The 72,089-nt window shown below is 46.3% G+C and overlaps 2 protein-coding genes across 3 annotated transcripts; both read right to left on the reverse strand.

Annotated features, from left to right (window-relative positions):
• Positions 1-6,281: 6,281 nt before the first annotated feature.
• Positions 6,282-30,084, reverse strand: LOC142582406 (juvenile hormone acid O-methyltransferase-like). Of its 2 annotated transcripts, none has more exons than XM_075692094.1 (6): positions 29,831-30,084; positions 29,441-29,490; positions 12,255-12,554; positions 9,047-9,340; positions 7,021-7,177; positions 6,282-6,571 (listed from the first exon to the last, which is right to left on the reverse strand). In XM_075692094.1, the coding sequence occupies exons 1-6, from the start codon at positions 29,943-29,945 to the stop codon at positions 6,393-6,395; spliced, it is 1,095 nt and encodes a 364-aa protein (XP_075548209.1). In that variant the 5' UTR covers positions 29,946-30,084; the 3' UTR covers positions 6,282-6,392. The 2 variants fall into 2 exon arrangements, with proteins under 2 accessions (XP_075548209.1, XP_075548211.1); XM_075692096.1 differs by having other exon boundaries at positions 6,456-6,571; positions 7,025-7,177.
• A 23,221-nt stretch (positions 30,085-53,305) lies between these two features.
• On the reverse strand, positions 53,306-57,652 carry LOC142583478 (juvenile hormone acid O-methyltransferase-like). The gene is made up of 3 exons (XM_075693966.1): positions 57,515-57,652; positions 55,969-56,262; positions 53,306-53,587 (listed from the first exon to the last, which is right to left on the reverse strand). Exons 1-3 carry the CDS (start codon positions 57,650-57,652, stop codon positions 53,564-53,566), a joined length of 456 nt encoding a protein of 151 aa, XP_075550081.1. The 3' UTR covers positions 53,306-53,563.
• Positions 57,653-72,089: the final 14,437 nt, after the last annotated feature.

The following is a 72,089-nucleotide window of genomic DNA, read 5'->3' on the forward strand; positions in this document are numbered from 1 at the left end:
GTCGCGTTTACTCCTGAGAATATCTAGTGCCGCAAAAGACACCCACCCTTTTCTGTAGCTGTTATACGCCTTTTGCGAGTCACTGACAATTCTTCCCACCTTGGGCTGCGTGAGTGCTAGCGCTATCGCGGCCTCTTCTGCCACCTCCGGAAAAGACGTCTTGATGGAGGCGCAGGTTACAAGCACATCCCTCGTCGTAACTGTTAGCGTGGCTTTCGATGAAAACTTGGGTAACGAAGCGTCTGTGAAGAGGGTGACCCCCTCTTCCTCTTCTACTATTTGATCTAACGTCTCCGTCAAGGCCGCTATACAAGCCGCTCTGCGGCCGTCGTTACGACCCGACCCGGCCCACAACCTGGGTAACGGCCACTTTTCCTTCCGCTCTGCCTATTGCCAGCCCAACTTGGCAAGAACGCGACTTCCCGCCGAAGTTTCACTAAGTCGAACTCTTTAATTAGACAGATGAGTTTCTATTAACTCTTCAACGACGTTGTGCTTGGCCATGCCGAGAAGCTTGTCGGTCGAAGAATGCTTCGGCATGCCCAGCGCATTCTTGGTTGCCTTGCGTATAATGACTTTACTCTGGTCCCTGTCTTTCTTGAGTAACTTGAGGTACGGCGCCCCGTAAACGATGCGCGACGTCACGAAAGCCTGGAAGAGCGCAAGTGCATCGTCCTCCTTCAATCCTCTATTTCTGTTTCTGACTCTTCTGATCATGTTCGAAATTTGTTCCGTTGAAACCTTGATTTTGTCGATCGATGCCCCCGCCTTGCCATTGTTCTGGAAGATGACACCCAGGATACGTGCTTGCGTGGTTGGCGTTATGGTCCTCCCGTCGATGGTGATGCGGACGTCCTCTTGGTCTCCTTTCTTTCTTCTTGGCTTGATGACGAGTAAATCTGACTTCTGTGGCGAGCAACTGAGGCCACACGATTTAGCTATGTAGCTCCGGGTCCTTCGAGGTTACTGAGTCAAGGACCACGGCGGAGGATGAAGCAGCGAACGCGCAGCGCAGCGAGGAATGAAAGACGGCCATAGCGAAGACAGCGCCAGGAGGAAAGCGGAGGAGGAGGGTATGGCGAAAGCGTGTGAAGAAAAGCGTAGTGCCGTAGCAAGACGTGTTCTGCGTCGAAAATCGCTATGAGGTGGCGCCAGTGTAGAGCGCATCGTGTGTTCACCCTTGACGCCATCGATAAGGCATCTGGCGAGCGCGTCCGCCGATACCATACCCAGTGGGTAGACAGTGGGGCTAGTGGAGGTATCGGCAATAAAGCGTCACCATGTCACTGGTTGCTAGAGGGAAATTCAATAGCTTTTGCATGTGTGGCTCTATCTTTTCAAACTAAGCAACAGTAATGTGAATTGGTGCAATTATATGTAGAAATAAAATCTGCTTTATCTATTTTCTTTTTCGGCATCCCATATCTTTATTTGGTCACTTCATTTCTGGCGCTCACGGGCGGTGCTTTCGCTCTTAATCGCCTCGGCTGCATATATCTTTGTCTGCTCCTGCTGCAGTCTATGCACGTGCACGTTTTTCCAAATGCTCTGGAGTTTAAAACTTTATTTCTGTGTCAGCCAATGGTCCAGCAGTGTCGGAAAAACTCAGGAAAGGATGCTAGGCTTGCTGCGCGGCTGTGTGTTGTGACAACTCGGCGAGCAGCCCAATGGCGAAATTTTTCCGTTTTCCAGCGGACGAGAGGTAAGCACAATTTTTCTGCGGTCGTTACGAAGAAACAAGCGCTGCGCTTATCAAAACGTCTATAGGACGAAACGAAAGATCTTCCGCGCTTGTTTTCATGTGAATATCTATTCTGGTTTAGCACTGCGCATTTTTCTGCGGTGTTGCAAGAAACTGAAGCTACTTGGCTGATAGGTGCTAGCTGATGCGCAGACGGAAATTTCGCTTCGGTATATGTTATCAGTTGCTCTTCATTTTTTACACGAGTAGAAAACTTGCAATTTATATCTGCCGAAGGTACTTGAATGCTTGTTGCCAAATCTGGTTACGCTGAAGAACATTCCAGAGACCAGTTTCTTGTTGTTACGTTACCACGTTTGAATTGCAATGAACACGGCAAAAGTAAAAAAAAAAGAATAAACTACACAGCAGATGCCATTTGCGTTTTGAATTACAAGGGGAAGTTTGAGTAACCTATGTGACGGCGAAGTGGAAGTTCGAGTTACCTATGTGACGACATAGGTTTGCTTTACTTTTCAACCAGTGCCTAGAAGGGCATAATTTTTTAGTCACTTCTTAGTACTCTCGACTTTGGTTTCGCTTTTAAGTGTCCTTTAATCATGACCACGGTGTATTTTGCCCATTTTACAGATGTGACACATGCCGAAATTACGCTGAAAGGGGAGTCCTGGCGGGGCTGTCATGGGAGCACATATATAACGGCTACGACCTCCGCTCGGACAGCTTTAGAGGAAGGGACTAGGCCGACGCTATCGTGGTGGGCTGTGCCGACTGTTGGCGTGGAAGAGCGGTCCCTGATCGATGAAGGTAAGGAAAGCAAGATACTAGTGGTTGCCAATCTGTGAGATCAACATTTTCATAGAGAAACCACCTGATTAAGGACATCGCAAGCGTCATGAGCACGGCCAGCGTTCGCTTTTCCTCGTCGTTTACTATGGCGCTGGGTGCCCAGTGATGTTACGCAGCTAAATTAACTCCGTGTGCGCCAAGAAACCACGTGCTTGCGAATTTCTTTTATTGCGATAGTAATTAAGTGTGCACTCCAGGCGCTTTCTACCGTCACCGTCGACGTGAGGTTCCGTGTGAGTGAAAGCTTGCGAGGGTCAGCGCGCGAACACGGTTCAATCTCGCCAGCGAGGAAAGCGGCCCCGATGCGTGCCCTCTCCTGTGGCACGCTTGGATGGGAGGGGGAGCGAGGGGGGAGGGAATGGTTCTCCGGTGGCTACTAGCGTGCCTCGAGGTTCTCCTCGCCCGCCACTCCGTACAGAGTGAAAGACACCGGGACGTCAACGGGTTGCAGAATCAAGCGTCCTTCCTATCCTTAGATCACGACGAGCGCCGCGCGAATCGCGGACGCTGTAGTAGACGCATTGGCGGACGCCGTAGGGAAGCGTTGCCTGGGCTCGTGTGTCTTGAAAGCGCTCTGCGATGTAGCTAAAGTGCGTGCCCCCGCGGGCCTCATCTTAAAAGCGATCTGCGGTGTTTGCGCATTGCGCGTAGTGCCGGTAGCTTCGTATGCGCTGTGCTTTCGACGTTTCGTACGCGTTGAAGCGACAGATGCACGGAGGTCAATTGGCTCACGACTGCTACCGCGATTCCTCATTCCAGCGTTTTCACAGACACTTTCCGCTGTAATCGAGCGATGTTTTCTTGTTTACCTGTGCGTGCGTAACACCGTTCTGGTTAACTTAGTTAAAGCACGCTGACGGGCTAGATGGTTTGAATCCGTGATAGAAAGCGTGACTGAACAAGGACGTAGAAAGAAGCAGACACACAAAAGAGCTGTCTTTATGTGTCTGTTTCTTTCTACGTCTTCGTTCGTCCACAGGCTTACACATTCCATCATTCTTAAGTTACTTAGCAAGCGAATGCTTAAAAGTTTACACGGCCGATAAGTCTGCTACCTTTATTCGCACAGCTATTTATTATTTTGCTATCGCAATCGGCGCTTGGCGTTTCGCGCGGAATTGCGAAATTTCTATCGCTTGCTGGGCTGAGGTGCGCGATGTTCCCTATTATAGCCTAAACTGAAGAGCCTACGGGTTTTCGCTGACAATGAGAGATTTCACGTTCGTAAAAAGACGCGTCTCGCTTGGCGTTACGACATACAATATGGCGAAGATGCCTGCCGCGAGCTGCCGTCTTCTCCCTAAGCTTGGTTTACCGCTTTATAGCAGAAATTACTCCTGGGCAAAGATTCCAACGCTCAGTTGCCCAGCAGCTTTAAACTATTGGAAGATGACTTTGCCCAAATAAGCATCTTGCAGAAAAATCAAGCAAGAGTAAATAAAAGGCTCAATTACCTAATCCTTAACAATATCAATCGATAGTTTCATCGACCAATAAAACTAGCTCTAAAAACGGATGCCTAGTATTTTCCACCAGCTATTCAGGAACCAAAACTGTTACATGAATATATAGCAGCACTAAAACTTGGAACTTTGCTTAATATATTTTGGGGACGCATTTCTACTTGAAATGCTGCAAACAAATATAATCAGAAGTGCCTGGACTAAAAGTACAATTTTACAAAAACCATTCCGTATTTTTGTCCGTGCACTAGAAATTTTATTATGAACCGGCTTTTCATGTTTCCATAAAAGTGAAGAGATGTCATATGGCACGCATGTGTTGCCAGTGGAATTCCCTTTACAGTGGAACATGACACTCAAGCATAGAGAGGGCGCTGCGCTTGTCCTGTGTGTTGGTGTTCCTTGCCCCAACGCGCAAGTTCGGTGAAAATTTGCCAACTATCCTGATTAGATGTTCTGATGATGTATCTGTCTTTAAAGGTTCTACGCTGTCGCAGCGACGCCAAAAAGCGGTAAATAAACTAACCAGAGGCCTCAGGCATTATCGAGCGACTGAGAGATGATACACAAAGGTATCGCAAGTCAGCGAAGATAAATAGCTGCCGAAAGATTACCACGAGGGAAGCTCTAGAGAAGTTAATGAACCATATGAGCCCAGAGTTCGGCCAACGCTAGTAGGGCCAGGTGACACTCCAGTATCTCAAGAGGAATGGAAGGGCATGGATAAATCTTTTCCGGAGGTCGCGCAGTTGTGCGGTGTGCCCACTGTACTGACAGATGAGGTTAAACAGCAGCCTACTATAAATCTTTTTTTTGCTCTAATAAGTGACGCATAGACCTGCTGCGGCATTTCTGCTATGCGTGGCTTATGCTGCACATAAATGAGATCAATCTGGATCTCAAAAACGGCCTGAGAGAAAACCCGCTGCGTAAGAAAAGCTCCGGAAGTTTGACAATTAAGTGAAGAAATCTTACTGATATTTTCTTCTATTAATACCGATTGCTGTAGGGCCATCTACTGATTGGCTTATCTTTAGAAAATATTTCAGCATATTTCAATATTTGCATAAACATCGTACAACGTAGTTTTTGTACACACAGTCATTGCTCCCACACTTGCTTCAAAGATTATTACATAGCTACTATACATGGATCCTTCGATGCTAGAATCTTCTTGAGCTTAGATCAGCAAAGTTGTGCAAGTACTAATGTTTATCGGCACTCATCAGTGGTTTTATTAATATGGCAAAAGTGACAGCGGGGTCGTTTCGGCAAAGTCACGAATAATCTTAATAAGCTAAGAAAGCATGCTGTGCCAGAAACGTGTGTTTTAGAAGAGTCTAAATACTTTCGCCTCCTTATTCTGTCGACACCGAAATTCTCATGACGGCTGACCTCAAGACAATGATGAAACTCATAACATAGCTATAACGCCTGTCCTATGCTTCAAACAAGTCGCACGAAAATGAGCCTATAGGATCTGTTAAAGAAAGTGCATGATGTACATTCAGCGTATTAGAGGCAGGTCTTGAAAATCATACGAAAGAGAATTGTTCTGATGAGGTTGCCCTAATGCATTGAACACAGCCGACTTGTGTTGGTTTTAGAAAATATTTCTCCATGGTCCTGAAGCTACGCGTTCAATAATACATTTGTGCATCACTCTTTCCTTGCCGCATCTCTACTGACGATTAACCGCCAATTAACACATGCGTCTCCTGCATTTGCTGTTTCTTCACCCCCCCCCCCCAAAAAAAAAACTTAACGCTAGTGGTTATTGTGTTGAAACTGTGCCATTTGTTCAAATAACGGTAGAATAAAGTAAGTCCATTGCAAATTTTAAGAAACATCTGCGATATGCTCGCGAGAAATTTCGCATTGAGACCTTTTTCGCAATGTCACAGACTAGAATGAAACGCTAGTGGTGTTACATCTTGTATTGCGCACGCGTACCTATTGTTCGTGCCAGCGAATAAATATTGCAAAGTGAAAACACTAGAGGTGTTTAACTTTGGCGTTAGTCAGCATTTCTAATTGTCGCTGTTGTTGTTGTTGTTGTTGTTGTTGTTGTTGTTGTTGTTGTTGTTGTTGTTGTTGTTGTTGTTGTTGTTGTTGTTGTTGTTGTTGTTGTTGTTGTTGTTGCAATAACAACGTATGGTCAGTAGGCGACAAACATCCTATTGAACTCGTATTTTAAATTCAGGGTAACTAACCCTTCTTCGGGCGAACTATTGGAGCGGTGTCAAACAATGACAATGTTACACCAATTGGCCTGAGCTTCTAGATTTGCAAGTTTATTTGAACTCTTGGTCTTGTTAACCGCGGTGGATGTTGCAGACGCCGCACAGAAGTCTTCTGCCAGGCCTAACTGGCTCTTCTTAACTCGACAATACTGGTTTGCGGGCGTGAATGACGCACCTAAGTTGATGCGTTATGCCCGTAACCGAGAAGTTCACGCAGCCGTCTTGGAGAGCCAAGTTTCTGACAAACTCTTCCACTTCAACCTGGTCTTCCTTTTTCATGTGCGGATAAATCGGTATAGCGACACACAGAGCGCCTGCAAAGAGATGAAGTTTTTCATTTTATTTCCTTAGGTGCATAAGCGAGGGGAAATGCAGTTTCTCTCAGATTGCAGGAGCTAGGTAAGAGGTGCGATTACAACTAAGCCATATACTCATTTTCTGTTACGAGAAAAAGCATTCTAAAGGCATCTCCTTTACAGCCACAGAAGCCACAGTAATGAAGAAAGAATGGCAAAAAGGGCTGGTCAGTTTTGTTACTAAAAAAAAAATAAGGCAACAAGAGACATGTCTAAAATAACAACCTGTCGTTATATAGTGAAACACACACAAAAAAAAGAAACAATCAGTTTGGGGAAAGACAGACAACACAGTGCCTGCTGGAACTATTTGTGTTGTCTTGCCGAAAAGTGTACCCTGTATTTGTTCTACCTTATCCACTGATTTCATGCTCTAAAATATTTCGACGGAGCCCTGTGATACGTACGCACTTCTAGGTCGATTTCGGGGCTCCCGACCTGCAGAGTCACAACTTCACACGACAGGGCCACCAGGCTAGTTGATGCGACTAGTCCTTCGAGCTTTGACACCATGGTGTCAACGTCGTAAAACTCCCAGGACTCCGGGAGAGCAGATTCGAGAACCTGTTATTGAAAGCAAAATTTGATATAAAATTAACAATCACACTACTGGTTACTTTTTATTAAGGTTTGATACATGGCATTATGCTTATAGGTATACTGTATGATGATCGTATACTGTACAATTTCAAGGAGCTTTTTAGGTCTGATATCGTGTACGCAGCAATTCTTGTTGCTGAAGAGTTTTGGTTATAACGCTGGACAAGTCTATATTCAGCAGCTGTCATCTACCCCTGTCAGCAGAAGAAAGCAGATAGGACTGGTTGCGTCTATTGCAGTATTTGGCCGATTCAAAATATAGCCGACAGCCGGCATCAGGGCCACGTTGGCCCGCACCATCCTGAGTACTTCGCCTTACAAAGCTGACAAGGAAAGGAATGGAATCACCGTCCAATTAGACAGCGTGTGCCTTGATCGAGATAAGTTTTTACGCGTGCTAAGCAGGATTAACGTAGAAGTGGCATACAGCGTGGACCAAGACCGAGTGGAACGTGTGCCTGCTGGTCAAAAGCAACGTAGTGGGCTTGTGCAGCGTGTTTCTGAAACCACTGTAAATTGACTTCCATTTCCTTCTGATTGTCTGTGCGAAATATAAACCACATAAATATTGGTTGATAACGTCGCTGTGACTCGCTAATAGGCTCCATCATACAACAAAATATATTTCAACACACAACATACAACAAAATATATTTTGTTTGATGACTTATATGTGGAACGGTGTCTCTAAACGTGCACGGAGTCATGGATTGGATAAGACGGCCCATTGCTGGACGCCCCATTGGTGGTCTTGTAGAAGCGGGCTTCGTATAGTCTTCTCCCACTTGTCGGAGGTAGAATCGGGCGGAGCGTTGAGTCTGTAGATTTTCTTGTCCATCGTGTAACTGTATCGGCGATGATAGGTCACCAAAAAGACAGCTGGGGATGAGTCATGAATACAAGTTCTTACACCAAAACTCTGTAACATATTGTCCTATGACATTTTTTAGCTTCCATAAACCCAATGCATCAGAAAATTTGTTTAAGACGGCTTCTTCATGTGTATTATAATGCTTGCGGTGGCCTCCACTTCTTAGGCCAATAAGGAATATCCTTAAACAGAAAGTATACCGTATTCTAGAACGTGTTGTCCCTTCAACCCAGTAGTGTGGATTACAGAGCCACACTTCATTTCGTTTAGTTCCTTTGTGAAAAATATTGAAGTTAGGCATTCTCATGCTATCCTTGATTTCCCTGGAGTGTAGGTATATTTTTCCAGCTGTTCGTCGTTATAAAAATTACCGAAGGACGAGAAGCGCGATGTCTTGCCTATTCGGTAACTACCGCAGTGCACCACTTGATAAAGTTGACAAAAAGTTTCAAGTGAGCATCCGTCTGTGAATATAGGATGAAGTCCACACAAAAGAAGCTATCGGGCTTTAGTTGTTATCGAAATGATACAAGGTTTCTTCCTCTTCATCCTTAACATGGAAGTAAAGTTGTACTTCGGGTGTTTAGTGTTGCGTTTTCCCCATTTACTTCCATTTGTCCAACAGTTCAAGAAGTATAGAAAAGCGTTACTTCGTGACCTACAAGATATGAGTATCCCACACAGGTGTTTTCAACACTCAAGGGCACGGAGTAATCAGAAAAATAATTTCTCGATTGTTTGGGTCCCTCAAAGAAAGAAATGATGAACGTTTGGTGAAGCACGACTGTACACTAACAATGTGAAAGATGCTAATGCGGGACAGCTGCAAGCCAAGGTCGCCGGACATGCTGCGACACTGCCATCGCCACCAGCACGACCACCAAGGCTTGTCCCGCCCGTCTATTCAGGCGTCGCTTTACCATGTAATCTCTACCACACCAGCCTGTAGGCCCGTCACTCACGTGTTCGTGCCTTTTCCACTTGCCGGACGCAATCATGGCTCGTAACACCTGTTGCATAGACACGCGCGGGTTGAACACCACCAAGCATTCTCCCCCGGGGGTCGTTAGATGCTCCAGGTTCCTGAGAGCGGCCGCCTTGTCGTTGATCCAATGCAGCGTTAGGAAGCAGCATACGCGCTCGAAGAGACCTTCGCGCGCGGCAAACGCCGACACGGCTTTGTCGTTTGCGATGTCGAGAAGGCGATACGCAATCTTCGGATGTGCATGGTTTCTTGCGGCATGATCCAGCATGGCCTGCGAGAAAGCAAGAGTCGGCAAAGAACATGAGCTGTGTTCAGTTAATCTGTCGATGAACTTCTTGAGTGACCTAACTATTGATAAACGAGAAGTAGGGGGGTTAACGGAGGGGCCCGATTTTTATTAGTCATACCATCAGAAGCCAACAAACACTGGCACCAAGGAAAACATAGCGGAAACTATATGTGCCTAATAAATGAAATAAGGAAACAACAAATTAATGGAAATTATTAATTATTGATGGATATATACCATACAAATTGTATGCTCTTGAAGACTACTGCGGATTTTTATCGATCAATGAAGGAATCAAGTGATTGATTGTTCAGGTTTGCTTCACTCAAAAGGTCGATCATTCAGTTGATCAGCCTTGATCGATTATTTCAAGTATTCTTCGATATCTTGAAAAGTCCAATTATATTTTAATCAATCGATAAATTATTTTGTTACAATATAATCATGCTGTAATCTTATTATAAACGCATTGAGGATCCGGATTGCCAATGTACGAGGCTGGAGTATATCGATCCACGTGGTTCATCAGTGATAAGCTTAAGGCGCAGGTGGAAAGAAAGCTGCTCGAGTAACAGCCAGTAACACTGGACAGAAACTAAGCCGTAGTAGTTCTTAAGCAAGAAGCATATATTGTCACGCGATTCTTATGTTGCAACGTCCGCACGGATTCAAATGAGTACACTGCAAAAAAAGAAAAAAAAGATCACTACATTGCACTTACTGCTTGTGAGATGTTCCATCGATGGAAATAGTCTAACACAATTTGCATGCATCTTGCACTGCGAATATAGCGCCAGCACTCCGAAGGACAAATTTTGGGGACTGCCTATAGTACTTACAACGTTCATTCTGCGGCGGCATTCTTAACGCTACAGCGTTAAGGGCCCCCTGTCGCTTAAAATCCGGCGTCGGCGTCGGCGGAGTTGCCCGTGAGTGAAAAAAAATCAACCGGCGATTACAATACTCTCTAATGCGAAATTTCAGCTCAGCTCAATGCGTGTTTTCGTTTCGCGATATATTGAGGCAAAGGATTTGAGAAAGACATCTAGAAGAGTCGGCGATCGGCGAAAATCTGATTTGCGGTTCAAGCGTGGTCAGCTTTTATACATGATTTGTGGAAGGTTCCAGCATTGTTCCAGTATAATCGCTGGTGCCGCTTGGCTTCCATAAAGTACTACACAATTCGCGTTGCGCCTACAGTCACATTACAGAACAGTCGCCAACCACGACAATCGAAACTAGCGCGAACGAGACCGAACGAAGCAAAACGAACAAGGACGAGCGAGAGCTGGCGGAAGCAGATAGTACCAAACAAGCGGTCCGGCTGAGGCCAGATACGAGTACGCATTGAGTGGTCTGGCGGGTTTCCCGCGCGCACGTCACTGAAGGGGCCGCTCGCATTATTATTCGCCATTCGCGGCGCGAATCTTTCATCTCCTGCTGTGCCTTGACTTTTCCATCTTTTCCTGTGCTCGTTGGCTCAATTATGCTAGCGCTGAAGCCCCCCGCACGAATGGGCGCTTAAGATATATATAATATGTCACACGTTGCTGTACGACATGCGGTATATGGGGGTTATATTGTCACACCATCCTATCACTAAGGTTGCTCGCACCTTGTCTTACATTCTTGAGAAATGAGCAGAAAGAGAACGAGGTACAAGCAGTAGCAAAGGTTTCGACAGGTGGACTTGTCTTTCCCAAGGCGACATACGCTTTCTCAGCACAGTCTATACAGGTAGGGCTCTTCTAAAGGGGAGAGGGCGTAATGCGGGAGGGCAAGCGACTATCGAGGATGCGCAAGTGGTGAACGTGTAGAAATTGTTGAAGTTAGAGTTTGAAGTTTATTTGTCCTGCCTGCTTACGGGAACGGGAGCAGAGGCTAAAGGCTACGTAACCTAACAAAAGGCCTCTACTCCTATTACAGTTAGCAAACAGGCCGATATATATGATAAATAACGTATCTCTATTCATTTTGAACAAATATATCTTTCACAGCAGAAAAAGAAAGAGAGTAAAGAAAGAGAAAAAATATACCAGAAGAAATATCGCCCAAGTCTTACACATTCACAACATTCACTCAATCAAGTTAACAAAGACGTGTACATCAGGTGAAGAAAAAAAAAGCATTTGTATACACACAGTTATTCCTCGGAATTTTGAGAATGACAGCCCGCAAACAAATGACATGAAACAAAACACCGAGAGTGCATGTCTTCTCAGACTTAAGCATTAAACGTGCGAAACAATAACACCAAAATTAAGACTACGTAATTTTCATGGCGCGGCTGTGCACACCCTCGGGGTTCGGCCCACTCAGGAGGCCGCGTTTCTACCAAGAAGCTCGCCTTCGAGCACAGCGTTGGCCGCCAGAGTTTGCCGGTCAACATTACGGTTACATACGTGACATATGTAAAGCGTGATAAGCAGTCAGGAATATTTGAATGCTATCGCCCTTCATTCTTAAAGGCGAAGCTTAAGCGTCCTTCCAGTTTTTTATCTTTTTTGCTCACACTATCTTACATATTTTGGACGTATTTTCTCCCCAAAGAATAATCCTCTTATATCTTGCGTTGCTTTCCTTACGCTGCGCGCCCACCACTTCGAGCTCACGAACGTCATGCGTGTTGTCAGCGTGACTTTGCACTCTTGGCAATAAAGAAGTGAGCGCAGAGTTTCAAGAAACTGAACGCAAGCAAGAGAGAAGACGATAATTCTTCGGAGAGAAGGTGCACACCAAAGTGTGTCAAATTCTTTTTGAATGCAAGGTCTATTCGGCAAATAAAAAATTAAAATGAAGAAGATACAACGTGGTTGCATGGAGTATCACCACCTAGCCCAGCTTAATACCTTGCAGCGACAATTAACTTGCAAGCAACAGCTGTACTCTTCTTTACCTGTGAGAAATCGGCCGCCACCAGTCTTCGCAAGGACGAAGGTGCGTGCGGGAGCAAATAGTTCTTCGTGAAATTTCCTGGACCACAGCCGACGTCCAACCACTGGCGATCCGCACACTGGGCACCGTTCTCGACCGCAAAGAAAGAATCCTTGTATCGCTCCAGAAACACCTTCATGGCTTCGCGGTTGTGGTGCATGAAAGATTCGTAGTAGGCTGACACTTCCTCGGCGTCGAACATCATCTCCGCGGACTGCCGCTTGTCTTCCGCAGGCCCCGACATTTTGAGCGGTCGTCGCTTCTGTTCTGCGTAAGTGCCACGTTGGCAGCATGTACATTTTTTCATGTGACACAGTGTTAGAACGGGCATGGAAGCCCGCTGAATCAGTAGCACTTGAAGAAAACATATTAATGCAGCCATATACACACATCAGTGAAAACATATTGTATGAGTGCGTGCGTTACTTGAATAACAATTCTATAGTCTATATATCTACATGATATACGATGTTGCTCTTCCGTTTCTTTTTCCCTCGTTTTGCACAGTTTAGGGTTTACCAACCTGCCAGCAGGATAATTAAATCTAGCTGGTGACACCGCTCCGAAGGGGACCAGCTGTTGCTCTTTCTGTTGTTTTGCAACATGTACACAAAAACTAAAAAGAAAAAAATTCTCAGTTGCGCCAGAAAGGCGAAGCACCGATTGCCATAGCAAATTATAGACAGCTGTACCAAGTAAGGATAGTAGTTTTATCGGCCGTATATACTTCCAAACATTCACTTGCTAAGTAACTTAGCAAAAGTAGAATCCGCAAGCGCGACTCAACGAAGGCGTAGAAAGAAACAGACACACGGAAACAGCGCTGTCCTTCTGTGTCTGCTTCTTTCTACGGCCTTGTTTAGTCGTGCTTACAGAGCCTATCATAGATTCAAACCAACTAGCCAGTCAACGTGTTTTCTCTAAGTTAACCAGCACGGTGCCGCACGCGCACAGGTAAACATGAACACACATCACTCGATGACAGCGGAAACTGTGAAAACGCAGGAGTTTGGGAATCGCGGCAACAGCCACCAGGCAATTAACCTCCGTGCATCTGTCACTTCAACGCGTACGAAGCGTAGAAAGCACAGCGTATGCGAAGCTATCGCCATTATGCGCACTCTGCAAACATAGCAGATCGCTTTGAAGATAAGGCCCAAGCGGGCGCGCACTTTGGCCGCGTCGCAGACCGCTTTCAAGACACACGAGCGCCGCCAATGTGACCATACAGCGTCCGCCCAAGGCGTCTACTACGGCGTCCACAATTCGCGAAGCCAACACCATAGCAGGCACCGCGGTCGCCTTCGCTCTATGCTGAGCGGCGGACGAGAAGGACATCGGGGCACCGTATACATAGCAGCCGCCAGAGAAAAACACCCTCCTCCCCGCCTCACTCCCCCACGTAGCGCGCCACAGGAGAGGACACGCAACCTGGCCGCTTTCCTCGCTCCCCAACGCGAGATTGAACCGCGTTCGCCGGCTCAGCTTTACACGCTTTCACGCATACAGAATCTCACCGCGACGGCAGAAATGCGGCTGGAGTGTCCATATGATAGCTATCGCAATAAAAAAAAAACAAAAAACATTGACTCCAGTCCACCAGGTGTCGGTTGTTCGACAGAGAAACTGTAAACTACAGCTACAACGATTACCTATTACGACGTAGGTTGAAATTGTTAACGTGCCGACGTTCGCTTGTACTTTACCTAATTATTAGCCTAAGAAATATCGACGCGCTGCGACTTGGCTTGCGCCTCTACTTCGTGCACCTACGTAGAGTGGATCAGAGAGAAGACATATTCGCCGCGCCTCGTATGCACATTGTTCTCCAGGAGTCCTCAGAATACGTGACCTTCCCATAGATATCACTGTCACAACACAGATTAGTTGCTAGGTTGGCTTTCTACGCAAGAAAGTGTAGTTACGTCATCACCTATTTTGTATGCTACAGTCAAGCGGGAGTCGCCGCGGAAGGTTGCGCAACAATAATATTTACCGAAAAACGTAAGTGAGGAGCGCTACGTGCTTCGCGTTGCATGTAGGCGCAGGAGCGCCTTATCATCCATTATGTGGTTCATTTGCTTCTTTTGAGCTTTTTCTTTAATGAAACGTATACTATCTGAGTGTTGTATGCGTGATTCCGTATAATGTATGTACCGGTCGTTTCACCAAAATAATTGAGCCATTTCATTTGGGGGTATGAGCCACAGACGATGACAGTTTTCTGTTTACGTTATAACAGACATCCCGCGATCCTAGCCATAGACCACAGACAGCTTCAGTGTAAAACGGTGCCTCCTGCTTTAGGATAAGTTCTGGACGGGAAAGCTGGCACCATTCAACAATTTAGCCATAATAGCAGTTATGATAGCTGCTGTACCGAATGCATGGAATACACCAAGCTGCGCATGGGCAGTGGGGCGAGCCGGTTAACGCACTGCGCAGGCGCCGAGATTTCGAACACAGCTATTCCACTAGTGCCCACACCTGCTGAAATTATGGCCTCACATCCTGTAAGCTCTACCTGTGGTCTTATAGATATTTTCTTCTCGCACACGCGTTAAGAGCAAACGCCCTGAAAGTCCCCGCTCACCACCTGTTGGCAGGGCCCGGACGTAGGATCTCAGGGTTGGTGACGAGGCCGTTGACAGCAGAGCCATTATAAGTCAACACTGGCGCCAAAAATGTGATATGAATAGGCTGGTCGCCGTCACGGCTGTTTGATCAGCCAGTTCATCGCTGCCACGTTTAAACGCTGCATATTCTAGTTCTACCGGCTGTCCCAAATAAATGTCTCCAAGAATAGAAATGTATCGCAGAACTTTATGAAAACGGCGCCTATAATGTGTAGTGATGGACCTTGCTCATGGCACTCAACAGCGTTCTTTCCTTCTTTTCATCGTGCACAAATAATTTATCTACTTTATTACTAACTTTCAATTAGATTACTTAATCTACTAGATGTCAACGCAAAAGTCGTAGAGGATATCGAAAACCGAACAGTAACAGCATTTAAAGCAATGCAAGTCTTGTGTAGCAATTTTTCGTTTCTGAAGAAAACAGAAAGCACGAAAAATTTAAGACAAATACCATGCGACAACGCGTCCACGTGCAAGCGATAGCGGCAGTATCAAACATAAACCTAGTTGTTTAATACGCTATGCATCTATCGTATGCCCAAGGTATTAGTAGCGCACCCATTAGGTGGTTAAAAGCACAAGAACAAGAACTTGTTATGCTTTGCGTTTTCTTTTTGTAAATTATGCGGGGCGATTATAAAACTTCATTTTCCCCGATATGACATCAACGCCTCGCTCCATAACTCCATCCAAACCTCTATGAGGTGACAATGGGGCAACCCCGAATATCGGCACGAGCGCCTCCATAGACTTGACGCTGGTTTCGGATTGCGGCTTCCATTTCGGTTGGGTAGAGGCCAGAGAACGCTCATCCAACGATTACGACTCGGTGTGGCTGACACCCACCGGTACCTTCCCAAGACGGAATGAGAACGGGACTCTGACTGTCACGTTTGTCACACTCACGAGACAATACCACACATACTTTGCGTGTGCCCTCAATATGCGTCCGAGCGAAGGACACTCTCAACTCAAGTGTTGACTGCTTGGGCTCCCGCGCCTCTTTGGGAGAAAAGCGTTTATGCGCGTCGCGATGGCTTGACTATGCTCAACGCACCATAAAATCACTCTTGAACTTTCTTTGCGAGTCTGGTTTAGACGGTCGTCTTTAGAACCTGTGGGACGGGAAGACGGTGCGAAATGTGTTTGCGCGATAACGTTTTGGCGCGGACAAGATTGTTCCTGTGTGTATTGTGTGTAAAGCGCGCCTCTGCGTATTGGACAACATGTAAATAGTAGCGCATTGTACCATATCATAATCAGCTACCACCTACCTTTCTGTGCATCTACCACTCCTCCTTACCCCTTTGAGGAGTAGCAGGCTAGACGCACGCTCTCCACGCTGACCTCTCCTCCGTTCTCCTCATTAAATTCTACTCCTCGTCCGATACTTTGTTCGTCAATGGTAGACTTGCAATACTTGTAGTAAAAAGCGAAAGCAAATAAAGTAATCTTTTATAGGCGAATACAGTATGTCTCTCCGGGCAAGAAAATCGTAAAAATAGAGCTCACGGAAGTTACGTATGTTTTTGCGGTTGTAAAGTTGTGAATATGTATATTTGCGGCTTAATTAAGGGAAAATGAGACATCCACCCAATCGTAGGAATTTCTACAAAGGGAACCCATACGGGTTCCTCGAAAGAAAAACCTCGCAGTTGAAGAAATTCGTCCTGGTCCGGGACTTGATACGGCGGCCACCGCCTTCTTGCGGCAGGCGCTCTACCATCTGAGCTAACCAGGTGGCTAGCAGATGGCAGGGCGAAGTCGAATTTGTCAACAACTCAAAGCAAAGGCTAGAGTTTGACGTAATAGTTCTGCAGATACCCGCAAAGTGGAGAGAAGTAATTATTTAGGGAAAATGAGACATCCACCCAATCGTAGCTATTGCTACAAAAGAAGGACGAATTTCTCTTCAACTCCGAGGCTTTTCTTTCGAGGAATCCGTATGGGTTTCCTTTGTAGCAATTGCTACGAATGAGTGGACGTCTCATCTTCCCTTAAATTATTACTTCTCTCTACCTCTCGCGTTTCCGCAGAACTATTACGTCATACTTGCTGCTTAATATAATTTGAAATTGGTGATATTGTGATTAATATTGGGCAAATTTCGAGGACACAAACCGAGAATTTCCTCTCAACAGTTCAAAGAAAACAGCATTCTGTATAAGCTATAACAAGGTTCACGCGTCTAGCATTTACATAAGAATCCGGAGTTCACCGCGAAAAAAAGCAACACAGTGTGCGATAAAAAATGAAATATGCCTAGTTATTGCGCTCTCAAGAAGGTTTCATTCATTCCAGCCGCAGGTGATAGAAGCATTCAGAGGATGGAAAGAGCACGTGGAACGAATCTTTTTGCATTGTGTTTTAGCTGGCAGGCGCCCAATTTAGTGTCCTTCGAGTGGCTTGCAGACGCACTCATTATCTTATGCCACGTGCCCTTATCTTTAACGATCCTGTGTGACCTGTGTCATCGACCGAATGCATACAGTGCGGAGATTTGCCTGGCGACGCAAAACATTGTGCCGGAGTGTCTATCATATTGCAAAACGGCCTGTTTTTACGTGGCAATCCAATCGCCAGATAACACTTATGTTGCTCCTCATTCTCTCATCCTTTTCTTCACCGGGCGATGCACCTTAAGAATAGTTTTCTTACCTGTAACAATGGGTACTCACGACAACCATATAATTTGGCTCGTTACTTCAAAAAGGCATTCGCTACATTTAAAAAAAATAGATATTCTGTACTAATACAGCACTGATTAAACTTGCCCCTCCTCTGCAATCATCAGCGTACTTGTTTCGTGTATCGTATCATCATCATATGCAAAAGCAATGACGTTTTGTCAAGTGAAGTATAACATAAACCTAAAGTGTCGAAAAAAAGTACTTCAGGGCGTTCCGCGCAAGGTGCCTGTGTCTCGGATAAGACTGAGCTACAACCAAGGACAACAGAAAGGTCTACTGTTGCTGTAGTGCAGAGTTGATATCCTCCCTAAGGACAGCAGTAGTGTTTCACGAGTCCTTCTTTCGCCATCCCTGGCTTTTGCGCCAAAAAACAAAACAGATGTGTCACCTGCACTGCCTACGAGACAACTGCTTTAATTTACGATATACCACATTGGACAGCAGTCAAATATCTCTGAAAAGAACAATGGCAAACAAATTCAGCAGTTCGAAGTCAACCACAGTAGTGGGAGGAGAGAGTAACGCAAGTTCCCATTCTGGGAAGGGGGGGGGGGCGGGGGGGCTCATTGTTCGTTCGTGTCTGGTTTTTGGCGGGGTCTTATATAATGAAACTAAATGTTATATTGCGCTAAGTAGAACGGGCCCACAGCTTATCAGTGTACGGCACGTCCTGGCAGGGATTTTGCCTGATTATGTATAATCCCTGTCTATGTAGTGTGACACGGAACAATTCTACATTGTTGAATTTCTGGCATTAGCACCCTGATTGGAGCTTAAAACTGTGCGACATGCTTGGTCAGCGGAGACACCCTGCTAGCCCAATGCGTTCAATAAATGCGCTTGTAATATTTTTTAGAACTAAAGGTGCTGGTGAGACATAATGAGCTGTGTGTGTGCGCGCGCGCGCGTGTGAGTGTGTGCAGTGTGCGTATGTGTGTTTGTTTGTGTGTTTCGAGCTAGAAACGCATCAAAGCTAGTGTTCCAATTGAAAAGAATCAGATGTGAATGTTTCATCCTAAAATTGGTCAAATGTGCTGCACACTTTTTTTTATTACTTGTTGCTGTAAGTTTGCGCTAGCTGACATGTAAGACATATACAACTCATACAACTGCTTGGATAGCGATGCAGTTTGGTGCGACAACAGGTTCTTGTGTTTCAAATTCTGTGGCTTTGACACATGCCAAGAAAAAAAACTTGATATATATATATATATTGTCACGTGGTGGTGACGTTGAAGAACACAGTAGCAATACTGTGAAAGACAAAACTAACTTTTATTGAGCGAACCTGTGCCCACAAAAACAGGCTACACTTATAGCACAACGATAGCGGCGAACACAGTCGGGGATCGTCGAAAATCTGATCAGCGGGTCGAGCGCGTCGTCTTTTATACAGCAGTCATCGAATGTTCGAGACTAATCGTTGGGACCCGCATGCCTTCCACAAAGTTCTACACCATTCGAGTCACGCGATGAAATCAGATAACACAAGGTTCGGAGACAACAGACAGCGGATAGAAGCATCGATAACTTTCCAGAAACTTCGGATACATGCAGGCGCGTCAAGCGCTGTGCGATAACATTTGTTAGGCGGCGAAACGTGGTCGCCCGATAAATATAAGTACATGTGTCAATATATATATTTGAGTATAAAGCACCGCGGGTCCGGTGTCACACGCAAGGAAGGACACACGTAAGATATGTATATATGAATATAAGCTGTTTTCTTTAAGAAACGCGTCGCGGTGATTTAGCGGCTACAGTCTTGCACTGCAATGCACTACGAAGAGGGAGCAACTGCTGTCCGCGGCGGCCGAATTTTGACGGGGGCGAGATGGAAAAGCGCCCATGTTCCATGCATTGGGGGCACGTTAAAGATCCCCTGGTTGTCAAAATTATTCCGCAGTGCACCACTAAGGCAGGCCTCACAATCAAATCGTTGTTTCAGGACGTAAAACCCCAGAATTCTACTCATTTTTAGGATGGCTGTTCTTTCAGTTTTAGGCACAGACTACATTTTAAGACAAAACAACATACCTGTTCCACTGTTCTGGCTGAAGCAAAAGCGGTATGGTGGGTGTGAGACAGCTGAGACCCAGGTGCACGGTGGCAAGCGGACAAGACCTATTATGCACTGTCGCAGAGTGTGTGCCACGCAGGGCCATGGATACGAGGAGATTATTTAACTGTTTCCTTTCTCTTTTTTTTTTTTGAGCGCGTGCACTCCAACCGCAGCAGTATCTCAGTCGCGCTGAGAGGGGGCATTGGGTGACAAAGAGGGGACATCGTGTGCATAGGGACAATAGTTGTAATAGCGCAAACTTCATAAAAAGGTTCAGTGCACCAGTGTCGGCATACCTAGCAGCCCAACTTTCCAAACGCTTCAACGAATTTACGTAGAACTGCTATAATATCACTGTCTGGTATCAACTGTCACGCACCAAAGGCCAATGACCTTTATGACAAAAAATTTAAGTACGCAGAATATTCTGCGGAGGGAGAAGTGACGGTAGGAAAGTAAAAAAAAGAAAGGTGAGTTGTTTCAAGTTCGTCACGAAATAAATAATTATGCAGAAACGATATCTAGGAACTCTACATTGGAAGCTTCATAACGTCACCTTGCATTATCGTGAATAGCATTTGGTCACGCAGTAATTGAAGGTGTCTGCTTTTCCGTTAGCTACCTTGTTTTCTTCGTAGAGTGAGAACCCATGAAAATTCGGTGTTACTCACCTATGATTCATGAGCAGGTGGCGTCACTGCAGGCAACCCATGCGCTAAAATAGTAATCGACATATTCTCTGCCTGGTGAAATCTCCGAACCAGTCGATTTAGTTAACTCGCTTTAGTTTGTGCACACTGCTTTCGTAAAGCGCAAATTACATAGGTAGTATAAGTATATATAACGTGCCGCACGCAAAGTACTTTTACAGTGAACATACTCTAAGTGCACGGGAACTTTGCGAGGGCCATCTGCTTCCTACGTGTCGTGTCGTTCTCGGTCGAAAAACAGAATAATCGGCAGTTCCGCCCATTGGAGAAGCAGCGAAAGCGATAGCAAAGGTTTGGCGTATCGCTGAAAGCGTCTGTGAACGCTGGCGTACACGAAGCCTTCGCATACGCACGCAGAAACTTCTCCAGCACCGCAACTGGCAGGGTCATTCTAAGCGAACTCGGGCTGAATCTTGTTATGAATTCAGCATCAAGAACAACATTACTCGGTGAGGTCAAACGCCGTTTGGTTATAAAACGGTTACCCAAGAACATGCTCCCTGAGACGACAAGAGACGGTCTGCCAGAGCCAAGGCCCTTCAAGAAAGGTACAAAAGCAACGAGCACACCTCTTATGTCGAAGCAGCAAAGCAAAATCACCAAACTTACGCAGTGAGCGTCGTGACCGGAGAGGGAAGTATCCTCAACGCCGCGACCATAAAAACAGCGTCCACCATGGAAGCGGAAGAGACTGCCATTGCTTTGGCCATCATGAATCCCTCCGTGCAAACTATCATAAACGACTCAAAAAGGGCACTCGACAACTTTTCGAGAGGCAGCATAGGCGTCTGTGCAGCGCGAGTACTACGGGACTTTACAAATGAAAATACTGTTGAACTCGTATGAGCCCCTGCCCATTCGGGGAATCAAGGGAATCAGGAGGCTCACTGGGTAGCCCGAGGTCTAATCAACCGGGAGGTGGGCCCCTCACACTCGGATCCCATGTATGAGGCACCGACGACATACCACGATATAACAAACTACTACAAGCAAAAAAGGCGTATCTACCCGCCTCCAAACGCAGGCCTCACGCGAGCGCGAGCCTCAATCCTGCGTCGAATCCGAACTAAGTCGTTCCCCAGACCATATTGGCTGGCCATAATTACCACTGGGCAATGGAACACAATATGTCAAAACTGCAGAAATCAAACATTGGCTACCCAAAATCCCATTTTTTGGGGGTGCGAGGGCTTACACCCTCCCAGGTCGCTCCTGCCAGCTCCCTCACAACAGAGGTGGGAGGAGCTACTCAGAACGCCGGATGAAAAACTACAAAAAGCCCTCGTTGTCTGGGCCGAAAGGGTCACTCCTCGTGAGGGGCCATCCTAGGACTCGGGCCTGCCAGATCATAACTGAGTAGAATCTCAATAAAGTTGTTACCACCACCACAACAATCGTGCAAGCTGCGGATGCCAGAACGCAGTCGTGGCTCTGGCAAAGCCGATTGACCGATGCTTACCTGTGCGTTACCTTGGCTTTGTCGCTTTTGCGGCCGAACGCACTGTGCGTCTTGGGAGACCTTCTAAGTCTCTATGCGCGGGCCGCGCATGCGCGTCCGTACCGTGGAGGTGCCTGCCCCAACGCTGAAGGGCGCAAAGGCGTCTTCAGAAGCTGTGTCCGAAATGAAACACCACTGCTACAGGGGACATAATCGTGCTGGAGCGGCAATGTGCCCATGAGAGTCGAATACACTAACCATGGTGCTATCATTGCGCGCTGAGGAGTTCTTGCGTTTAAGAGCATGCACAACGCAGTCTCAAGCAGTACCTTGAAATGCATGTCGGTGCATCAATTTCGATTTTGAAGTTTATATTCGCACCGGTCCCTGAGCGGGGCGAAGTTGGTTGCGAGTGCAAATCTTGAGATTATTTTGACTCCCTGGGCTTTCCTTCTCGTGTGTCTAGATCTAGGTACAGCGGCGTTTTTACATTTCCCCCTCACCATATTGCGGCTTCCGCATCTAGAAATCGAAACCGCAACCTCGTGATAAGTGCCAGAACACCATAGCTACCGAGCCACCGCGGCGAGTGGAGGTCGGAAACAAAAGCAGAAACTTGGAAAAAAAAGAGACACCCTGTTTGTTCCCTTCGGCTACGCAAGTTGGCAGCGCAGGACGGCCGCACCGTCAATACAAGCAAAGAGAAAAATATACAAGTCTTGTAATCAGAAGTTGAAAGCGAGCAGAGATGCTGAGAAGCCCCCGACCAGAACAAAAAAAAATATACTATATAATATTTCGCCTGCCTTCATGAAATGCTCTGTGCAAAATAACAAAATCCACGTAGTTACAGAATCGTTTACACCGCGTCATTTCACAGTATAGTAGAAATACGCAAAAGGAAAGGTTCACGGAGTCTGTAGAAGAAGAATTCACTATATCGATACACAAGCTAGGAAGACAAAGCGTATCTATATAGTCAAATGGCAAATCCTATTTGGGGACACCGGCAACACTGACGTTCTAAGGTTGATATAATCACTCACGAGTTGTATCAACTATGAAAAAATCTGGGTAATCTTTATAAACATTTGTGAACTATAACGAAATTCTAAAACAGCAAATGTCTCCATAGTTCCGATTATTCTTAGGCGTGAAGTAACACATCTTACGCAAACAATCGACATTCTTCACAAAATGAATTCTTTAACACTTACCTTAGGGGCACATCTGTAAATATCCGTTACTGTAGGTTTGATTCAATCTGTTTGTAATAGTTCTCAACTTATGCTCTGTAGGCATACTTCGTAGATAGCTACCGACAATACGTTTTATCCTCGTCTGGAAGAATTCACCAAGACCGAAAAGGCTGTAGCTTCCCATACAAGGTTGCGGTATTTAAGTTGAAGCAAATATTAATTTATATATCAATATGTCAACTGACGTATGAGACATCTTCGTTATGAATTACCACACCAGTTATAGGAAGCAATTCTTGCTCAAACAAACGTGGCCCTTCCATCCTAGTGCTGAACAGCAATAATCGCCTAGCAGGTTTGTTTGCTCTGGAAATTTAACACGAGTGTTATTATATGTGATGTTGCGACGTAAATGAGTAGCGGTATAGACCCTTTCGCTGTCTTAGGCCATGAACGACTTCCGGTTTCGCTCACTGACGTAGTCCGCTAAATCTAGCGAGCAAGAAAAACATTGACGGCTATCTCGAGTGGAGGAGTGCGTTGAAATCTAAGCCCGCAGGTTTTCAACACTTTTACTCTGTACATAACGACAATATTACAAGTCAAGGTTGCCGTAGTATATACGAGAAATTTTGTGTAATAATTTTAAGGCGTATAACGTATGTTTTTTATCTCGAAACTTACGAATAGACTTCTCGCACAGTGGAGGAACTTAAAAACACGCTTTGTGTTGCAGCGCAGCAGACTGGTAAGGCCCATCACCGGAAATTTCTTGGGGCTGCTCTCTCGCTGCTGTCATCGCGCGAGTGCTTTAATTTTATCTTATCTCACTTCTAAGAAATATTGTGTCCCTAATGAACACAATGAAGCACTTCATCTGATATAGTAATCATCTCGATGTAGCAACGTGATATAAAAGGCCTTTTATCGTCTGTGTAAATTATAAATTTGCATTTGGGTAACTATATACAGTATTATTCACAAAGCAATTACGCATGGGCCCAAGAAAATAATCTCTTACTTGTGTCGTAGGCAACGACAGACTACAAGCTCACAAAGCTTTTAGCTAGCGCTACATACAAATTGTAAAATAGAATTTCCTCGTGTTCAGTGTGGCAATCGGTCGCATTGTGGCTTCCGGCGCAGTAGTTCTCGTCGTTGTTTAATATTATCAAAGTTTTGACGAATATCGCCGATGTTGGTTTATATGCAAAATAACTGTTGGTGAGAGAATCTGAAAGAAACCGTGCAAAATAACCAAATACAGGAGAACTCACTTGCACAAGTGTACGACTTTGGTTTACAGCTGATTTGCGTTAAACGCCGTTAACGGCTCAGAAAACTAGTGCACATGATTGTGTAGCCATATAAGCGCTTCGTCGCCTTGAGCTAATCAGCCCAACTCCATAGTCTCGACACTTCCGAAGCCGCATATCACAATGGTATCTAATTTTTATTCATTGTCCGAAACATAAGCACACAAAGGCGCTTGCCAGCATGCAGTAGTGGTGTATACTACCAAAGAAGAGCTAATTACGATGTCCAACCAATGCGTGAGGCTGCCTGCTGTTGCCCCCCTTTCTATGTAGCAAACACTGGGATCATGCGCCAAGCTTCGCCTTGAAAGCCTTCAGCCTGGTGAAGGTGCTGTTACCGCAGGTGTCATCGTAGTCCTCGAATTCTGTGTCGAACACAGCCCAGCCCTGACGCACGTGTTGATAGAGCTTGAAGAAAGCCACAGCTTTCTTCAACTCTATCAACACGTGTACGAGTTGCGTCTCTCTCTGTTTCGGGTGTTCAACGCCGGAAACAGAGAGAGACGCAACTCGTTCACGTCAGCATAAAGTCACATGTCTAATGAAAGACGACACAAAGCTCCTCATAAACATGCTCAAACGTCAACCTTCTTCGAGAACTTTTGCTCGAACTGTTCTATTAAGACACCGCCAGCACACGTCGCACCTTCCTTGTGCATCTGTCGTTTGTATACTTTAGTTCATATACCTATCTATAGGAAGTTGAAACAGCCTGTCCATAAGAAAGTGATTTAATATAACGTAAACAAACCAATCAGCAATCCTATGTACGATCCAAATCGAACATTGGAAGTGAAAACGTAGGAAGCCAACTCTATAATAGTTTCACGAACCTTTGCTGTCATTATTTCTGCATAATCATAGGCATATGTACGGTTGTAGCCAACGGAGTACAGCTTCACTAGGGCCTTATTTACGAAAAACACGGTGGTTTTTCGGCTGCAAAGCTGTGAAGAAGTATGAAAGTGGACGAAGTGAATTTATCAACTGCGCGTAGAAAAACATTTTCTCTCTTTTTTTTTATTACAGCTACCATGCCAGGTAAGAAGGTGGACAGTTTTTTTTTATTGCACTCAAGAATCATGTTGGTGCAAATGACATAGCACAGCTAGGCAATGCGATGGCCTTATCTCATACTTTCTACAACCTCATGACAGGGGCGTAGCCAGAGTGGGGGGGATGATGGGATTTCAGCCCCTTCCCCCCTCCGAAATTTTTTCGTGCTGTCGTGCACCACCGATCAAAACAACTCCGGCACCGGAAATCATTCTGACTGTTGTCTAGATTGTCTATTTTCATGCTCAAAAAGACATTTCGGCACGAACATTGTGAACTCGGGCTGGATTTCGTGGCAACGCCCATGCACTTGGAGTCACCTAACGCAAGGAGTCCCATCCAAGCACAAATTTGAAGTGTGTTTTGGCGGCGAGCGGGCTCGTCGCGGTATCTCGCGGAGGCCGCGGAATCTAAGGAGTGCATGGTTTTCAATTCCGAAACTTCATGAGCATAAAGTTCCCATTAACTTTTGATGCGAAAGGTGCATTGACATTTCCAAAGCTGCCCTTTTGACTTTTTTTAATTCCGGAACTTTGTGGGCTTAAGGGTATTATAAACCTTTGACGACAAAGGTGCACTGACCTTTCTAAAGTGGTACATCGGATGATACAACAAGACAAGCCAAATCAACATATTATCAGACAAGTTGACAAAGCGCACAACGAGGTCTGATGAGACGAAGCGTTGCGGTGGTTCATTTGTGCCGTCGTGTTACGGAAAAGAATATCAACATTTTTTTTTCACCTGCCCCAAAGCATCCATGTCAAGACATTAGAGCCAGCAAAGCTAACTACTTTCTTATTTATTTTTTCTACTCTGACTTTTATTCTGAGAACGCATTCAGCCTCTTCAATTTTCTGGTTCTTGCTACCCGCGGGCTGCCAGAGCCAGTCAGACCTCATGCGTTTTTCTCGTGTTGTCCACGCCACCACGCGGCGCACTTTGGTGCGCGTGTTTTTTCTCTGGCCGAGTGGATTTTGGCCTGGCAGAGTTCTGAAAGCATTCTGTTCAGCAGACAAGAAAAATAAACAATGGTTGCTCGCCGTCAATGGGAACTCGACTTATTGCAACGCCTTCTCTTGAGGGCCGTAACCTTCACTTCTATCTTATTGCAACGTCTCCGGAAAGTCTTTTGTCTCGCCAGTGTAGGATACCGAGAGGAATGCATATGGTTCTCTGTGGAACAAGCGTCTCATGTTTTCTTCGACATTCCTTAGGTAGCCACATTAGGTGCCTAAAGTAGGCATTCGATTTTGGCTAACGTGCTTTCCTTTGCGTTCTTTTTTTTTCATTTCAGTGCACCCGTCCTACAAAAGAAAAGTCATTGTTGCGGCGCAGCGAATTGTCGCATAGTGAAAGTTCGATTTTGTTACTTCTTTGCGGAAATTAATGGGCCACGGGACTATTCATTTGCCGGATACTCTTACTATATTATTCAATTATGTGGACACTCCAGGCGTATTCCTGCCATCGCCTTTGCCCTCATGTTTTGTGAGGGTAATGGCGATGGCAGGAAAGTCCAAGGGCACTAACATCGTCATCGCACGCCCCGTGCTGCTTGTTCGAGTGAAAGCGTAGTGGGGAGGGAGGGGGGAGAGATGAGTGAGCCGACAACGGCGGCTGTCGTGTGTGCGCAAGGGAGAAAAGCGGGGAGAAGCGTTCCGCCTTTCGCCGAGTGCGATGCATCGGCGAGGGTGCAGGGAGGGAGGAGGGGGAGTGGGCTTAGGATTATGTGATCTGTGAATCCATGATTGCGCAACGTGTTTATTTACCTTGTTCGACGCATGTTATACCGTGACTTTTGCTTAATCACGTATATTTATTGGAGATTTATACGTATATTTAAATATATTGTTGCAAGGTTTTGTGTATATACGCAGTGAACTTTGTTTCCAATGACACTTTTCGGCCCTTCATGAAGCTGCATCTTCGCATTTGTATATTCCGTTTTATCTTAGCATTTTTAATGTGTATATTGCAGGAGTCGTGCTTTTAACATGTGCTTTCTGTTGCGACTATAATTTCGGTGCAATTACTCACAATACACGACCGATGACAGCGGCTGCTGCGCAATACATTGCAACGAAGGACAGCGTCAGTGAGAATTTTCCCTGGCCATTGCATGCAGCCTACAGAGTAGCCTATAGACGCAATAGTAATTTTAAAGTTATTCTTGTGTATGTCAAACTAAAGACAAAGACGAAGTTGCGAACCGGTAGCTGTGGCCACCCCAGGTACTCTACATGCAAACATATTTGATGTGCTACTACAGTAAAAAGTGCAGCGTCGAATTACTCACACAAGGTAACTTCGGGTGGCACCTGCACGTCAAGCAACGTAGTCTACTGTCTAAAATGTGCCGCTTGTAGCAAACGATACAAAGGTGAGACTGGATAAAAAATTCATACAAAACTCCACGGCCACCGCGTGGATACAAAACAGAATTTACCTAAAGCAGTAGCCAGCCACTTTATTGAACGTGGTCATATATTCGACAAAGCGAGGCCCTATATATTATAAACAAATTGCCGTTCACGTCATGAAAGGAAACATACGGAATCATACCTCATACACAAGTTTATTGCCTACACCCGACGGGAATTAATTTGGCACGTGGCAGCTTAGAATTTTAAAAGTGGTAACTTAAGTCTGAAATTCTCATATCATCAACCAAGGAACAAAACACATTATGCCACCAGCAAACCTTAATTCTTAACCTCACCTATTCCTCCATGTCAAAAATTATTTTCCTGCCTACTACACAATTTAATATACTCTTTCATGTTTTTACTTTTATATCCACTGTACGACCCGCTTTTCTCAAGTACACCTGCCCCCGTCCGCTTCTGCGTACGTCACCCATCTGTTTGTTATTCCCTCCGCCCTCCTTTTTGTTTTGTGTGTTTTTGTCATATATATATATATATATATATATTTAAACACCCTCACCAACACGTTCCAAAGTCCCAGACGCCAGTATACCTTTTTCGGCATCTCAGCCACACAGGGTATCGTCATTTCTGTATACCGCCGTAACGACACCTACGTTGAGCTACTGGGGCTAACGTCCCTTGAAAGACCATGCCGCTGCCTTCCAATTACCCAATGCATTGCACCCCAGACTCCTTGTCGCAATCTCAACTCCTCCAATATTGCTCGATGCATTGCTGCTACGCTACTAAAGTCACTCTTTCAAATTATCTCTTTTTGGGTCTTTTTTGTTACTCGCGCACTGACCGCCTGACACAAAAAGCCACAAAAACATGCCGCCAATGACACCTCTGAATGCTTCCTAACCTCTCGCTTCCCCCCCCCCTCATGCCCCTCTTGTTCTTGCCTTTTATTTTTTTACAGTGTCACCCCTTTGTTTTCTCTACTTTCCTTTTTTTTTTCTTTTCTCCCCGACTTCCCACACTCCCGCGCTTGTCCCCTCGTCTTGGGAAGCACGCTCGCAGACGTCAGGCGACAGCACTCATTCTCTGTCAAGTCTCTCCCTTTACAACCAGCCGCCACCAATAACAACCGCACGTTACGTCACAGCACTAACCCTTTAAAGCTAACATGCCGAGGATGACGAGGACGCCTTTGACGAAGATAGGTTCTCCTATCGAAACGTTGGCAAGATTTTCTGAGGCACCTTATCCCTGTTTATAACCTTTATACCACGGTGTGCTATTCCATTTGTCAGCCCCTTTCTTGATTTTGAATCTATTTGCCACGAGTATAAGATGGAGGAACCTGGTGTTTTCTCAATCTTACAAGTAAATTGTAGCTATAAAACGCGGCGCACTCGTCAAGCGTCTCAAAGTGCTATAGCTTACACGAACGAAGTTGCTATTCCCTCGTGCCGCGTAAGCAGCGTGCGTCCGTGGCGTACAATAACGAAAAGAAAAACGTTATGGCAGAAACCATTCAAGATTATTGTCAAAATCAGCAATAGCGTTCTTGTGTAACCTGCTGCATATCCTGCTGCAGATAGTGTAATGAAAAGTGAACCCATCCTGGATACCGCGTAACCTTAAGCAGAGACAACGTCACCTGGGGGAGGGTCTCCATGTCTTGCCGTCTTGCGGGGCAGGTAAAACATCCTGCAAAAGAAAAGCAGTTACATGGCGCTTCACCGCGAAGCATGACACAAAATTTCTGCGATGTCAGAAGAACGTACGCAGTTCCCTGCCGGCACTAAAATAAAATCGCCCACATGATATGTATTTTCGCATGGCATTTATTTGAAATATATCGCGGTGGCGCTGCACTTAACGTTTATTTCATCAAGCGCGTTGGATTGACCGCAATTTCTACGTTATTATTAAGGTTGCGATTCCGGCCCCGACTGGACGTAAAAAGAAAACGCGGGGTCTGACCGTCACAATGCTTCTCATTAAAATTTACAGACCAGACCGTGTACGCATTCGTACTCCGTTGTACCTGTCGTTCCGTAGAAACCATCGTCTGGTCCTGTTTCGAAAGCTTCATCCTCGGCGGTTCGAGTGACGGCGCAGGTGGTCGACGTGGGCGCCTCCCGAGGCACTGCTTTGGCCATGAGCTCGGTTGGGGCAAATGGCGCCTGCGTGTCTGCAAAAATAACAAACGGGGAATCAACGAGATAACACGCATTAAAACGCGATACGCAGTCGCAACTCGATATGCTTCGGGCACTTCAGCGAGATCTCTCATTTCTAATCGTTCCCACTGCATGGTTCGTCAGAACAAAAGACTTCGTATACGTGTTGTTTCCTATTGGGCTCCGCCGCGGCGCTCGTCTCGTTATCAAGCCGACCGGTATCATGTTTGATGGGGGCGATAACTCCGGTTAATGAGGTAACACTCTTGATTGAGAAGTCTTGTGAATTCTGGCTTGAATTGTTTCGTAGTACCGCCACAGTCAGCGCTGGAAGTCTGTGTTTCTTCGTATTGTCCCGTTGTAGCGACGCTGAAGAATGACGTAGTGTCGAAACTGTGAGTTAAAAATGTAATATTTTATTGGGCGAACACGTGCCCAGCAAAAGAAGTAACACACAATTCACAACGATAGTGGGGAGTCATATCGGCGATCTTAGAAAATCTGATGTGCAGGTAAAGTGCGTGACATGACTACATGACTGACTAGACGATACATGACTAGACGAAGCTGCCAGTGTAATCGTTGGTGTCCGCGTTCTTTCCAGAAAGTACTGTACAATTCGCGTCGCGCATACATTCAGATTACACAAGGTTCGGTGACAACAGACGACTGATCGAACCACCGATAACATTCGATAAATTTCCTATGCATGCAGGCATGTCCTGCGCTAAGTGATAACGTTTAACATTTGCTAGCCGGTGGAAAGCGGTCACCAGATCAAGATAAACAAGTACACATGTCAGCATTGTCCCCGACATTGCCGTTATCCCGCATCAGCAAGCGTGAGAAAGTAATCGAACGCAATTTTCTTGTTCGTTCGTTCGTTCGTTCACTTGTTCACTCGATCACGCGTTTGTTTGTTGGTTTTTTCGCTCGTTCATTTACTCTTTGACTTCATCGCTGATTTGTTAAAGTACTTCTTTTATAGGCAGTATTCGTTGTAATGAATTTACAAGGACCAATTTCGGAGCAAATAGGCGGGCAGTCAGACAAAGACTTCAGTTTTTGGACCACTCCAATCTAAAAACTGTATTCTTAAGCACCTGAGCAGCCCCTTACCACCACATTTGATGCTTTATACGAAGACCAGGGATTTTACGTACTATGGCTCGGTTAGAAGTAGGCGATGTTTCGGACCTACATCAGTCCTTTAACGATGAGTGTGGCGTGAAAATAAGGCTATTGCAGCAGCCAATAGCGGAATAAATGAAACCAAACAAAGGTTTGCTTTCATTTGCAATAGTAGTTTATATTTTGCTCTAGATTTAACGGCCAAGCCTACCATTTGCTGCTGGGATACTACTGTCGCTCGGTCGTCTTTCAAAACCTCCAACCGTGTTAATTTTGTTGACCACTTTCGGCAAAGACGACGGTCCTGGGTCATCTTTCCCTTGCACCGCGTAGTTGTCGGAGTCCGTTGGCCAGTATGTGTCTGTATGGTAAACAGAAAATGAAAAAAAGTGGCGACGTCTGAACCTGTGAAGCTTAAGGCTGGAGTTAATTTAATGACATGCACTTGGTGCTGTTCTCATAATTGCTTGTACAGTTGCGCGACCACTGGGCTGCAAATATGTGTCCATCTACGGGTGGCAGTTGTCTCATTACCACGCCAACCAATTTGACTATCGGAGGGCCACCTGAGCAGTGGTCAGTAAGGAGCGCTCTTGCGTACAAGCAGTTTTGTGACTACAGAGGCAATAATTTTACCCCATGCACGAATTTCGATGAGGGCGAAATGCGAAAACACCCGTGTGCTTAGATTTAGGTGCACGTTAAAGATCCACAGGTGGTCTAAATTTCCAGAGTCCTCCACTACGGCGTGCCTCATAATCAGAAAGTGGTTTTGGCGCGTAAAGCCCCATAATTTAATTTTAACCCATGCATGCATATTATAGCAATATGTGTGTGCTTAGCGATGGACATCGAAACGGATATATATGCAAAGTGCAATGAAGTATGCATATTTATTGAACATGACCGAAAAGGGAGATTGCTTCCATGTTAACCCAGGGGATCTATACCGTTCTCAAAAACACTTTCTTTTTGGTCGGGTATGATAGCATTCATAGTGAACAAATAATGACATGACCATCGCACTTCCCGCTAGATTTCTCACTCGATGTTCAATTCTACGATATTACTTCCATATAATCTTATGCTGGACAGGAGCTTACAATTTACCTGAATTCATTAACGTTACATCTAACGGACATTACGAGTCATATTTTTAGATGTCTACGCTGAATAACAATTTGCAGTTTCTATGGGCGCACCATCAATACGGCTAATGCACGAGTAAATAAATGCCTGCAATGGTTATATATATATATATATATATATATATATATATATATATATATCATGTAGGTATATTTATTTGAACGAATCTGAAAGTCGCATAGAATATCTGGCACCATGTGGAGAGACCTGGCAATCTTTAGCGTATACTTGTAACCTCACCAATCACCGTGACGCTGATGGAGACATCCCTGGTCGTACCAGCGTATACGTCTCACCCGAAAAAGTCCTGTTGGTCTCACTAGTGCCATAGGACCACGACGAAGCACTGACGAATGCTTCGTTGTTATATCCTGTAGCTGCTGAATGGAGCGAAAGCGATACATTTATTAGCAAATATATAACTAAGTGGTCGGCCGGAACTGCTGTTTTCTACCCTACTACTCAACATTTTGGTAAAGGGGAACGGAAACCAAGAGAAGAGGAAAAGTTGAAGAATATGATGAGGTAATAAAATTAGATTACATGAATAAATAATAACAGAAGATCAAAACATCTATTGCAGTTGCATTTACAGTTTGCTTTCTGAAAAAAAAAACACATATTTTGATAACTACCCCGCTACCATGATTCGTGTCATAATTCACAGGATACATATCATAAGAAGCCAACAAACACTGGCACGAAGGATACCATAGGGGAAATTACTTGTGCTTAGTAAATGAAATAAAGAAACGATAAATTAATGGAAATGAAAGTGGATGAAAAATACAACTTGACACAGGTGGGGAACGATCCCACAACCTTCGCGTTTGGCGTGCGATGCTCTACCAATTTAGCTACCGCGGCGCCGTTTCCCCATCCATTTTCGTGGGTATTTGTGTTTCCTAGTATAACCCTGGGAGTGTTAGCCAGCACCACCACTCATAGACCTTGGCGGCGAACGTGGAACGTCCTTTCTGCCGCAGGCGTCACGAGAACGTCATCTTTTTGGGTGAAGGCAATTGGTCAATTAACCCACACGTGCTACCTGAAGTCATCAATGTTGCCGGATTCAAGACCCTCGTTATGTAATAAACGAGAAGAAAGGGGCTTAACCGGTGGGCCCGATTTTTGTTAGTCATCATCATAAGAAGCCAACAAACACTGACACCAAGGAGAACATGGGGGAAATTACTTGTGCTTAATTTTCATTTCCTTTATTAAGTACAAGTAATTTCCCCTATGTTGTCCTTGGTTTCAGTGTTTGTTGGCTTCTTATGATAGGACTAATCAAAATCCAGCCCCTCGGTTAACCCCCTTTCCTCTCGTTTTTTACAGAATAGAGTGATATAGTGTGCTTAGTTAACGTTTGGCGCAGAAATGCCACCTCTAATATTCTAGTCTGCCGCGTAGCACACATAAACTAACTTGGAATACAACAGGGTACGCGACGGCATCGAATGGCATACATCTCAAATTGCTCAGGTATATGATAAGTTCACCCATGGGCCAATCCTATACTTCACATACCGGGTGTTCCAGCGAACACATTCAAACTTTTTTAATATATCTCTTGCGGGAGGGAGCACAATTCTAGTCCGTGAGCTGGTCTGCTCGAAGATGCGGATATACTTGCACAAAAACTGAAATGCATAGTTGTCTAATTAACAAGAAATTACTAATTAAGTTTCTAAGTAATTACTTTATGGGAGATATTGGAATTTAGAAATTCTAGCCGGGGAGTTCGCAAGGAGGATCCACTTCCAACGAGTTCTCAGGATGACACCAGTTTCGAGATATTAATTTCCGAACTTTGTGAAGAAATGCATAGGCGTTCCAGTTACTTGCGCGCTTCAATGCATAAAACGACGTTTTAAGAAAGTAAATGAAACGACAGCGTATATTTAGCGCAAGGTTGACGGTGCATATCTCCCAGATGGTGTCATCCACACAATTCGTTTCATGTAATATGCCTTGCAGTCAATTTGCAAATTGCGAAGTGCAATATGCGTTATCAAATAATTACTTAAAATTTAATTATTGAACATTTCTTTATTAGTTAACAATATACTTCAGTTTTTTTGTGCACGTAATGTCCACATATTCGAGTAGACCATCTCATCGACTAGAATTGTGCTATCTGCCACAGGCAACTTTTAAACATTTTTGAAAGTGCTCGCTGAAACACCCTCTCTAGTGAGGACCAAGAATCGTGCTCATGGGGTTCAGCTTCAGATGTTTGAAATTTAAACCTCGCCGGGTATGGAGTTGCGTGTTATGCTCTCCCTTACGTTTCAGTGCATTGTAATCATTCGCAGTTTCTTGTGGCCTTCGCTGACGCGAGCATTGTACCAACGATGGAATTGGCAGGAATGAGTGGAACTTAACGGAAACGTGTTTGTAGTTACATGTCTAAAAATTGGCGACGACAATATACTTGAGACAGGGCGTTATCACTCATTGTTTCAGAAAAACGTAATGCAGTGGCGTGACAGAAGTGCCTGGAGGGATAGAAAAAACCTTTAGAGGACCCTTGAAGACTGAAAAGAAAAAAACGCAATTAAGGCATGTTACCATGTTCATGGGCTGTGCCGCATTTTCTGTCATTTGGTACGACCATTTTCAACATAAAAGCAATAGTTCATTGTGCATGTCAGGGTGCTGTGGTTTCTTTCTCTTTTTTTCTAAATTCGGAATCTTGACATGGTATAAGGTCGTCACTAGAACACTGTATCTGCTCGTACCGGTTTGTATATATTTGAAGTCGTCGATTTGTATATATTTCAGGCGTCAGGCAGGGAGACACGATCTCTCCAATGCTATTCACAGCGTGTTTACAGGAGGTATTCAGAGACCTGGATTGGGAAGACTTGGGGATAAGAGTAAATGGAAAATACTTTAGTAACTTGCGATTCGCTGATGATATTGCCTTGCTTAGTAACTCAGGGGACCAATTGCCATGCATACTCACTGACCTGGAGAGGCAACATAGAAGGGTGGGTCTAAAAATTAATATGCAGAAAACTAAAGTAATGTTTAACAGTCTCGGAAGAGAACAGCAGTTTACAATAGGTAGCGAGGCACTGGAAGTGATAAGGGAATACATCTACTTAGGACAGGTAGTGACTGCGGATCCGGATCATGAGACTGAAGTAATCAGAAGAATAAGAATGCGCTGGGGTGCGTTTGGCAGGCATTCTCAGATCATGAACAGCAGGTTCCTATTATCCCTGAAGAGAAAAGTGTTTAACAGCTGTGTCTTACCAGTACTGACGTATGGGGCAGAAACCTCGAGGCTTACGAAAAGGGTTCTACTTCAATTGAGGACGACGCAACGAGCTATGGAAAGAAGAATGATAAGTGTAACGTTAAGGGATAAGAAAAGAGCAGGTTGGGTGAGGGAACAAACGCGCGTTAATGACATCTTAGTTGAAATCAAGAAAATGAAATGGGGGGTGGATGGGCTGGACATGTAATGAGGAGGGAAGATAACCGATGGTCATTAAGGTTTACGGACTGGATTCCAAGGGAAGGGCAGCGTAGGAGGGGGCGGCAGAAAGTTAGGTGGGCGGATGAGATTAAGAAGTTTGCAGGGACAACATGGCCACAATTAGTACATGACCGGGGAAGTTCGAAAAGTATGGGAGAGGCCTTTGCCCTTCAGTGGGCGTAACCAGGCTGATGATGATGATGATGATGAAGTCGTCGACGAAGGTCTGCTGGGAATGCCCTTCGCTGGTGGCGTTCTCATCAGCTTTAGAAGATAGTCCAGTTACATCTTCATGCGAAATCTCTATGGTGCGCCCTGCTATGGCAGTCACAGTGCCAGTATCTAGAAATAAAAAATATCAACGAAGGCCGCAGAGCAGGCTTCTAACACGCATACGTCTCAACAGAGGTTCACACTTGCAAAAGGCCTAACGATGTTTTGCCTGACGGACGGACTGACGGACGGACGGATAGGCAGTGGAAGCGTTGTGATATCAGTGAATGTATGCCTGATAACATAGCGCACATCCCCGCAGGGTCGTCTGCGTCAGCAGGGGTTTGGTGTGTTGCGACACCACGTACCCGAGCACATGAGGGTTGGACCATCCCGCGTGTAGCCGTGCGCGGCTTAGCCGTGTCCGGGGAGAGGGGGATCCTGGGGGTTGAGCCGATGCCGGCTGTTCGGACCTTTAAGGCCTCTTTGGCCTCTGCTTCACGTAGACGGCACCTCCAGAATGACCCACCTGGGGGAAATCGGCAGTCGCCTTTTCCTTTTCCTGCCTGTCTCTCCTCAAATCTTCGTCTTTATCTCTCACTTTTTGACCTTTCCTGTCTTCTCCTCCCTTCCAAATAGTTACTTTCTCCACGGCGGCAAGGGTTAACCTTGTGTGGCTATCCTACCTTGGGTACACCATATTTGGTTATAGTGACGGCGTACGACTGGCGTCGTGCAGACTTGTACACAAGCTCTGCCGCGTCCCCTCGTTGGGCTCCGTGGTGGGCGGTCGGCGCTGTTCCCGAACATACACATTTTTGTCATGGCAGCGCAAGCGTCTATTCTCTACGATCGGCGTCTGAAAAGATGCGGCACCGAAGCAACGTTCCAGTTCTCTTTTCGGAGCAATGCTCCATCATTTCCCAAGTTCTATGTACTGTACAGCGAACGTACCAGTTAGAAAGCTCTCTCCATTCCTAGTGGCCAAGTGTCTAAAAGAAAAAATCGGACCTTCATACAGAGCCTCAAAAATGTCTAGCGGTACCTCCTCCTAGAACTAAATGACAAAGAACAAGAATCGCCCCCCTGTTTATATTATCAGAGGAAGAATTTATTGGCTTGACCAACGAAGAACTACTGGAAGGTTTCCAGGAACAAAATGTTACTAAAGTCCAAGGAATTTTCATCCGCAGGAACGACCAAGAAATCCCCACAAAACATGTTATACTGACCTTCGGAACAAGTGTAAGGCCTACCTCGCTTAATGCAGGTTATGTAAAGGTAAATGTTAGACCGTATATCCCGAACCCCAGACGATGTTTCAAATGCCAAAGGTTTTGACATGCTTCGCATGCATGTCGAGGACGAACAACTTGTGCTAAGTGCAGTTCCGACGATCACCAAGCTGGCAATTGCACCTCTTCCCCACTTTGTGTTAACTGCAAGGGAGATCATCCAGCTTATTCGCGGTCCTGCCCTTGCTGGAAAAAAGAAAAAGAATTGCTCTAACTGTCAAAGAAAAAATCTCGTTCTATGAAGCCGGAAAGCGGCTATCGTACCTTCCGCGAAGAAGTTATGCCGATGTGACGAAGCTGGAGGCATCGTCACAGAGGCCTGAGGAGTCCTGAGAGCCCACGCACAGTGGTCCGTAATGACGCCTCCCACCCCCGTGGTGGGAGCAGCCAGTGCTGTTCCATCATCTTCGGATGCCCTGCAGACACCAGTCCCGCAGGGCCCCAAGGGCAAAGGAACCCCAAGGCCCGAGACACGTGTTTCCGCGCCAAACTCTCGATCCTCCAGCGCTTCAGAGAGAGCGATGGAGGTCGACACAAAATCCCCGGGGTCATTGACACCAAAGGACAAGCGCTCTCTAGAGCGCTGTAAGAGGGACAAAATCCCAATAACCTGTCAAAATAAGAAAGCGATAACCTAAAGGTTATCGCTTACTTGTTTCAGCCTTTTTAAATCCATGTCACCTAACATCTCACCTCTTATTCTTTCCGTAGTGCCATTTCTTATCTTTCAATTTCAAAATGGCTTTTATTATCCATTGGAATTGTAGAGGTCTCATACACGATCTAGGTGACATCAAAGACATCATCAACATCTTTTCACTAGTTGCTGTATGTCTTCAGGAAACAAATGGCGGTCCGAAATATTGTCAAATTCTCAAAGGTTTCACCATTGTCCGAAGGGACCGCGAATGTTCCAGCCGTTTGTCAGTCGGAGTGGCTATAGTCTTGCAGGGCGGCACTCCTACCCGAAATGTCCAATTGAATACATCTTTAGAAGCCGTTGCTGTCACCATTCTATCTTACAAAACCATCACCATTTGCTCACTGTATATTCCATCCCACACCCACTTCGCTAATAAACAATTAGAAAATTTAACAGATCAATTACCGGTACCATTAGTTTTAGTAGAGGATTTTAATGCTCATTGTACTCTTTGGGGCAGCGTCAAAACTGACCAAAGAGGACAGCTGGTTGAAGATTTTATCTTATCCAATGATATCTGCCTTTTAAGTTCAGGTGCCCCAACATACTTTTCACCAACTTCCCGCAGTTTTAGTTGTTTAGATTAAGCTTTTTGCTCACCATCTCATTTTAATTATCTTAAGTGGGAGGCATCGACACGTCATATGGTAGTGATCACTTACCAGCAGTCCTTAAACTCTTATCATCACCACCAACTTTAACCACTAGGTCACGCCGATGGAAACTAAAGCTCGCTAACTGGCCGTTCTTTACGGAAAATTTGAAACTGGAAGATCTCTTTTCGCCAGACCTAAGCGTTCATGAACTGAACAAAAATTTCACTGAGGTAATAATCTCAGCCTCAGAAAAGGCGATACCCCAGTCATCGGGTATTGTGCGCAACAAGCTAAATCCCTTGTGGACGAAGGAGTGTACCAACGCTAAAAAAGAGCAAAATAAGGCCTGGGGAAACCTACGGAGGTACCCCACCTATTGCAACCTCTTAAACTTCAAACAAGCCAAAGCCAAAGCACGATTCATTAGAAGAAAGGCCGAAAAATCATCATGGCAAAAATACCTATCTTCAATTAATAGTACGGTCACATCGAAACGAATGTGGGACAGGTGAGGAAATTTAGAGGACAGTACTCATCTTACCCAATACTGTTACTTACAAGTCCAGGCACACAAACAAAAATACAAGAACAGGGAGATATACTTGGATAACATTTCCGCGATGTATCCCGTTCATGGAATTATACAAAGGAATTTTTACAATACAGTCTGCTGAAAAACAGAAGCTGCCCACTACTGGCCGATCAGATGAACCGTACATTTCCCCCCTCACACAACAAGAAATAAACTGAGTTCTTGAAAGCATTATCATGAATGAAAGCATTATCAGTATAACACTCTCATTTATTTTAGAATCAAGAAACCTTATTGACCCCCACCAGTGTGGATATAAAAAGGGTTGTTCAACTACTGACCATCTTGTCCGTCTAGAACATGAAATTCGATATGCATTTTTACACAAACAACACTGTCTTGCAGTTTTCTTCGATTTAGAAAAAGCCTATGACACCGCATGGAGATATAAACGAGAAGAAAGGGGGTTAACCGAGGGGCCCGATTTTTATTAGTCATATCATGAGAAGCCAACAAACACGACAAGGTTGTGGGTTCGGCTCCCACGTGCGGGAAGTTGTTTTTTCATCCACTTTAACTTCGATTATTTGATACTTTCTTTATTTTCATTTACTAAGAACAAGTAATTTCCCTTATGTTGTCCTTGGTGTCAGTGTTTGTTGGCTTCTCATCACATGGAGATATGGAATTTTAAGAGACCTGGCTGACCTCGGCATCCGGGGTAAAATGCTGCACTGCCTCGCTGATTTTATGTCTAATAGAACATTTCAGGTACGAATGGGCTCAGTACTATCTCATACGTTTAAACAGGAAAATGGTGTTCCACAGCGCTGTGTTATCAGCACGACACTCTTTATAGTAAAAATGAACTCAGTTAATAAGATCATACCCTCGTCTCTTATGCACTCTTTATACGTAGACGATCTCCAAGTGGCTTGCCACGCCTCAAGTTTGCTAACCTGTGAAAGGCAGCTTCAGCTCACAATAAATAAACTTACACAATGGGCTAACAAAAATGGTTTCCGTTTCTCTACTAAGAAACAGTTACTGTTTTGTTCTCTCAGAAAAGAGGGCTACGCAGCGACCCAGCCCTAAAATTGAATGACGTCATACTGCCGGTGAAACTAGACCATGAGTTTTTAGGAGTAACCTTTCACACCAAACTAAACTTCCTAGCCCACATTAAAACACTAAAGATTAAGGGAAGTAACCCATTGAATATCCTCAAAGCTTTATCTCATAAGCACTGGGGTTCTGACCGAACCTGTCTTTCACGTATTTACCGGCCTCTTGTGCGTAGCCTTTCAGACTACGGCTCCGTGGTTTACGGCTCAGCCAGACAGTCTTACATCCAACGACTTGATCTAGTACATAACCTTGGACTGCGATTGGCAAGTGGTGCCTAAAGAACTTCACCTATTCAAAGTTTATTATGTCGAGTGTAATGAACCCTCCTTACAGCAGCGCAGAGCATTACTCACTTTTTCCTACGTACTCAGAATTCAGTCATCATCGCAACACATATGCTACAATATCCTCCCACAATGCAACCCACACTTACACTATACCAATCAACCGAACATGATTAGGCCACTTGTCCTTCGTTATGAGGAATACTGTCGGGATTATGAAATTCCCCACGAAGTCCTCCAGGTTGCCAAGAAAACACAACGGTTGGCCCCGTTGTACGATTTCACACAATTGCTCGACTGGGCATTAACACATTTAAGTAAAAGAGACACTCCACGCGAACATATTATACAAGGATTCCGTGCTCTTCAGGACAAATATAAAAATCACATGAAATTCTACACTGATGGCTCCAAAACAAAAGAACACGTGGGTGTAGAGGCCGTAACAGAAAATTGGGAAAGAAGTATTTGTCTACCAAAACATGCCTCTGTTTTCACTGCTGAAGTTTATGGTGTGTGGGTTGTAGTTAAAAAGATTATCACTGGCAAGCACAAAAACACAGTCATATACATTGATTCCTTAAGTACACTGAAGGCTCTAAATCCGAAATCTGAGTGTGAACCCCTGTTAGAGGATATACTAAACATGGTCGCGCTTAACAAATACGGGAGATCAATCCGCTTCTGCTGGGTACCGAGTCATGTTGGGATACCAGGTAACGAAGCAGCCGATAGATTTGCATCGATGGCAGCGTAAAAAGAGATAACAAACACAACACTTCCCTACAAAGATAGCATCCGTGCGATTAGAAAAGCCTTAAAGGCAAAATGGCAACGCGAATGGGACCGTTGTGCCGACAAGCTACATCGCTCGAAACCCATAGTTGGCGTGTGGAAGTCATGTTATCATCAGGAGCGGTTCATCGAAGTCGTTTTATGCCGACTACGCATTGGGCCCACACACCTCACACACAATTATTTGCTTACGAAAGAGGACACACCAACATGCGAGAAATGACAAGAGCCGCTAACAGTAATGCACATATTACTGACATGTACGCATATTGAAACACACAGACGAGCTCTCTTGCACAAATTATATCAACTACACATACCTTGACGCCCTGCTCTAATGTTAGGTGATGATCCGCTAGTCCCATTATGTAATCTCCGTAAATTTCTAGATGACACTGGCTTTTTACATAAAATATAGATTACTAACACAGCCTTTTCCTTCATAAGCTAGATTTTAAAACACCTCCTGTTTGGTGCAGCATAGCCTTAGCCGCTTTTGCGCCATTAAACCCCATTTAACTAACTAACTAACTAACATAACGCGCATGGAACAATTAGGAATAATCATACAAATTCAATATAACCTTCCTTATAGCAACGTGTACTCAATATGATAAAAGGCACGAGCGAGTGTGATAATGATGCTTGCCGCGGGCATCAAAACAATTGTGCGGGTACACAAAAGTGCATCCATTTCACGGCCGTAAAATTGACCTAAATAAGATTAAGGAGTTTGAATCTTGAATTTTCAATTTTGAATTTCGGTTCATTATGCGCAGCCAGAGATAAGATAAATTTCTATGTCTCTGGGATAAGACGGAAGCCAAACAAAGAGTCGCAATTTAAGAAACCTTGCTGTTGAGAAAGAAGAATGCAACACTAGTAAATCGGAATGCTATGATGTAGGAGAGTTTAACGCAAACATCTTCATAAATAATCGAGCGCACTATGAATATTTAATCTTGTCACACCGCTTGCACGCCTGCCTGTTGTGCTGTTAGTCGCAGCCTTCTCCGTCATAGTAGGTCTCCACCACTGGTTGTCTGTCGTGGCAGTTCGGGACCCTTCGGTATTGTCACCTTCGCAGCCATGGATCCCGTTGCGCGACTGAACTGCCGCGTTGCACGAAAGGTGCCTACAAAAATAAGACGTAGCGAAAGCAGTGGGTCGCGGAGAGGTAACTTTCTTTTGCAGCAGGCTTCATTTTATGCAGTACTTTAGAATTAATGTGAGGTACCAGGGGCTACTTCGTTGCAATTAAGTGGAAGTACGTAGGCAGAAGACCAGAAGACTTGTGCAAGAGCAATTGTCATTTTAATACCCGCTATCACCGGGCTCTGGTCTCTTCGGTCGCAGCCCCAGCACTGCTTCTGACATTACGAACGGCAAGCACAGGGTGAATAATAATATTTGGGGTTTTACGTGCCAAAACCACTTTCTGATTATGAGGCACGCCGTAGTGGAGGACTCCGGAAATTTTGACCACCTGGGGTTCTTTAACGTGCACCTAAATCTAAGCACACGGGTGTACAGGGTGAATAGTACAACCAGTTCGTTGGATACCACGGATGGCGAGTGCGGACGACTTCTTGCGAACGTGACTAATGTCTAGCTTAATGCGCTATATAAACGTCTTTGAGGTTCATAATAAAAAAAAAATAATTGCTAGAGTTGACTTTAACGCCAAGGAAAATAAGCCACTGCGGGTACGCATTTCAGTGGACTCTGCACGTGATAAAGCTGTATACGGAAAATAAATGTGTGTGTATATGCCAGTTATTCCTTTAACTGAGTTCAACGCGCCAAAGGAGCCCTCTGTGTTAGATATACGTCTTAGCGGGTGATCTGTATTCATTTGCACTGCCCGAGTTTCCTAGATCTTCGTCTGTATAGCTACAGTTTTTTTTTCATTGTTTTGCGTCTCGCTCGCATCCACCGCTTGCGAGAACCGAATTTGTGACCTTGAGATCAGCCGTATACACCTGCGGCTGATCGATGATTATACTTTATCTTAATATGCGAGACACTGCCCTAGCAGCCATACAATCCGATAAAAGCGCATCGAATTTGACATGTTAGATATAAATAAAGCACTGTAAAATTCAAAACTTTCTATATGATGAGTTCGTGCCATGATGTGGCATAGCTAAACTCCATGGCCAGCATAGGAAAAAGAGCCGGCAAAGGCAAGCTCCTCTACCTGCAAGTTTTCAGGATTGGGGGCTCAATCCCATCGCTCGTTATCCGTTGTCAAGATTGGAGTCGGGCATGAATTAGAAGGTAGCTGGCCCATGCAATCGTCCAACTTATCCACGCTGAGGACGTTGATGAAGGGAAGGACTGCTTCTCATCGAGAACGAGGAATATGGGTTTATTTACAGTATCTACATCAGTCTAGCATGACTGCTTAGAAAAGTACATCAGCCTAACATGACTTCTTGGGAGAGAGTCAGTCTAACATGACTGTTTGAGAGAGTGCCCTGAGACGCCGCACAACAGCGGTTTATAAACACTCGGTCCTCCCCCGATACCCAGGTGACGGAAACGGCCGTCCAAGCACCGTAGGCGAGTTGACCAGGCACCGTAGGGGAGACGAGGTACCGTTGGAGAGACGCCGAGGCACCGCAGGGGAGACGACCCGGCACCGTATAGGGTCATTTATTCCCCGAGCTGCAGCGCGCCCGCCGGCTGCCCATTGTCTGGCGTCTTGGTCGGCGCGTGGGAAGGGGTCTCGTAGACGTTCCCGTGGGCTCAGTAACAATAGTTGGTCCGCCGAGCCCGTTTAGTCACAATGGTGACTTCGTCAAACTCGGCTCCAGCGACGGAGAGTCGAGAACGAACGTACTGTTGTTCACACACAGTCGACTTAGTCACGCCGTGGCTAGAGGTTTGCGGCGACGCTCCAGGAAAGTTGCCGCCACTGTCGCAACTGGCCGGCAAAACTTGCACAGCAGGTAGTCGTTCTTAACAACGTCAAGTAGATCAGTACAGCCTATATTATAAGATGTATATGGATTTTAAAGGTTTATTTGGATGCATAGAAATTTCGCCTGTTATTCTTACGTACTGCACAAGCATTCTGCAGGACATATACAAAGATGCAGGAATACATCCCCGTAAGACAATGAAAAAAAAAACGATTGCAGACTTCAGCGAGTTCTGCTCCTAGCTCATTTACTGCAAAAGCAGTGTTATCACACTGAGAACATCGCCATTTTATTTTCGCTTGTCTGCTCCTTCCTAAATCGATCGCGTTGAACCACTATGGAGAACAGGACAAGAACTCAGTGGTTATAGGGTGGTTTTTCACTGGGGAGGGGCCCTGTGGTTATGCTGCATCTACCTTATATATAGACGTACGTAAACCCACCGCTAAACACCGGCAAAAATTAAGTTCCGCATAGCAGGTGGCGCCACAAGCCTACCTTTGGGGGCATTCTTCACGTCCGGGTTGCTGCCGTGACGTTTCCCGACTCCCGTGCTGCTCGCGTTGCGTCGCTCGCGACTGTCCGAGCTGACCTTTTCGCCACCGTCAGTGCGGGTGATACCAGAGCGCCGAACGGAAACACGGGTACTGTGCGCCACAGTGGTTCGTGTGTCGGGGACTCGTCCGTAGCTCAGTTGGGATTTTGGTGGTGGAGCTGGCTGCACGTTTTTAAAGCAGAGCTTTCTTTGCGAACTCTGCCAGACTTTTCTCACCATCGCTGCTGTGCGCTGCTGGTGACTTTAGGAAGAAAAGTTGAATAACGTGGCCCGGTGGTGGGGTCGAACACCGGTTCCCCCAGAACAGCAACAGCCCATTACGTGTACAGTTTCTTTTCTTTCTTCACTGTTGACGCCGCAATCCCAGGTACACTTCCGCCCGGCCAGCGCCAACCATTGCAGCTATAACCAGCACTTCGAGATGATCACCGCTGGTGTCACACCGCGTAGCGTAGGTGTCGCGAGAGTACATGCGCGCGTGCGCCGCTCTTCTTCCCGCCGAAGCAGCAGGAATGAAATGGGAAAATTTATATGGTTTGATTAACCACTTCACGAAAGAATTGCTTCTAATAGGTTACAAGATGCGACATGAAAAAGTTTCGTTTTCCTTTTCCTTACAAATCTGAGAAGTATTTATGCTTAGGCCGTAATACTTTCAAATTGAAGCTATTCTGAAGAAACTGGCTTTAATATTGAGTCGCTTGCCATTCCTCATTCAAAACAACACCAGATTTCTTCAGTTGGTCTAGAACCGTAGATTTTTTAGCTAAAGTGTGAGTACTAAAAAAAAAGCTGGATATTTAGAGATCAGGCGTCCTTGATAATATCCTTTAAAAGACTGCCAAAAAACAAAACAAGAAAAGAAGATTGCTGGAAAAGTGCATGCAGGTCATGTTGTCACCGCAACCGGAGACTTCAGAGTACTGGCTCAGTATTACCGTTTGAAATAAGCTATTACGTGCGAAAGCAGCCTAAGGAAACATGAGCTCATGTAATAGCACTGTCACACGGCACTTGTAATGTCATTCGCCGCAAATGATATTACGTCTTCATGCAGTTGTTGTTACTTCTACACGGGCGTGAACTATTACATAATTTTATGACGTACAGCACCATAGCTGAAGTAGGTTGTGCAGCAATATTCTTGTTCCCAGTCTCCGACTGAACGCTAGCACCTCTCGTCGGCCATATTTACAAATGCTCGTCTCCTTTTTCCATTTCTGCATTTTTTTTCAAAGTGGTGTCGCGCTAAAGGCCATCCACCAACCACGGAAGCCAACTCTGCAGCTTCATCGGCGGTGAATGAGAATCGAAAAGCACACTGAACCGACGACGAGACGCGCGCGCTGCTGATAGTGTGGAAAGACTACCTCACGCAACCTGAAATTATACATGTCGACTGCCGGCTCCCTGCGTGTCGATAACCATCGCCATCAATTGCGAATGCAAATGTAGACAGAGAACGCAAAACCACAATGACATTCTATATGAATGTCATTTACTTTGAATGACAATACACGTGCTGTGTGACAGGAGTATAAGTTGTTTGGTGGTGAGCCAACATAGCTTAGAAACCTTGTCAAATTACCTGAGGCTTGCGCTGTCGGGCGTTTCGGGAAATCAGCTTTGTAGGTGGTACTTTTGCTTGGGTTAAAAGAAAGAATATCCAATGAAATAAATAAACTGACAACTACAATCTGACTTAGAAAAATTCCATTTCATGAAGGTAAGCCAAGTTTTTTATTTATTATCAAGATTACATGTAGGTAGTGCCAGTATGAAAACTGCTGTGCAACATTATATACTCAATAATCACTATACACGACTATACAATCAGACAATGCAAAAATATGTAAGCCATACTCGCACATCTCATTTTATCGTTCGCTGCTTTCTGATATAGTGCAGCAGTCCCGGTGTAATGTTCACAGCTTACACAACACTTTTTCTTGAAGGTTTGAATGTTTGAGAGTTGAATATAGCAACTCAACGATTTTTATGGCATCATATATGAGGAGGCCGGACACGGCAATCGCGGCGCAGGAGATAGAAATAAAGATGCACGCAGCGCCTCTCTTTACACTGAAAAAAAGAAACATAGGAGAAATAAATTTTGATCAAACACCGACACGGCAGCGCAGATTGCAGCAGCGGTGCGTGTGCCGCGACGTAAATGGCGACAACACCGGTTGGTTGTGTACTTATTTTTCGCTAACTGTAGGGCATAACAGGGCACGGAATTCATGATTTAACATTTTTTGTGTTTATTACAGTATAAGAATGACTCCAGGATAATTGTTCTGTTTTTGTTAAGCGGAATCCATTCTGAAAGAGAAATCTTGTTCACAGACATCCCCACACAACGAAAGAGATGGGATAACAGGTTGTGACGAAACGGGAAATCGCATCCACCCTTGAGCAGCCACAGGTTAGAAGGGTTCAATCCCCGGACCTCTACGAATATTTCTCCACTAGTGTAGCTGGCTTTCTGAGAAACCCTTCAGTCTTTGCTACTTTCAGGTGAATGAATATTTCGAAGTTGCTTAAAGCTCCTACGCCTTGCCAATCGCCACAGATTCTCTCTCACCACTCGCAAGGTAGTAGTCGTATAGCTTTCAAGTCATTAGCTCTCACGTGCTTTTCTAGACAGGGCAGATGCCGAGGCGAGCAAGTAACTCTAAGATGAGCTACATCTCTACATAGCTGCGTCCATTGTGTCGAACTGGACGTGCTCGTGGTGCAGAGATCGGACCCGTACTCTGCGCTGCACTGCGACGCCTTGATCCACAGCGCGAACATTCGCAAACTCACTTTGCTCCGCTAGCGCTCGAATAGGGACACAACCAAACGCCTCGCCGCGTTCGTCGCCCACATGAAACGTCTAGAGAGGCTAGACTGCACGGTTCTGGACTTCTCAGAAGAAGCGGGTTTTGCGGACTACATCGCCACCGCAGGCATGCTGAAGGCGCTCACGTTGATTAACGTTGAGGTGTGTCCTTACTATCTTCCACTTCTCCGGAAGGCGCTTGTCACTAACAGCTCCATAACTGAGCTCTCCATCAACATCGAGCATTTAGGTGGCGACGGCGACGACGCATTTTGCTCTTACCTTAAGAAAACTGCCATCATTAAGCGCCGTAGGGATGGTGGGGGGTTCTTGAGCTTAGTGCACTCTGCATGGATGTGTGCTAGAGTGCCTTCTGATTGTCTGCAAAGCGGACTAGAAAACTTGCAATTTATATCTGCCGAAAGTACTTGAATGCTTGTTGCACAAACTGGTTGCGCTGAAGAACATGTCAGTGACCAGTTTTTGGTTAGTATATTACCACCTTTGAATTGCAATGAACACGGCAGAAGCAAAAAAGGATCGATTACATAGCAGTCGCCATTTGCGTTTTGAATTGCAAGAGGAAGTTCGAGTAACCTATGGGACGCCGAAGTGGAAGTTCGAGTTACCTATGTGAAGACATAGGTTCGCTTTACTTTTCAACCTGTGCCTAGAAGGGCAGAATTTTTTAGTCACCACTTAGTACTGTCGACTTTGCTTTCGCTTTTAAGTGTCCTTTAATCATGACCGCGCTGTATTTTGCCCATTTCACAGATGTGACACATGGAGACATTACGCTAAAAGGGGAGTCCTGGCGTGGATGACATGGGAGCGGATGTATAACGGCTACGGCCTCGGCTCGGACAGCTTCAGAGGAAGGGACTACGCCGACGCTATCGTGGTGGGCTGTGCCGAGTGTTGGAGCGGAAGAGCGGTCCCTGATCGATGAAGGTAAGGAAAACAAGTTACTAGTGGTTGCCAATCTGTGCTTCTGTAGATCAACATTTTCATAGAGAAACCACTTGACTGAAGACGGCGCAAGCGTCGTGAGCACACCCAGCGCTGTCTTTTCCTCGTCGTTTACTATGGCGCTGGGTGCCCAGCCACGTTACGCAGCTAAATTATCTCCGTGTGCGCTAAGAAACCACGTGCTTGCGAATTTCTTCTCTTGCGATAGTAATTTGTGTACACTCCAGGCGCTTTTCTGCCGTCGCCGTCGGCGTGAGGTTCCGTATTCGTGAAAGTATGCGAAGGTGAGCCGGCGATCGCGGTTTTATCTCCCGTGCGCGAGCGAAGAACGCGGCCCGGATATGTGCCCTCTCCTGCTCTCACCCTGTCAATGTTGAGAGGGTGTTGACGGGGGGCAGGGGGGAATGAATTCTTTTCCGGCGGCTGCTAGCGTGCCTCGAGGTTCTCCTCACCCGCCACTCCGTACAGGGTGGAAGCAACCGCGACGTCAACTACGACGAGGGCCACGCGAATCGCGGACGCTGTAGTAGACACATATTCGCGCACGCCTTAGGGACACGTTGCCTGCGCTCGTGTGTCTTGAAAGCGCTCTGCGTTGTCACTGAATGGCGTGCCCCAGCGGGCCTCATCTTAAAAGTGATCTGCTGTGTTTGCACATTGCGCGTAGTGCCGGTAGCTTCGTATGCGCTTTGCTTTCGACGTTTCGTACGCGTTGAAGCGACAGATGCACGGAGGGTCAATTGGCTCCCGGCTGCTGCCGCGATTCCTCACTCCAGCGTTTTCACAGACAGTTCCCGCTGTAATCGAGCGATGTGTTCTTGTTTACCTGTGCGTGCGTAACACCGTGCTGGTTAGTTAAAACACGCTGACGGGCTAGATGGTTTGAATCCATGACAGAAAGCATGACAGAACAAGGACGTAGAAAGAAGCAGACACACAAAAGAGCTGTCTTTATGTGTCGGTTTCTTTCTACGTCCTCGTTCGGTCACAGGCTTACACATTCCATCATTCTTAACTTACTTAGCAAGAAAATGCTTACAAGTTTACACGGCCGGTAAATCTGCTACCTTTATTCGTACAGCTATTTATTATTTTGCTATCGCAATCGGCGCTTCGCGTTTCGCGCGGAATTGTGAAATTTCTATCGCTTGCTTGGCTTAGGTGCGCGATGTTCCCGATTATAGCCTAAACTAAAAACCGTACGTGTTTTCGCTGACAATGAGGGATTTCACGTTCGAAAAAAGACGCGTCTCGCTTGGCGCTATGACATACAATACGCCGAAGACGCCTGCCGCGAGCTGCCGTCTTCTCCCTGAGTTTGGTTTACCGCTTTATAGCAGAAATTCCTCCTGAGCAAAGATTCGCCCCCCCCCCCCAATCGCTCAGTTGCCCAGCAGCTTTAAACTATTGGAAGATGACTTTGCTCAAATAAGCATCTTGCAGAAAAATCAAGGAAGAGTAAATAAAAGGCTCACATTACCTAATCCTTAACAATATCAATCGATACTTTCATCGACCAAGAAAACTAGCTCTAAAAACTGATGCCTAGTTATTCCAACAGCTATTCAGGAACCAAAAATGTTACATGAATATATAGCAGCACTAAAACTTGGAACTTTGCTTATTATATTTTGGGGACGCATTTCTACTTGAAATGCTGCAACCAAATATAATCAGAAGTGCATGGACTAAAAGTACAATTTTACAAAAACCGTTCCGTATTTTTGTCCGTGCACTAGAAATTTGATTATGTACCGGCTTTTCATGTTTCCATAAAAGTGAAGAGATGTCATTTGGCACGCATGTGTTGCCAGTGGAATTCCCTTTACAGTGGAACATGACACTCAAGCATAGAGAGGGCGCTGCGCTTGTCCTGTGTGCCTGTGTGTATATAGTGTTCCTTGACGCAACGTGCAACATTGGCGAAAATTTGCCAATTATCTTGATTAGATGTTCTGATTATGTATCTGTCTTTAAAGGTTCTACGCTGTCGCAGCGACGCCAAAAAACGGTAAATAAACTAACCAGAGGCCTCAGGCGTTATTGAGCGACTGAGAGATGATACACAAAGGTATCGCAAGTCAGCGAAGATAAATAGCTGCCGAAAGATTACCACGAGCCAAGCTCTAGAAAAGTTAATGAACCATATGAGCCCAGAGTTCGGCCAACGCTAGGAGGGCCAGGTGACAGACATTCTAGTATCGCAAGAGGAAGGGAAGGACATGGACAAATCTTTTCCGGATGACGTTGGTGTGGTCGATCAGTTGTGCGGTGTGCCCACTGTACTCATGCTCACAGCAGCCTACTATACAGCTTGTTTTGCTCTAATAAGTGACGCATAGACCTGCTGCAGCATTACTGCTATGCGTGGTTTATGCTGCACATAAATGAGATCAATCTGGATCTAAAAAACGGGCCGAGAGAAAACCGCTGCAAAAAGAAAGCTCCGGAAGTTTGACAATTAAAAAAAATCTTACTGATATTTTCTTTTTTTAATATCGATAGCTCTTAGGGTGTTCTCCTGATTAGCCTATCTTTAGAACATATTTCGGCATATTTGAATATTTGCGTAAACATCGTGCAACCAATTCTTTGTACATACAATCATTGGTCCCACACTTGCACACTCCTCTTCAAAGATTATTACATAGCTACCATACATGGATCTTGGGATGCTAGAATATTCTTGAGCTTAGTAGATCAGTAAAGTTCTGCAAATACTAATGTTGCTCGGCACTCATCAGTGGTTTTATTAATATGGCAAAAGTGGGAGGGGAACCCTTCGGCAAAGTCACGAATAATCTCAATAAGCTAAGAAAGCATGCTGTGCCAGAAGCGAGTGTTTTAGAAAAGTTGAAATGTTTTCGCCTCCTTATTCTGTCGACACCGAAATTCTCATGACGGATGACCTCCAGACAATAATGAAACTCGTAACATAGTGCTAAACACCTATCGTACGCTTCAAACAAGTCGCATGAAACTGAGCCTATACGATCTGTTAAAGAAAGTGCATGATGTACATTCAGCGCATTAGAGGAAAGTCTTGAAAATCATACAAAGAAGAAATATTCTGATAAGGTTGCCCTGATGCATTGAACACAGCCGACTTGTGTTGGTTTTAGGAAATATTTCTCCATGTCCTGAAGCTATGCGTTCAATAATACATTTGTGCATCACTCTCTCCTTGCCGCATCTCTACTGACGATCAACCGCCGACTGACGCATGTGTCTCCGGCATTTACTGTTTCTTAACCAAAAAAAAAAAAAATTTAGCGCTAGTTGTTGTTGTGTTGAAACTGTGCCATTTATTTCCCAAATGACGATAGAACAAACTACGTGCATTACAAATTTTAGGAACATCTGCGATATGCTCGCGAGAAATTTCGCATTGATACCTTTTTCGCAATGTCACAGACTAGAATGAAACGCTAGTGGTGTTACATGTTGTATTGCGAAACAACCCACATATGAAGAAAGACTAGAAATCTGAAATATAATTTGCGGTGTACTTATCAGCGCACTAGTTCAAGGAGAACTATGAAAGAAAAATTGATTAGATAAAGCATGTTGTATTAGATATAGCATTTGGTTTGGACTAGCAAGTGCACCCGTTGTATGGAATAAAAAAATGAAGTTTTTTGTTACTGCTATGCGAAAAATGTGGATATGCTGCTCTTCATATTCTTTTTACTATCCACAAATTACAGTTCCGACAAAAATTGCTTTTGGTAAGGTTTGGTAGTGCACAGCAAACAAACATGGCCTCTGTATCAGTTTTCGGTCCATGAGAAATTGTAGGAAGCTCTTACGTATGAATGATCGTAGTGCAGAATGCGCCGTTTTGTACTGACTAATGAGATACTCAGCTCTACACTATTGTATTATGTATTGAATGCCTTGCTATGCGATAGGTTGCTGTAAAAACAGTGAATAAACCGAATTTTTCTTCGTACTTATGTTTTGCCGAAACGAAGTAGCCGCCTGGCGTGGCATGTTGGATCGCGTATATTCAGCACAAAGGGTTAGTTTCCCCACAGATGTGTTGCACATATGTTGTCAGTAAGGAAAGGTAATTACAAGCCGAAGGGTGTTGAAAACAAAATATGAAAAAAGGAAAACAATATAAATATTAATGCAAGCGGTGCTGGTTTCTGTTGGCGTTATCAGAGAAAGTCGTGTGCTCGTCGAGCGCATAGCGGACGACAAGCGGGATGATGTTTCTCCCTCGCGTATCAAGAAAACCGTTGCCATGTAAGCAGGCATCATTATTTTTTCACTCATAGTTTCGCCTACCAATCACCAGGGGAGAAATTGGCGTTCGTGACGCAATCCCCGTTAACTTAGTGGGTATATCAGCTGACCTAGCCATCCTAAACCTTCGACGGATGCCGTGAATCGCGCCGACACATCACACACGTGCTGCATTTCGCCATCTCCCATTAGCGTGGCAGTCGCGCAACATTTCGCTCCGTTCGCAACTGGCCGCACGAGACAAATTGTTCGTGCCAGTGAATAAATACTGCGAAGTGAAAACACTAGAGATGCGCCTAACTTTGGCGTTAAGGAGCATTGTAATTGTTGTCGTCGTCGTCGTCGTCGTTGTTGTTGTTGTTGTTGTTGTTGTTGTTGTTGTTGTTGCAATAACAACGTATGGTCAGTAGGTGACAAACATCCTATTGAACTCGTATAATAAATTCAGGGTAACTACCCCAAAACAATGACAATGCTGCACCAATTGGCCTGAGCTTCTAGACTTGCAAGTTTATTTGAACTCTTGGTCTTGTTAACCGCGGTGGATGTTGCAGACGCCGCACAGAAGTCTTGTGCCAGGCCTAACTGGCTCTTCTTAATTCGAACAATACTGGTTTGCGGGCGTGAATGACGCACCTAAGTTGATGCGTTATGCCCGTAACCGAGACGTTCACGCAGCCGTCTTGGAGAGCCAAGTTTCTGACAAACTCTTCCACTTCAACCTGGTCTTCCTTTTTCATGTGCGGATAAATCAGTATAGCGGCACACAGAGCGCCTGCAAAGAGATGAAGTTTTTCATTTTATTTCCTTAGGTGCATAAGCGAGGGGAAATGCAGTTTCTCTCAGATTGCAGGAGCTAGGCAAGAGGTGCGATTACAACTAAGCCATATACTCATTTTCTGTTACGAGAAAAAGCATTCTAAAGGCATCTCCTTTACAGCCACAGAAGCCACTGTAATGAAGAAAGAATGGCAAAAAGGGCTGGTCAGTTTTCTTCCTAAAAAAAAAATAAGGCAACAAGAGACATGTCTAAAATAACAACCTGTCGTTATATAGTGAAACACATACAAAAAAGGAAACAATCAGTTTGGGGAAAGACAGACAACACAGTGCCTGCTGGAACTATTTGTGTTGTCTTGCCGAAAAGTGTACCCTATATTTGTTCTGCCTTATCCACTGATTTCATGCTCTAAAATATTTCGACGGAGCCCTGTGATACGTACGCACTTCTAGGTCGATTTCGGGGCTCCCGACCTGCAGAGTCACAACTTCACACGACAGGGCCACCAGGCTAGTTGATGCGACTAGTCCTTCGAGCTTTGACACCATGGTGTCCACGTCGTAAAACTCCCAGGACTCTGAGAGAGCAGATTTGAGAACCTGTCCCCATTGAAAGCAAAATTTGATATAAAATTCACAATCACACTACTGCTTAATTTTTATTAAGGTTTGATATATGGCACGATGCTTATATGTATACTGTATAAGGATTGTATACTGAACAATTTCAAGGAGCGTTCTTTAAGTCTGTTATCGTGTACGCAGCTATTCTTGTTGGTTATGGCACTGTTGCGAAGCCTGCACGCTGAAGAATGCAGAAGAGTTTTGGTTATAACGCTGAACAAGTCTATATAAAGTAACGGTCATCCGGTCCTGTCAGCAGAAGAAAGCGGTTAGGACTGGTTGCGTCTATTGGAGTGTTTGGCCGATTCAAAATATAGCCGACGGTCGGCATCAGGGCCACCATGGCCCGCACCATCCTGAGTACTTCGCCTTACTAAAGTGACAAGGAAAGGAGAGGAGTCACCGTGCAATAAGGCTGGGTGCGCCTTGATCGAGGTAAGTTTTTAAGCGTGCAAAACAGGATTGACGAGGAAGCGGCATAAAGGGTGGACGAAGACCGAGTTGAACGTGTGCCTGCTGGTCAAAAGCAACGTAATGGGCTTGTGCATCGTGTTTGTGAAACCACTGTAACTTAACCTCCATTTCCTTCTGATTGTCTGTGCGAAGCTCAATATAAACCACATAAATATTGGTTGATAACGTAGCTGTGACTCGCTAATATAGGCTAAAACATACAACAAAATATATTTTGTTTTATGATTTATACGTGGAACGGTGTCTCTAAACGTGCACGAAGATGTGCACGAAGATGTCCATCGTGTAACTGTATTGGCGATGATAGGTCACCAAAAAGACGACTGGGGATGAGTCATGAGTACAAGTTCTTGCACCAAAACTCTGTAACACATTGTCCTATGGCATTTTTTAGCTTCCGTAAACCCAATGCATCAGAAGATTTGTTTAAGACGGCTTCTTCATGGGCATTATAATGTTTGCGGTGGCTTCTGCTTCTTAGGCCAATAAGGAATATCCTTAAAAAGAAGGTATACCGTATTCTAGAACGTGCTGTCCCTTCAACCCAGTAGTGTAGATGACAGAGCCACACTTCATTTCGTTTAGTTCCTCTGGGAAAAATATTGAAGTTAGGTGTTCTCATGGTATCCTTGATTTCCCGAGAGTGTAGGGATACTTTTCCAGCGGTTCGTCGTTATAAAAATTACCGATGGACGAGAAGCACGAGGTCTTGCCTATTCTGTAGCCACCACAGTGCACCACTTGATGGAGTCGACGAAAAGTTTCGAGTGAGCACCCGTCTAAGAATATAGGATGAAGTCCACAAAGAAGTTGCTATCGGGCTTTAGTTCTTATCGAAATAATACAACATTTTTTCGTCTTCATCCTTAACATGGAATTAAAGTTGTGCTTCGGGTGTTTAGTGTAGCGTTTTCCCCATTTACTTCCGCTTGTTCAACAGTTCAAGAAGGATACAAAGGCGTTACTTTGTGGCCTACAAAAGATGAGTATCCCACACGCGTATTTTAACACCTTCAAGGACCCGGAGTAATCAGAAAAATAATTTGTCGGTTGTTTGGGTCCCTCAGAGAAAGACATGATGAACGTTTGGTGAAGCCCGACTGTACACTAACAATGTGAAAGATGCTAATGCGGGACAGCTGCAAGCCAAGGTCGCCGGACATGCTGCGACACTGCCATCGCCACCAGCACGACCACCAAGGCTTGTCCCGCCCGTCTATTCAGGCGTCGCTTTACCATGTAATCTCTACCACACCAGCCTGTAGGCCCGTCACTCACGTGTTCGTGCCTTTTCCACTTGCCGGACGCAATCATGGCACGTAACACCTGTTGCATAGACACGCGTGGGTTGAACACCACCAAGCACTCTCCCCCGGGGGCCGTTAGACGCTCCAGGTTCCTGAGAGCGGCCGCCTTGTCGCTGATCCAATGCAGCGTTAGGAAGCAGCATACGCGCTCGAAGAGACCTTCGCGCGCGGCACACGCGGACACGGCTTTGTCGTTTGCGATGTCCAGAAGTAGGTACTCAATCTTCGGATGTGCATGGTTTCTTGCGGCATGATCCAACATGGTCTGCGAGAAAGCAAGAGTCGGCAAAGAACATGAGCTGTGTTTAACTAATCTGTCGATCAACTAGTTGAGTGACCTAATTACTGATAAACGAGAAGAAATGGGGTTAATGGAGGGGCCCGATTTTTATTAGTCATATCATCAGAAGCCAACAAACACTGACACCAAAGACAACATGGGGGAAATTATATGTGCTTAATAAATGAAATAAAGAAACGATAAATTAATTGGAATTATTAATTATTGATGAATATACACCATACAAATTGCATGCTCTTCAAAACTACTGCCGATTTTTATCGCTCAATGAATGAATCAAGGGATTGATTGTTCAGGTTTGCTTCACTCAGAAGGTCGTTCATTCAGTTGATCAGCCTTGATCAATTATTTCAATTCTTCTTCGATATCTTGAAACGTCCAATTATATTTTAATCAATAGATAAATTATTTGTTTTACAAAATAATCGTGCTGTAATCTTATTACAAACGCATTGAGGATCCGGATTTCCAATGTACGAGGCTGCAGTCTATCGATCTACGCGGGTCACGAGTGATAAGCTTAACCCGTAGGTGGAAAGAAAGCTGCTCGAGTAACAGCCACTAATGCTGGTCAGCAACTAAGGCGTAGTAGTTCTTACTCAAGAAGGATATTTAGTAACGCGATTCTTACGTTGCAACGTCCGCACGGATTAAAATGAGTAGACTGCAAAAAAAAAATCACTACATTGCACTTACTGCTTATAAGAAGTTCCACAGACGTAAATAGCCTTACACAATTTTTAGGCATCTTGCAATGCAAATATAGCTCCAACACTCGGAAGGACAAACTTCTCGGACTGCCTATTGTACTGATAACGTTCATTCTGGGGCGGCATTGTTAACGCGATAGCGTTAAGGGCCCCGTGTCGCTGAAAATCCTGCGTCGGCGGGGTTGCCCGTGAGCGAAAAAAATGAACCGACGGTTACAATACTCTCAATACGAAATTTCAGCTCAGCTCAATACGTGTTTTCCGTTCGCGATATATTGAGGCAAAGGATTTGAGAGAGACATGCAGCAGAGTCGGCGATCGTCGAAAATCTGATCTGCGGGTCAAGCGTGGCCAGCTTTTATACATGACTCGTCAAAGGTTGCAGCATTGCTCCAGTGTAATCGCTGGTGCCGCTTGGCTTCCATAAAGTACTACACAATTCGTGTTTCGCATACAATCAGATTACAGAACAGTCGCCAGCCACGACAATCGAAACAAGCGCGAACGAGACCAAACGAGAGCTGGCGGATGCAGATACCAAACGAGCGGTCCGGCTGAGGCCAGATACGAGTACGCATCGAGTGGTCTGGCGGGTTTCCCACGCGCATGTCACTGAAGGGGCCGCTCGCATTGGTCTTCACCATTCGCGGCTCGCATCTTTCATCTCCTGCTCTGCGTTGACTTTTTCATGTTTTCCTGTGCTCGTTGGCTCAATTATGCCACCGAGACCGCTGGCGCTGACGCCCCCCGCACGAATGGGCGCCTAAGATATATATAATATGGCACGTGCGTTGCTGTACAACATTCGGTATATGCGGGTTATATTGCCACACCATTCTATCACTAAGGTTGCTCACACCTTGTCTTGCATTCTTGAGAAATGAGCACAACGAGAACAAGGCACAAGCAGGAGCAAAGGTTTCGACAGGTAGACTTGTCTTTTCCAAGGCGACATACGCTTTCCTCAGCACAGTCTATACAGGTAGGGTTCTCCTAAAGGGGAGAGGGCGCTATTTGGGAGGGCAAGCAACTACCGAGGATGTGTAAGCGGTGAACGTGTAGAATTGGAACGAAAGGTGTGCTCTTCAACGTTCCCAGAGGAAATTGTTGAAGTTAAAGTTTGAAGTTTATTGGTCCTGACTGATTACAGGAACGGGAGCAGAGGCTAGAGTCTACGCAACCTGACAAAAGGCCTCTACTCCTAATACAGTTCGGCAAACAGGCCGATGCACATGAAAAATAATGTATCTCTAATCATTTTTAACAAGTATATCTTTCACCGAAGAAAAAGAAAGAGCGTAATGAACGAAAAAAATATAACAGGAGAAATATCGCCAAAGTCTTACACATTCAAAACATTCACACAACTAAGTTAACAAAGGCGTGTATATCAGGTGAATAAAAAAAAGACATTTGCATTACACACAGTTATTCCTCGGAATTTTGAAATGACTGGCCGCAAACAAATGCCATGAAACAAAACACCGAGAGCGCATGTCTTCTCAGACTTAAGTATTAAACGTGCGAAACAATAACACCAAAATTAAGACTACGTAATTTTCATGGCGCGGCTGTGCACACCCTCGGGGTTCGGCCCACTCAGGAGGCCGCGTTTCTACCAAGAAGCTCGCCTTCGAGCACAGCGTTGGCCGCCAGAGTTTGCCGGTCAACATTACGGTTACATACGTGATATATGTAAAGCGTGATAAGCAGTCAGGAATATTTGAATGCTATCGCCCTTCATTCTTAAAGGCGAAGCTTAAGCGTCCTTCCAGTTTTTTTATCTTTTTTTTGCTCACACTATTTTACATAATTTTGAACGTATTTTGTCCCCAAAGAATAATCCTCATATATCTTGCGTTGCTTTCTTTCCGCTGCGCGCCCGCCACTTCGAGCTCACGAACGTCATGCGTGTTGTCAGCGTGACTTTGCACTCTAGGCAATAAAGAAGCGAGCGCAGAGTTTCAAGAAACTGAACGCAAGCAAGAGACAAGACGATAATTCTACGGAGAGAAGGTGCACACAAAAGTGTGTCAAATTCTTTTTGAATGCAAGGTCTATTCAGCAAATAAAAAATTAAAATAAAAAAGATACAACGTGGTTGCATGGAGTATCACCAACTTGCCCAGCTTAATACCTTGCCAGCGGCGATTAACTTGCAAGCAACAGCTGCATTCTTCTTTACCTGTGAGAAATCGGCCGCCACCAGTCTTCGCAAGGACGGATGTGCGTGCGGGAGCAAATAGTTCTTCGTGAACTTTCCTGGACCACAGCCGACGTCCAACCACTGGCGATCCGCACACTGGGCACCATTCTCGACCGCAAAGAAAGAATCCTTGTATCGCTCCAGAAACACCTTCATGGCTTCGCGGTTGTGGTGCATGAAAGATTCGTAGTAGGCTGACACTTCCTCGGTGTCGAACATCATCTCCGCGGACTGCCGCTTGTCTTCCGCAGGCACCGACATTTTGACCGGTCGTCGCGTCTGTTCTGCGTAAGTGCCACGTTAGTAGCATGTGCATTTTTCAGGTGACTTAGAACGGGCATGGAAGCCCGCTGAATCAGTAGCACTTGAAGAAAACATATTAATGCAGCCATATACACACATCAGTGAAAACAGATTGTATGAGTGCGTGCGTTACTCGAATAACCATTCTATAGTCTATATATCTACATGATATACGAGGTTGCTCTTCCGTTTCATTCTTCCTTGTTCTGCTCAGTTTAGGGTTTACCAGCCTGCTCAGCAGTATAATTTAGGCGAGCAGGTGACACCGCTCCGAAGGGGACCAGCTGTTGCTCCCTCTGTTGTTTTGCAACATATAGACAAAAATGAAAAACAAAAGAAAAAATTCTCAGTTGCGCCAGAAAGGCGAGACACCAATTGCCATAGCAAATTAGTAGACAGCTGTACCAAGTAAGGATAGTAGTTTTGTCGGCCGTATATACTTCTAAACATTCGCTTACTAAGTAACTTAACAATAATAGAATCCTCAAGCACGACTCAATGAAGACGTTGAAAGAAACAGACTTACGGAAACAGCGCTGTCCTTCTGTGTCGGCTTCTTTCTACGGTCTTGTTCAGTCGTGCTTACAAAGCCTATCATTGATTCAAACCAACTAGCTGGTCAACGTGTTTTCACTAAATTAACCAGCACGGTGTCACACGCGCAAGGTAAACATGAACACACATCGCTCGATGACAGCGGAAACTCTGTGAAAACGCAGGAGTTTGGGAATCGCGGCAACAGCCGCCAGCCAATTAACCTCCGTGCATCTGCCGCTTCAACGCGTACGAAGCGTAGAAAGCACAGCGCATGCGAAGCTGCCGCCATTACGCGCACTCTGCAAACATAGCAGATCGCTTTGAAGATGAGGCCCATGCGGGCGCGCGCTTTGGCCGCGTCGCAGACCGCTTTCAAGACACTCGAACGCCGCCAGTGTGACCCTACAGCGTCCGCCCAAGGCGTCTACTACGGGGTCCACAATTGGCGGAGCCAACACCGTAGTAGGCGCCACGGTCGCCTTCGCTCTATACTGAGCTGCGGACGAGAAGGACATCGGGGCACCGTAGCAGCCGCCAGAGAAAAACGCCCACCTCCGCGCCTCACTCGCCCGCGTAGCGCGCCACAGGAGAGGACACACAACCTGGCCGCGTTCCTCGCTCGTGCACGCGAGGTTGAACCGCGTTCACCGGCTCACCTTCACACGCTTTCACTCATACATAATCTCACGGCGACGGCAGAAATGCGGCTGGAGTGTCCATATAATTGCTATCGCAATAAAAAAAAATCACTGTCTGCAGTCCACCTGGTGACGGTTGTTCGACAGCGAAGCTGTAAATTACAGCTTCAACGATTACCTATTACGACGTAGGTTGAAATTATTAATGTGCCGACGTTCGCATGTACTTTACCTAATTATGAGCCTAAGACATTTCGACGCGCTGCGAATTGGCTTGCGCCTCTACTTCGTGCCCCTAAATATAGTCGGTCACAGAGAAATATTCGCCGCACCCCGTATGCACGTTGCTCTCCAGGAGTCCTCACAATACGTGACCTTCGCATAGCACTGTTACAACACAGATTAGTTGCGAGGCGGGCTTATTACGCAAGAAAGTGTTGTTACGCCATCCCCTATTTTGTATGCTACAGTCAAGCGGAAGTCGCCGCGGAAGGTTGCGCAACAGTAATATTTACCGAAAAACGTAAGCGAGGAGCGCTACGTGCTTCGCATTGCATGTAGGCGCAGGAGCGCCTTATCATCCATTATGTGGTTCATTTGCTTCTTTTGAGCTTTTTCTTTAATGAAACGAATACTATTCTAAGTGTTGTATGCGTGATTCCATATAATGTATGTACCGGTTGTTTCACCTAATTAATTGATGAGCCATTTCATTTGGGGGTATGAGCCACAGACGATGATAGTTTTCTGTTAACGTTACGCCAGAAATCCCGCGATCCTAGCCATAGACCATAGACAGCTTCGGTATAAAACGGTGCCCCCTGGTTTAGGGTAAGTTACGGACGGAAAAGCCGGCACCATTCAATAATTTAGCCAGAATAGCAGTTATGATAGCTACTGTACTAAATGCATGGTATACACCAAGCTGCTCATGGGCAGCGATGCAAGCCTTGTTAGGAATGGCCTGCCGAGGTGGCAACATGCAAGTTTTCCCAGCCAGCTGCAGCTGCGAGCGTTGTTAGGATCGGCCTGCAGGGGTACTGCTCTGCAAAGCTATTTCAGCCCGCTGCACGTATTTCGATCAACCCGCGGTGGGGGCGTCCTTCAGAGAACCAGCGAGCACAACGCTAACCAACCATGAACTTACTTCAGAGAACTGCGGACTACGGCAGCAAGAAGAGTTCCCCCCGCCCCCTCAAAAGGGTGCTTTGCGGTGCGGGGGCCCCAGGATTCGTCACAGCCTGCTGACACACATGGCGACTACAGGAGAAAGGCAGCTCTGGAATTTAGAGGCGCCGGCTGGGGTCGAGCGTGACCACCTGGCTACGGGGACGCAAGACAATGGACACCCCGACGGCCGCGTTGCGAAGGTCAGCTGCGAGTGCTGCGAAGGTCGTCTGCCTTCGGAGAAGGGCAGTAAAGGAGCGTACGTGTGTGTGTGTGAGCCCTCCTCCTCCAAAAAGGCGGGTCGTTTACGATGACGTCGAACGATGACGTCGAACGGAGTGTTTATAAGCAGCTGTTTGTCGCTGCAACAGGGTGCTCGTCGTCGTGCTCTGTGCTCGTGTTCGTACTCGTAAGGTGTGTGCTGTATGTTCGTTTTACTTGCTCCATTTGGGAGCCACGCTAGACTGTCGATGTATCTCTTGTTTAAACTGTAAATACTGCAAATAAACCCTACACGCCTAGTTCCTCCCAAGTTCCTCTCTACGGCCTCAAACCCTTACAAATGGTGGCAGCGGCGAGATCGTCCGACAACTCCTACAACTGGTAGCAGCGGTGGGATCGTCCGACAACTCTGACAGCGTTGCGAGCTTCCCCAAAGAGAACCATGGAAGCCTATCACAATTACTGCGGTGACTCATTTCGTAGGGACCTCGAGGTGCCGCTTCAACACCCCCTCGGCGCCGTTGTCACTAAACACGATCGGCGGACCAACTATTGTTACTGAACTCGCCACCGCTGACCTGGTCTCTCTGCAGCAAGAAGAGCTTCCCTAACAAAAGGGTGCTTTGCGGTACGTGGGCCCCAGGATTCGTCACAGTCTGCTGACACACGTGGCGGCTACAGGACGCAAGACAACGGACAACCGGCGGCCACGCTGCGGGGGTCAGTTCGGGGAATAAGAAGCGCCTTTCAAGACTCAAGATACTGGAGAACTGGCGGGTCGACTGCGTTGACGTTAGACGCTGCGAATCGGCGGTGAACTGCCGTTTTTCCCTCACCTAGAGATCTAGGGAGAACGGAGTGTTTATAAGCGGCTGCTCGTCGGCTGCTAAGGTGTGCTTGTCAGTGTGCTTGTCAGTGTGCTCTGTGATCGTGCTCGTGAGCTGTGTGCTCGTGCTCGACGAGCAGTGTGTTTGGAGCTTCGTGCTCTCATGCTGTATGTTTTGTCTTGCGTGCTACATTTGGGAGCCACGCTAATCTATCCATACGACGCTGAATCTTCTTTTGCATCCTCCTGGCTGCCCTAAGGTTATGAATTGATTTTGTACGCCGATATCGACGTTCTGCCCGGCGACGATGTACTCGAAGTCGCTCTAATTCTATGTCGAAGTCATTTCGCGTGGAAGAGATCGCAATCATGTGAGTGGCGTTTTGCATCCTATGTTTAATTGTTTGTTCTAACCCAGAGGGTAGGCCATCGCGGCAGGCATTTTCCATCTCAGATTTGAAGTTGGCCCACTGAATCGTCCGAATGGTATCCCGAGGGCCTGATTTAGACGACAAGCCTTTGATCTTCAGATAGGTGGGAATGTGATCACTCCCATGTGTCTCAATGTCTGGAAACCACTTCACACATCTGGCGAGAGAGTTGGAGACGAAAGCAAGGTCGAGGCAGCTGCCGTATGTCACGCCTCGAAGAAAGGTGGGGCTACCATCGTTCAGGAGAGTAAGGCCATAGTTGTAGGCGACGCCTGCTAATCTTCGTCCTCTTACATTAATCCTTGTACTTCCCCGTGCTGGATGGTGTGCATTGAAATTTCCTATGATGACCCATGGGGCGGGACAAACACTCAAGATATCCGCTAATCTTTTGGTATCGAAATTGCTGGAAGGCGATGTATACATGCCTATAAGAATAAACAAGAGTTTTTTTTTAACTGTGATGCATATATATTGATTGGCGTCGTGGGGCGCAATTGGTTGCAAAACATAGGTTAGTTCACGACGAAGAAAAGCGATGATTTTGCTGCATGCAACATTTCTTGATGACATGATAAATTCGTACTCTGACGGTCTTATTGGTTTCGACAAGTTGGGCTCACAAATCACGATGAGTGGAAACACATTGGTGTACACAATCTGACGAAAATCTGAAATTCGTGATTTTAGACCTCTGGCGTTCCACTGGATGACGGACGCTGCCTTGACAACTTTTCGGAAGGATGGGGTATGGGTAGACATCTTTCTAGTTGAGGGATTCAAGCACTGGGCTTAAGGCGTCCAGCACTTTAAGTGCGCTTCGAGCAGACGGTGTCCCTATCTCCACTGAAATCGCTCGGATGGCCTCCATGAGGGAACGTAGCACCGAGATGACTTGACGGTCTGGTTTAGGTGAATCATCCATCGCCGGAGAAGGCTCTGGTGGGGTCCCGACCTTCTGAGGTTCCTTTGCAAGGGAGCGGCTCGGTAGCGTAGGCCAATCCTCTAAAGAAAGAGTCTTATCTGCTTCCTTCGTGGAAGTGGTGGGCCTTTTCGCAGCACGACTAACTGGTACCACAGTGGAGTGGGTACTGTCACTTCGCACATGCGCCTTCTTCGAAGACGTACGATGGTGCCGACGTCCAGCGCCGACGGCGGACTACTTCGACTGCCTCCCTGTGGGCCGAATTGCCTCTGGCCATTTGCTTGAGAACCGCCCTCCCTCTTGATGCGGGGACAGTCTTTCGGCGAGGCCGCGTGAGGGCCGCTACAGTTGGCGCACTTTAGAACTGTGGCACCGCAGGTCTGTTCTGCATGAGGTTCAGCGAAACGGGGACACAGTAGCGAGAAGGTCCCCATGGACCTTCCTTTATCAATGGAGGAGCTCGAAGCGGCACTAGCTCACTGCAGGCGCTCATCATCTCCGGGGCCAGATGGTATATCGTACCGAGCCTTGTGCTATCTCGGAGAATCAGCGCGGATAGAATTGTTGAGTCATTACAACTCCTCATGGCAGGAGCGAAATGCTCCTGACGAATGGAAAGTAAGCCGCGTGGTGCCACTCTTAAAGCAGGGCGAATCCCCACTACAGCTCACCTCTTACCGCCTAATAGCGCAGGCCAGCAGCGTAGGAAAGATAATGGAACGGATCATCCTTGGTCGCCTGGAATGATACCTTGAACACTACAAGATTTATCCGAATTCCATGGCTGGTTTCCAACGTGACCGCTCTTCCATCGACAATGTAGTTGATCTCGTTTCATATGTCCAGCACGAAAGGTCCCGTAAGCGTTTGTCTGCAGCTTTATTCTTAGATGTGAAAGGGACATACGATAACGTATTACATGAGGCCATTCTCGACGCTCTTGCGACGGTTGGCCTAGGTGGTCGAGTCTTTTTGTGGATTGCAAGCTACCTATCTGCAAGATCATTCTATGTGTTAACTGACGGTGGCCCAACTACGCGACGCTATACCAGCAGGGGCGTTCTTCAAGGCGGTGCTCTCAGCCCAACATTATTCAACCTCGCTCTTGCTGGACTTGCTGAATACTTGCCAACTACCATCAAAATTTCATTATACGGTGTTTGAATCCCACCGATGGCAACGGTTGTTGTGGTCGCACCGATGGTACGACCTGTTGGGAACTCGGCGCTGACGCCCGTTGTTGCACCTGGGTCGCAAGCCCCAAGGGTAGCGTTGGCCTGGCGGCCTGGGGTAGAACTGGAAGCATCCGAAGGTCCCGGCAAAGCATGAGTCGACTGGTAACAACAAAACAACTTGTTTATTCTAACATCGCAAAGAGTTGGCGGTCAGGTTGACCGAAGTAGAGAGACGGGAGAGCACTTTACTCAACAGAAGAAATCGGAGCCCTCCTTTTGGCGTCCGGGGGCAGCTGTTTTTATACTCTCGCAGTTGAGGGCAAGAAGGAACCCCTCAATAGACGAGCACGTGATTGTACAATGGGATAAGGTGACGCATACTGTCGTAGCGCCGCCGGTCGGGCACAAAGAGGAGAAGGTAACTCCTACTGTCGTATCGCCTCCGGTCGGGCACAATGGCTGGGAGGAGAAGGTGACTTCTACTGTCGTATCGCCTCCGGTCGGGCACAATGGCTGGGAGGAGAAGGTGACTCCTACTGTCGTATCGCCTCCGGTCGGGCACAATGGCTGGGAGGAGAAGGTGACCCCTGCTATCGTATCGCCGCCGGTCGGGCACAATGGCACATACACTCACACACGCACATGAAGACACGTGGCATCGGAACATGCCTGGACGCGCTTGGCGGGGAGCGTAGCGGCGACGCCGAACGGGCCAAAATGTCTGCCGCTTTGTTGCAGTCGCGCCGGCAAAACCGCGCGTCGTAGGCGAAACGTAACAGACCGCCCCGCCGGGGGAAGGAGATCCCGATGGACAGGGGACTGCATCCGCTGTCCGGAGGGATGTCGCTCGATGATGCTCATAAACGAAGTCGGGCGTCCCTCGACGTTTCTTGAGCGCAGCGCACAGAGAAGGCCTCGTTCTCTCGTTCAGGTTCGCACAGGACACTGCAAAGTGACTTCGGGAGAGTTCACATTTTTGTTCTCGTTCCCGGCAAGCGTTAGAACTACGCTGAAACTCAACCGCTCAGTCAGCAAGCACGGCACAACCCTCACTAAGCCCTGCCAGGCTCTTTCCCCTTTTATACCACTGCCTAGTTCCTTACAGTAGTCTAGCATCACTCAGAACGCGTCCACAAATTGGAAAATTGCACTAGAAAGCATATCATCACTTTGAAACACTAAACAAAAGCAATATGTTAAAAAATCCTGCCTCAGGAAGAAAAACATCAGTAACAAACAATTTTGAGGCTGATTCCTACGTTAGGGGCTTCGACTTAAGCCATCGGCGTTACCGTTGAGACTCCCCTTTTTGTAACGCACCTCAAAGGAATATTGTTGCAAAGCGAGGCTCCAGCGCAGGAGGCGGCCATTTTTGGGAGAGATGGTCTGCAGCCATTGGAGAGGGCAGTGATCCGTCTCAATGATAAACCTCGAGCCGGCTAGATAGCATGACAATTTCTGAACGGCCCACACGAGACATGCACACACTTTCTCGGTGGCGCTATACGCCTGCTCACGACTGGTCAGCTTACGACTAGCATACAGGACGGGGTGTTCTACTTCTCCATTTTCCCGTTGGCACAGTACAACGCCCATGCCTCGCTCACTAGCATCGCACTGAACAACGAACCCTTTTGTATAGTCTGGCGATCGTAGCACAGGCTGGCTTGTTAGGGCACTCTTTAGGGCGCTAAAAGCTCTTTCCTTTGTCTTGTCCCAGACGACTGTTTGAGGCTCTGTCTTTCTTAGAGCATCCGTCAGGGGAGCCGCGATATCAGAGTACCTGGGGATGTACCTCTGATAGTAGCCGGCGACACCTAAGAACGACCGAATATCGGTCTTCGTGCGCGGTTGCGGGAAGTCTCGCACAGCGGCCACTTTTATTTCCGAGGGGCGGCGACGACCCTGACCAATCACGTGACCGAGGTAGACAACCTCGGCCTGTGCTAACTGGCACTTAGGAGCCTTGACTGTCAAGCCCGCTTCGCGCAGGCGGGTTAGCACTGCCCGCAAGTGTGCCATATGCTCAGACCAGGATGCGGAGAATATCGCTACGTCGTCTAGATACGGTAAAGCGAATTCTTGCTGTCCCCGCAACACTTTATCCATGAGGCTTGAAAAACAGTATGGCGCGTTCTTCAAACCAAAACTCAACACTTTAGGACGGAATGTTCCCATTGGTGAAATGAACGCCGCATACCTACTAGCCTCTTCTGTAAGTGGAACCTGCCAATAACCCCTGACAAGATCTAGGGTGGAAATAAACTGAGCGCTACTAACTTTCTCAAGGCGCTCCTCGATGTTAGGGATCGGATAAATTTGATCCTTAGTGATGGAATTAAGCCTGCGGCAGTCGACGCAAGGACGAGGTTCCTTGCCCGGTACCTCAACTAAAATCAAAGGGGAGGTATAATCACTCTCACCTGCCTCAATAACACCGAGCTGTAGCATTTTCTTTACCTCAGCCTCCATAATATCGCTCTGGCGGGGTGACACCCGGTACGCCTTGGATCGTACTGGCTCTGGGGAGGTAAGTTCTATATCATGAGTAAGTACAGAAGTCCTACCAGGCCTCTCAGAGAACAGACCTTGAAACTCTTGTAATAGCTGGTGTAGTTCGGTTTTCTGCTCAGGCGACAGCGGTGCTTTACTGATAAGGTCACTAATGACTTGACCGGTGTCTTCCCTGTTCGTCACTGAGCCTAGTCCCGGAAGCTCGACCGGAAGCTCTTCAGGAACGTTTACCATCATGCACACCACTGCTTCCCTTTGTCTATAAGGTTTGAGCAGATTACAGTGGTAAACTTGCTGTGCTTTCCGCTTTCCTGGCAGACTTACCACGTAGTTAACGTCCGACAGTTTCTGAACAATTCGTGCTGGGCCCTCCCACTGCACGTCTAGTTTGTTGTTTAGCGATGTGCGCAATATCATGACCTCATCGCCCACCTCAAAACGACGGGCCCTGGCTGTCCGATCATAATAAACCTTGGCCCTCTGCTGGGCCTTTGCCATTGCTTCACCTGACAACTCCTGTGCCCTTCTTAAGCGTTCGAGGAGCTTAAGCACGTACTCCACCACGACTGGGTCGTCGCCCCTGCCTTCCCACGATTCTCGAAGCATGCGAAGCGGAGACCGAAGCGAGCGACCGTACACCAGCTCAGCTGGCGAAAACCCCGTAGCCGCATGCGGCGCGGTCCTTAATGCAAACATCACCCCAGGCAGACACAGCTCCCAGTCAGTTCGATGTTCAAAACACAATGCTCTCAACACGCGCTTCATGACGGAGTGGAGCTTCTCAACGGAATTCGACTGTGGGTGGTACACTGAGCTGTGTAGCAGCTTTACCCCACACCTTTCGAGAAAAGTTGTCGTCAAAGCGCTAGTAAACACTGTGCCCTGATCTGATTGGATTTCCGCAGGAAAACCAACTCGCGCAAATATGGACAGTAGTGCATTGACTATCTCAACTGAGCTGAGTTCTTTAAGCGGCACTGCTTCAGGGAACTTTGTCGCTGGGCAGATCACAGTCAAAATGTGTCTGTACCCCGTGGCTGTTACCGGCAGAGGTCCCACTGTATCAATAACGAGCCGTCTAAAAGGCTCCGTAATAATAGGTACCAATTTCAACGGCGCCCTCGATTTGTCCCCTGGTTTGCCTACCCGTTGACAGGTGTCACATGTCCTCACGAAATGGTCTGCGTCCCGAAAACACCCTGGCCAATAGTACTCTTGCAAGAGACGGTCCTTAGTTTTCTTAACTCCAAGGTGTCCGGACCGTGAACCCCTATGCGTCAAGCGCAACAGATCCTGACGATAGCATTGTGGAACGATCAGCTGATCGAACTCCACTCCTCTGCGGTCTAGATACTTCCGGTACAGGACTCAACCTCTTTCCACAAAACGCGCATTTTTCCTGGCGATACCTTCCTTGACATTGCAGCGTATGTTTTCTAGGCTACCATCCTTCTTTTGCTCGGCTATCAAAGCCGACCGGCTGACTTTTAGCAACCTATCAAGTCCGTCTGACGTAGGCGCGATGAGCAAATCTGCAGATAGCTTTTCTAACTTTCCCGCATCGGGATTTTCCTCTCCTGTATCTGGTGCCTTTAACGTTACAGACTCAATTTTATTCAGTTCGGGCGTGCTCTGAATATCAGCTTGCTGCGCCTCTGACCCTTTTTCATTGTTTGATAACGTCGGCCCCGCAACTACCGCCTTTGCAGCGAGCTCCCGAACCTTCGATCTGGTTAAGGCCTGAACGCTAGCCTCACCAAACAAAAGCCCCTTCTCGCGCAGGAGGTGATCGGACCTGTTCGAAAATAGGTACGGGTACTGGGGGGGCAGCATAGATGACACGGCCGCCTCCGTCTCAAGCGCTCCGAAAGGTCCTTCAATAAGCACCTTTGCTACTGGCAGACACACGCTATGAGCTTCCACGGCTTGCTTGATCCATGCGCACTCGCCCGTGAACATATGGGGTTCTACGTAAGACGGGTGAACTACATCCATCGTAGCTGCGGAATCGCGAAGCACTCGGCACTCTTTCCCGTTCACGAGGAGGTCTCGCATGTAAGGCTCGAGAAGCTTCATGTTCTCGTCAGTGCTGCATAATGAAAAAAACACAACTTTTGGTGTTGTTTCCGGACACTGCGCCGAAAAGTGACCCGGCTTCTGGCACGTATAACACACGCGCGCTTGCCTCATCTCGAACCGCTTTCTGCGTTCGGCTTCGGCTGCCGCCGTCTCTTTACGTTTGGTCGGACTGCTTTCACTCGCATCCTCACTACGCGTGTTCCCCTTTGCTCTCATGGGTGTGAACTTCGGCCTCTCAAACTTCGAGCCAAATTCACCCTTTTGACCGTCCTTAGCTCCGCGAGCCCGACGCGTCACAAACTCCTCGGCTAGCTCAGCGGCTTTAGCCACCGTACAAACGTCTGGCCTATCCAAGACCCAGTACCGCACGTTCTTAGGTAACCGACTATAAAACTGTTCTAGCCCGAAACACTGCAGAACTTTATCGTGGTCACCAAACGCTTTCTCTTCTTTGAGCCACTCCTGCATGTTTGACATTAGCCTGTACGCAAACTCTGTGTATGACTCACTTTTGCCTTTCTCATTTTCCCGAAACTTGCGACGGAACGCCTCCGCTGACAGCCTGTACTTTTTTAGCAGACTCGATTTCACTTTGTCGAAATCCTCTGCCTCCTCTCTATCCAAGCGAGCGACTACGTCGGCCGCCTCGCCGGGTAACAAAGTGAGCAAGCGCTGTGGCCACGTTTCCCGAGAGAACCCCTGCTTTTCGCACGTTCGCTCAAAGTTAACCAGGAACAAACCAATGTCCTCTCCAAGCTTAAACGGCCGCATCAGGTCAGTCATTTTGAACAATACGCGTTCTCCTGCACCGTGTGCCTGACTTCCATTACGAGCGCGTTCCATCTCTACCTCGAGACGCTTCATTTCCAAAGCGTGTTCGCGCTCTTCTTTTTCTTTCTGCTCTTTAAGTTCGCGCTCCTGTTTCTCTTTTTGCTCTTTAAGTTCGCGCTCATGTTTCTCTTTTTGCTCTTTAAGTTCGCGCTCCTGTCTTTTTGACCTCTCCTCAATAGTCTCAAGGCATTCCGACAGCTCGTCATCCTCAGCCTCTAACTCAAGAATAGCCTTTAGCAGTTCTGGTTTTCTGAGTTTGTCCGAGACATCCAGACCCAACTCTCTTGCAAGCTCCAACAATTTCGGTTTGCGCAACGACTTCAAATCCATGGCTGCTCTGAATGCTGCTTTCTCTACTGCCTATTATTGTCTTGCCGCAATCTAACCCGGCAGCAACGACAACCACAATTACCAGCTCTGTTTCTGACACTAACAAAAGCCTGGCAAAGCTCAGAAGAAGAAAGTCCCGCACTCACCAAACCTCGCAGCCTAGAGTTCAGCGCAGTCGTTCCGCTGCAGGCAACCAGTCATCACACAGGGCTCGTTGCACTGCTCCCGGATGGTTGTTGAGCTGCTCAGCATACAGTCAACTGCATCTCTTCGCTGCTGGCCTCCGTTGTCGCGATCTCACCGCTGGCAGACAGTTGTTTGAATCCCACCGATGGCAACGGTTGTTGTGGTCGCACCGATGGTACGACCTGTTGGGAACTCGGCGCTGACGCCCGTTGTTGCACCTGGGTCGCAAGCCCCAAGGGTAGCGTTGGCCTGGCGGCCTGGGGTAGAACTGGAAGCATCCGAAGGTCCCGGCAAAGCATGAGTCGACTGGTAACAACAAAACAACTTGTTTATTCTAACATCGCAAAGAGTTGGCGGTCAGGTTGACCGAAGTAGAGAGACGGGAGAGCACTTTACTCAACAGAAGAAATCGGAGCCCTCCTTTTGGCGTCCGGGGGCAGCTGTTTTTATACTCTCGCAGTTGAGGGCAAGAAGGAACCCCTCAATAGACGAGCACGTGATTGTACAATGGGATAAGGTGACGCATACTGTCGTAGCGCCGCCGGTCGGGCACAAAGAGGAGAAGGTAACTCCTACTGTCGTATCACCTCCGGTCGGGCACAATGGCTGGGAGGAGAAGGTGACTTCTACTGTCGTATCGCCTCCGGTCGGGCACAATGGCTGGGAGGAGAAGGTGACTTCTACTATCGTATCGCCTCCGGTCGGGCACAA

The sequence above is a fragment of the Dermacentor variabilis genome, chromosome 5 (assembly GCF_050947875.1).
Source record: "Dermacentor variabilis isolate Ectoservices chromosome 5, ASM5094787v1, whole genome shotgun sequence".
Taxonomy (NCBI): Eukaryota; Metazoa; Arthropoda; class Arachnida; order Ixodida; family Ixodidae; genus Dermacentor; species Dermacentor variabilis.

Excerpts from the sequence above, each read along its gene's own strand:
- LOC142582406 (XM_075692094.1), bottom strand. The coding sequence starts at position 29,945 with ATGGCCAAAGCAGTGCCTCGGGAGGCGCCCACGTCGACCACCTGCGCC. Across the intron at positions 29,491-29,830 it reads TGGTTTCTACGGAACGACAG|GATGTTTTACCTGCCCCGCA; the intron begins GTACAACGGAGT and ends TTTCTTTTGCAG. Across the intron at positions 6,572-7,020 it reads CGAAATCGACCTAGAAGTGC|GCGCTCTGTGTGTCGCTATA; the intron begins GTACGTATCACA and ends ATCTCTTTGCAG.
- LOC142583478 (XM_075693966.1), bottom strand. The coding sequence starts at position 57,652 with ATGGTGAAGACCAATGCGAGCGGCCCCTTCAGTGACATGCGCGTGGGA. Across the intron at positions 56,263-57,514 it reads GCCAGCTCTCGTTTGGTCTC|ACCATGTTGGATCATGCCGC; the intron begins GTTCGCGCTTGT and ends GCTTTCTCGCAG. Across the intron at positions 53,588-55,968 it reads AGTGGAAAAGGCACGAACAC|GCGCTCTGTGTGCCGCTATA; the intron begins GTGAGTGACGGG and ends ATCTCTTTGCAG.